This window comes from Sinohyriopsis cumingii, chromosome 11 (assembly GCF_028554795.1).
Source record: "Sinohyriopsis cumingii isolate HCF-2022 chromosome 11, ASM2855479v2, whole genome shotgun sequence".
NCBI classification, from domain to species: domain Eukaryota; kingdom Metazoa; phylum Mollusca; class Bivalvia; order Unionida; family Unionidae; genus Sinohyriopsis; species Sinohyriopsis cumingii.
This window is the reverse complement of record NC_142971.1, coordinates 96,257,178-96,320,187: the sequence shown is the minus strand read 5'-3', so window position 1 is coordinate 96,320,187 and position 63,010 is coordinate 96,257,178. Positions and strand designations below refer to the sequence as shown.

The 63,010-nt window shown below is 35.8% G+C and overlaps 1 protein-coding gene across 1 annotated transcript; it reads left to right on the top strand.

Moving 5' to 3' along the window:
- Positions 1–12,652: 12,652 nt before the first annotated feature.
- Positions 12,653–34,030, top strand: LOC149789067 (uncharacterized). Its single transcript, XM_089975250.1, has 4 exons — positions 12,653–12,781; positions 24,926–25,007; positions 31,883–32,046; positions 32,474–34,030. Exons 1-4 carry the CDS (start codon positions 12,730–12,732, stop codon positions 32,818–32,820), a joined length of 645 nt encoding a protein of 214 aa, XP_089831376.1. The 5' UTR covers positions 12,653–12,729; the 3' UTR covers positions 32,821–34,030.
- Positions 34,031–63,010: the final 28,980 nt, after the last annotated feature.

The following is a 63,010-nucleotide window of genomic DNA, read 5'->3' as shown; positions in this document are numbered from 1 at the left end:
CTCGGTTATTTATGGAATTTATCACCAAAATGATAACCCCAACATTAATGATCTTGCGCCAATAAGATTTTCAAAGCTGAATTGTGTAGTCGAACGAGTAATAGAACATTTTACAAACGCGCGGAAATGGGTTAACAGATCTAAGGCGTGAAAAAATAAGCAAATGGCCTGAATTAGTCAAGGATACCGGAGCTACAATAACTGATGTCGCCGAGTTGGGAAGTAAATTAAAATTTCCAATAAAAGAAAAAACGATAACCGAAGAGATTTTATACGAATCAAAGAACAAGTCGAAGGGAGCTCTAATTTAAATTATTGATCATAATGCGCACGCGTGGACTAGCGCAATAACAATTTATCCACGAGATAGAACCGTAAGATTTTCCGCCCCCCCCCCCCGAGAAGTCTGGGAGGGGGAATATGTTTGATTTTATTCACGAAAAAGTAAAAACGATCCTGTGTCAGTATGGCTATTTAAAAGGTCCGATGATGAAAAATATGATCAATTGGTACGACATAACGGCGAAATATATCGTAAAGAATCTTTCCACGAAACGATGAAAAATCTTACGTAGAAATTCTCAACAGAGAATACGGAACAATTGTTGAATAATTGTTTTACAGTTCCATCTGTTGCAGCTCACTTTATAAGAGAGACAAATTCGTGGAAGCCAACACGATTTGAATTTCTCGAAGACTTGCAGCTTAGCTGCTGTGAATACGGATACGGTGGATTGTGGAATACCAAGTATGACCACAACGATGTTATCTCGGTTGATATGGTCGCGTGTTATCCGGGAAGTTTTCTTGGTTACGGAGAGTGCTTTGTGTATTTTAAAAGATTTGGACATCGCACACACGAGATGACTAGAGTATCGATAAATGGATCCCTACCTGATTTTACTGTGACCGGATTCGCCTGTATTGTATCATTCGCGTTTGCTAAAGGTCTTCATCCGATCTGTTATGTTTGGTTTGGTTTGGTAGTCACGTTTCAGAAAAATGCTGGGCACCAATAGTGCTGTTACGATATACGCTTGATTGTAAAATACTAATATCGGTGATTGTAAGTGAGTCAATTATATCATACCGTCCTCAGACAGAAGTTTGGTTACCATCACCTGATGATGACAAAACCGCAAAAGATCTCGGTAGAAGAATAATCGGTAAATTTACTCAAGGCGGGGCATATGATTATAAACAACATTATGCACGATCAATTCTAGATGATGCTGAATATGATTTTATAATCGCCGATGCAACAGAGATATATATTTGTAAGTCGACAAAACGCCTACTTGTCTAACGGAACACGATTAGGTACAATTGTTGGTTATATGGACAACAGTATGCAGTCAATGCAATGCAATATTCCCGCACTGGTTTAAAAATAGACGCAAAAAGGTCTAGAGAGTACAATATCCATAGTCTTTTTCTTTCCTGTATTCTCCAATGCCATTACTTCTAAAACATATTTAACATTTTCAGCAGTTCATTATAAGTGCTGAAACAATAGTGTTTTTCTTTCTTAATTTTGTCCATATTTGTATATTTACAGATGAATATATAGTTTATAAATAGATTATAGTTTGACTATAGGATACCTCAAGATGTGTGGAAGACAAATGTGTTCTCTTTTTCTTCTAAAGATAGAAATACAATAGTGTAAGTGTCATATAACCAAGAAAATATAAGGATAAAAGTACATAAATGCATAAAGAACACTTGTCATTTTCAGTGAAAGTAACAAACCCATGTTTCGGCGAAGAAGCGAACGTACATGCTCATGTTAACGCTTCCTTTACAGTCGAATTCAATAATATCAAACAATCATTTAAATAATTCAAAAGTATTAAAAATTCATTCATTAATAATAAACAATATTTTATTGAAGATCATTTTTTTGTATTTTATGATTAAGTACCTTTTTGTCAGCGTATTTTAAAAACAGTTTTAAGTTGACGTAAGAGTTCGATATTATATTTTTGACTGCCATGGACCCTTTTGGAATAGTTTTAGAAACTAAACTTTATATTCAGAGCTTTATAATCCCTAAAACAATAAAAATCCATATTGCAAAATCGAAACTGAGTGAATAGCTCATGGTAAAGCAGTATCAATGAGAAGTAAAAGGAAACGATGGCTACTTTTCATGTCTTTTTTCATAGTGTTTTGACACCTTTTAACCATGGCAACGGACACGTGAACACAAAACTGATGTCAGAAATAAATGTTAACCACTTCATATATAACGTATACATAATATAATGACTTTTGGAGAGGAGGCAGAAAATTGCCCTTATTCAGTATAGTCCTTTGTCATATTGCCTGCCGTGATAACCATTTTTCAGCAGTAGAACGTTCGACACCTGCTGATTTAGCAAGTTTTACTAATTGCTGCTCTACCTTTCCAATACCCTCTTGGGCTATAATAAATCGACTCCATTATAATAACAATCGGTTGATTAATTACCAGCTCCTAATACAAGCTTACCTTTCATCGCAGATCTCACCAACCAATTAGCTAATGATTCTTTGAAAGATTTATTCGTTATGGAATGTAACGCATGAATTAATTTTACATATGCAATATGTCTATCTTGTAGCTTTTTACTTTTATAAGCTACATCATGAGCGTGACACGCTTTATCAATAGCATTTATTGGATACTCGCCGGGTTTTGGTTGATCTTGGTTATCAAGCCTGATATCAAGTCGAGTACCAGGACCGCAATAGTTATATCTTAGAAGAAGTTTTTTCTCCTGGATATCCCGCCCATGGAGTTCCTGGTAACTTTGTTAACTGGGCGGCAATATCACCTCCTTTTCTATAATACTGTTTGGACCAGGAATAAATTTTAAAAAATTGTACCACGTCGTTCACACTTACCTGTAACTGCTGATCTGTTACTTTTCTGTTGTTGTAATAGCTGTTAGTCCACCTGTGGGAGCACGCGTTGTACATTTCACACAATATAATACCATAGTATTTATTATATTTCTACATCATGTATGTAATTGATTTTTCGGCAACACGAAAGCAGGAGCCGGTCAAGTATCATCCAGCGCTACCAAATTATATCCGAATGATCATAATAGATCCATCTGGAAATGGTAAAACGCAACTGGTACTTAATTTAATAATGAGATGGCTCAAATGGGACAAGTTGTACTTAATAGCCCCGTCTGTAGATGATCAGCGATAATACGATGTGCTTAAGGATTTTAATGAAAATGCAAACTTGTTGGACGAGAACGGTGATGATGTTATTGAATTTATTACTGATATTAATGAAGTGCAATCTGTAGATGATATTGATGGGATTATTAACAATTTAGTTGTGTACGACGATGTAATGCTGGACAATCAAATAAAGCTATAATATTCTCGCGCGGAAGACATAAAAACACAGATGTGATTTATGTTACTCAACGGTATACACAAATACCTAAATTGATCAGAGATAACTGTAATATTCTTGCTGTGTTTAATGGTGTTGATACACATACTCTGCGAAATATTCATCAGACTTGGTATAGCGGACATATGGATATAATTAAATTTAGAAATTTATTTAGTCAGACTCAGTCAACCCCGCTTGGATTTATAACAATAAACTTCCATGATCCGCAGTCGAGATACCGAGTCGGTCTTGATAAAATGTTTGGATAGTAGCTGCAAAGAGGGTGTTGTCTCGCCCTCACAGTCACCGCCGCGATCCTTTTTTTTTTTCGATTTTCAGGAAGACTTATTTTTGAGATTCGAGAGTGAGTCAATTAGAATTTTTGAGATTTTCAGGGGAAGGCATATTTTGCGATTTGACAGATAAGTTAATTAGAAGCTGTTCACCCTCTCCGCTGCTTTCCGGACATTCGTCTCAATATAATGTGCAAATAAACACCACTGTCTTCACCACCTTTATCCAAAGACGACAAAACATTGCTCTCAAATCTCCTCGTCGTTATTAGATCTTTCTATGATGCGTGAAGACTCAGCTTTACTGTTGTGGATTGAATAAGTTTCCGCCTGCTACCATCCGAGTTCTGACCTGCTACTCCCTCTACAATAACTGCCTGGTCTACAGTTTAGACATCAATTAATTATTGACTAAAGAAAGAATCTTCTTTTAATTACGTCCACAGTCTAGAAGAGTTACTAGCACTTTGGTCTACTTACATCTACGAATACATGCCCCAAGCGTCATCCGAAACATTTTAATGCAGATGTATTCTCTCGAACTTTAGTCGGCAGTTCTATGAGTCCTGCACACCAGTTTTCCATTTGGATACCCAACAGGAGACCGAGATATTGCAATTTGGGGATAACACAGAAATACTCTATAAAAATGGATCGGAAGTTGTTGGGCAACGTCCTGGCCATAGGCTTTATGTTGTAGCTAGTACCTATGTCGATCTTGCAGCAGGCGGAACACAGCTCATCTTCTCCCACCCAAACCCCAAAAGAACATACGTGGGTGTCGTTCAACATTTCTTCTTCCTATGCCGACATAGTACTGCCTTTACAATTTTCTAACACTTTGTCGTCATCACACAAATATTTGCTTGCACGGAAAGCCTAAGCAACTTCAGTCAGTTCGGGCTATAATTATTATGGTCAGCTGTGTGCTGATATGATGTGCAATTTAGACACGTACATTACAAAAAGAAATATCAGTCAATACATGAAAGTAGCATAGAGGAATGCCAATATTATCTCCATTGTTCCAATGGCCAAAGTACCACAAAGAGCCTCTGAACATATTTTGTGCAACGCTGATTCCACATCTACCATTTTGTACAACGCTGTATCCACATCTACAAATTTACAATTGGCTGGGCGCGACTCGGTACCCTCTGCCTGCAATTCTGAAGGACTACCATAAGGCAAAACTAAGATCAGAGAATTTATCCTAACCATGATTATAATGCCAGATTAAAGAAGTATGCAAACAAGCCACAAAGGAGACCAATTTCCCTCACACGCAACCAAAGGCAGGTATCGTATGATATATCAACAAAAGAACCGTAGGGCTACACATAGTACACAAACCTCTGAAAATCCTTCTATCGAAGCTTCACCCAGCAGTGCCCACAGCTCTCGCAAGCTAAAGCGGATCAAGGACCAAACGGATCCTATCGTTCGTTCCAACGTTTTTCTGGAGTTTTATCTAGACTTGTCTTGGTCCCATGGGCATCAGCACTCAGCCTTCGGTCATCGACATATGCGCCCTCAATCAATCAAATCATTTACGACACTTGGTTATAATAGGAAATATGGTGCATTTTGAAATGACTCCCAGTTTGGAGACTTACCATCAGTGTGAACATAAATGTTACATACCTTTGTGTTCTATTGTCAAGGCTTCCAGGCCGTTCCTGTGATTCGTCTACAGCATCATATATCAATCCAGGAAACGTCTACTGGACTACACACCAGCCTCTGGGTCTTCACTCAGATGATGAGTCGAGTAATGGCGCATGTCCGGACCATTTCTACAGCGGCTACAGCAAGTTCCCAGACCCTTGAGTCATGGTGCGGGACTTTCTAAAGGTATAACTACCAATTGCGCAAGTTCCAGTGGGTGGAGCTTAAGGTGTAGGGAACAATGCATGCAGAAATATAGAACAACACTAGCTGTGATTCGTGCATTATGTAAGAGCTGTACTTTCTGTTAGGCTTAAAAAAGTTGAACCTCTTGGCACAAGTGAGATTATGTTAATTCCTATCTAGATCATATTTTGTATTTTTTATGATTTTTTTTATAAAAAAATGTTGTACACATGGCTGAAACTGTGTCTGTTGTGACTAGATAACTCTTATCCCTCTCTAGTTCCAGCAGAGTTATCTCTCTTAAATGCAGTGGAGTACCTAGTTTTGTCCTTGTCATATTGACAATCTAGCATTGTTCTCTATGGCAGTGTGTGACATGCATGCTGAGATAGGATAGAAAGTATATTTATTTCACAAAACATTAGCATTGAGGTATATGGGAAAACAATTGGTACCGTGATACCTAAAGGGAAGAAAGGCCTCACTGTGTATCCATAAAAACGCTTTCATGTGGGCGGCATTTACGAACTGTGCTAGTTTTTATGTAGGAAAACAAATGGGTGCTGAATAGTTTTGGTCAAATATTGAAAGTCCTATAAGAATACAATGTATGAAATCTTCAGAAAATAGCACAAGTTTGCTTTGGATGGGGACTTTTGGTAACTATAGCTATGCAAGATATAGAATTGTGTTGCATGATGCCTTTATGTCTGTGTTGTTAGCTCCTAGATTGGAACACATGCAACAAAATAAGTTATGTAAACATGATATAGTTGATTTTGGACAAATATTAACTATTTTACCTGCGAAAGATGAAAAATCATGTGTACAAAAACAGCTCTCTTGTTCTTGTAAAAGGCATACTATAACCCATGATAGAGAACATTACTTGTATCATGTAGGATGTTCTGGTGTGAGTAATTTTAGATAATTTATTAAAGATATGGTATCTCTCACCGCATCTCTCACCAGAATGAATTATTCAGCTCCCAGTTGGTAAATCCTTCGTCAAATTTGTCGCCATCGTAACCATATCCAATAACGTCTTTGATGGTAGTAAAGCATTAAAATAATCTTGGTCATAATGAAGTTAATTTAGTTTCCGTCTGAAAATTTCGGTCCTCGAAACAGATCTCGACAAATTATTTGAAAGTACACTTTTAACGAATAAAAATTAACCACCATGGCTTGAAGTTTTTCTCATTTAATTTCTTACTCAGTCTGTCTGGAAATGCCAGCTTGGTAAATTAGTATTTCTTTTTCTCTACGTAGTCTGGTTCTGTCCGATCGGCTAATGAATTTCCATAATACCTAATTTATATTCTGCTTGTGCAGCTACTAGAACTTTGACAAAAAGAGCTCTTGCGAATGATGCTGTTCATAAACTTATTCCTTTAGTTGACATATTTATAGTTAGTCTTTTGACGAGGTCACATTTGCTTCTGGTATTGATCATACAAGTGGTTTTGATCATACGACTGGTTTTGATCATACGAGTGGTTTTGATTATACAAGTGGTTTTGATCACAGTGATCTTTTTGTTACTCATTCTCTCCATTTTAACCCGAGTGACAAAAGAGAATCACTCGCTGTCGAACAGATCTACAGATCACGTGTTTGCATCAAATGGCTATTTGTGAAGTTGAAGCCACACAAGTCCCAGTTTGTTATGTTTGAAAGATTCAGTCCTTATGATGTTACGACTCTCTGGTTTTAAAATACTTTAAAGAAAGAGCAAAACCAACAAATTTTGTTTAATTGGAAATGTTAATTTAATTCCTTAAAATACTAAGTGAAAGAATTGAAAATGACTTATAGTATGGCGAATAAAATCCTAAAATATATACATGTTCTATCAATTCCAATATCTTTGAATGAAATCAAAGTAATTCCGCACAGCTATTATATATATACAACGTCTTTATATACAACACCCCACCAAAACGAAACGATCATATAAACGCGTCCATTTGTATTGACCATTGTGTGGAGTGTTCTGCAATTTAATACTAATGTATCATTACATTTATCACAACGCTTCATTAAGATGTGCAAAACCTTGGATGTAGTACGTTCAACTGATAGCTACTCTAATAACTATAATGGACTAACGGCACGATAGGAACTATTATTGATTTCACACGTGAAGAACTTGTAGATATAGCAACATCCTATGCATGTTAAAAAATTGTCGATTGCGAAAACGAAAGTGAAAAACAATCTCTGATAAAAATGCTAAACTTTGAGTAGAAACTTTAGGCTAATATAAATTTTCTAAACATTTTGAATTAAATAAAACTGGTTTATTATAAGTGGTTCATTTTTTTCAATCCAGGGTACGGCATCAGATGTGTGAAGATCAAATGAGTTCATACATACGTGAAAATCTGAGATTTTGGAAAATATTGAAAGGCTGCTAGTATTGAAATTGTTGATAACCAAATATATTATAGAAAAGAGCATGAAATGACTGATCAACGATGAATTTTAGAGTTATGGACTGAAGGCATATAAATTATATTTAATGTCGGGCGTTGTAATAATTCTATTTAATGTGGGATCTTAGAATAAATAACACTGGCTCTGAAGAACTATTAAAACGACAAAGCATGAAATAACAATAGACAGATGGATGTAATTTAGACGGACAATGAAATAACAATATATAGAAATAGCAGAAATATAAATAATTTTAGACAATGAAATACCAATGCAAAGTGATAGAGGAACATAAGTATTTTAGAGCAGCAATGAAATAACAACAAAGACAGGGGAACAGAAGTATTTTTTAAAAAGCAATGCAATTTTGGTGAGGTAGATGTTTGGTATATTCCATTAGATCTATGTTACTTATAGGGTGGAACGAGGTTCTAATGAAGGAAAATATGTGGAAAATACAAGAGCATAAAAAATTATATGTTGATTTTTATCTTAATTTGTACGATTAATTTCATTTCATGCATTTTGGAATCGAACATTAATCCAGGTTGAATTCTTGAAAGATTGAGTATGGTGTGGTAACGAGATCTGTGCACACCGTTTTCATTCTTTTGTTTTGTCTTTTGGGAGACTAGGTACAGTGCTCAGAGCGAAAATCATGCTTACTGCATCAGATTAACATATGCAATACATGACTATACGGCAATTGTTAACCGTGACTCCATCCAATCTCAACAGTAGATCCACTATCGACATTTATCACATATGCATTGGTAACTTCTTACAGAAAATAACGGGGGCCCCGAGTGGTTGAGTGGTCTAATGTGCTCTCCGTTACGGATCACTGCCATCTCACTTCTGTCTGCGTGGGTTCGAGTCTCGGATTCGGCTAATGTGGGCATGTGAGAAAGCTTGCCAGTAGCTTCTCGTGGGTCGGTGGTTCTTTCCGGGGTTTTCCCGGGTTCTTCCTACCATTAATACTGGCCGCCTTGCATAGCCTGTCATGTTCTGAAAAATGGCGTTAATGAGGATTTTGCACATGGAACAAAAGCCGAATCCTTTAAATCAAAGATATTCTTTATTTAAAAAAATATATATATAAATTATGAAACATAATTTTCACTTAATTGTGGAAATGTCACTGAAATTGGATTAACAATATAGATTAATTTTTACAAGTTATATAGGCAGCGTTTTCTAGAAGTCAAGAGCTATTGTGCATTATATTCCTTACAAGAGCGACTTCATTCGATGCGGTGAATGATTCGGTCTTGACCCAAATACCTACAACAATTTTGACTGATCTTTTATGTCACTATTTTCAATATTTTAAGAAAAGACGTTCAATAATGCCTATAATGTATAATAAGGTAAGTATACTGCAAGACTGAAGTCTTAAAGACGTTGACTGCACAAAGAATAAAAACAAAACAGTTTTCACCTCCAGCGAATAAGGACCAAAACAAACCTGGTGGAACAAAATTCTTTACAACACATCATCTTTTAAAGGCTGCCACCAGTTAAAAACGTGGCCGCAAAGTCCGTCAAGCTTATCGCCTCGAGCGAAATTGTGCAACATTACTCCAATAACTAGTTCTCTGGTTTGTATAGAATGTCGAATAAACAACTGAAGTGAGAAGTGAAAGTAGATGGTAGCTATTTAGGGATTTGTTATTTGTAGGCTCAAAAGACAGTCTATGAAAGGACTTAATAGCTTATTTAAAAAGGGTTTTATATTTTGATGTGGTCCCCTAACGTCTGTGGTATTGTATATCAGTAAAAAAAAAACCAATTTGGTCATACAAATTTATTTGAATAGTATTTTAGAATTTTGGGTTGATCTTCCTATTAACAGTACTAGTCGAGGAATCCGATCTGGATCCTCATCTTTCCCAACATGTATAATAAAGATTATGGGATTCGTAAATCCTGCCAAATACAGCTATTTAAGGCCAGTTCCCTTCCCCCCCCCCCCTTCTCATTTTAGACCTTTTGCCAAAAAGGTCTGCTTACTGTCCTGTCCGGTGGCCTAGTAGCGGAAGGTCGTGGGTTCGAACCCCGGCAGATTTATGCCAAAGACTTACAAAGTGGTACTAACAGCTGCCTTGCTAGGCGCTCAGCATTAGGAAGTTAGTGTTAGGACTGGTCGGCCTGGTGTCAGGATAGTGTGACTGGGCGAGACATCATGCTACATGTCTGCGGCATGATGCCCCAGTGCTAGATATCGCTATAAACTGTTGCACTGCATACATCGTAGCGATATGACTGAAAATTGTTAAAGCAATGTTAAAAATCTAAATCACACACACACACACACACACACACACACACACACACACACCCCCATACTGTCCTGTTTATGCTATATTGTGTGCATGATCCTTGTTTATGTTATGACTGCAATTATATGTGTGTGTGTGTGTATGTGTGTGTGTGTGTGTGCGTGTGTGTGTATGTGTGTGTGAGAGAGAGAGAGAGATAATTATAAATAATAATGATAATGAGGACTTTGTATAGCGCCTAATTTTTAGAAGCTCTAAGCGCTTTACAACATTAGACAACACCTATAAGATAAAAAACATATGATGATATGATAACAAAAACAAACACCATGAAATTAGAAAACATTAAAAAAAGATGCTGAGAATATTTAAGGTAGGAAACATTATTAGGTCTTTAAGTTTGTTCTTGCAGTCGAAATAAGTGGGTTTTGAGAGCCCTCTTGAATGTGATCACTGTCTTTGTGTCTAAGTTCAGTGGGCAATTCATTCCACGTTGCTGGACCCTGGTATGCAAAAGAATGCTGTCCATATGACTTTGTTTTCATAGTGGGAATAATGAGTATACGATTGTCAGAACAGGAGCGTAAGTATCTTGCTGGTGTATACACATGGGTGAGGTCGGATAGGTATGTTGGACAAGAGTCCGACAGTGAAATGTAGCACAGAGAACAAATTTGGTGTTTTGATTCTGGATCGAATGGATAGTCAGTGTAGGGTACAGAGCAGCGGGGACGTGCGCTCTGATCGTTGTACTCTAAGTATGATCTGAGAAGCTGTGTTTTGAACTTTTTGAAGTTTCTTGAGTAAATATTGAGATGAACCAGACAGAATTGAGTTACAATAGTAGAGTCTTGAAAGTACTAATGAACACACAAGTGTTTTAGTGGCATCAGCTGAAAGATATTTGCGAATTCAGATGATGCGTCTCAGCTCAAGATATGCAGCCTTGCATGTGTTCATGACATGTTTGTGCAATGTGAGAGTACTGTCCAGAGTAACACCTAGGTTTCGTACTGACTGTGTGAATTTAATGATGGTGTTGCTGATATTTATTGTTTGAGGTGAAGGATATAAATGAGAAAGTCTTTGTGTTGTTGTGATCAGAATGGCCTCAGTTTTATCATCATTCATCTGCAGCTTGTTACATGTCATCCATAATTTCACATCAGAAATGCACCTCTCTACACCTCGGATGGTAGCATCGACTTCAGATGGGTGGCTAGATTTGTATATTTGGGTGTCATCAGCGTACAAATGGTGAGACACTGGATGATGATCTATGACACTTGAGACGACTGAGTGTACAGAATAAAGAGAACAGGTCCAAGAAAGACACATGTGGAACACCACAACATATATAAACTGGGCTGGATTGTATTCCATTTGCAGATACAAGCTGTGTCCTGTTGACCAAGTAGGACTTGAACCACAGTAAGGCTGTATCATGAATGCCAAATACACACCAGACAGAATGGAGAGTGCTATCCCTGGATTCTATAGAATATTGCTTGATAATGGTAGGCAGAAATTAATATTTTAATACAAATAATAATAAACTGGTGTATTTTTATAATTCTCTTTCATTAATTATATATACCTTGATTTCTTTCATAGGAATCTGGAATAACTGTGTAGATACATGAGAAATAATTACTAGGTCGTCATGCGAGTGTGTCTGCTACACACGGGTGCATGTAACACCGATTGAGTAACATCATGTTTTGGTGATGTGTGCTTAGTCGTGAGGGAATATCGGCTCGTGTGTGCATTATTATTTGTATTATATATATATATATATATATATATATATATATATATATATATATATATATATATATATATGTATATGAGAGAGGAGCACCCAGCTCGCGCACAGACTGATATCACCCCACCCCCACCCGTATGTAGGGCGGTGTACTGGAGCCAATCTAACAAAATGGCCACGCTCCCATTGAGATCTGGGAGGAGATTTAAGGGATATTCTAATTAAATTATCACTTTATATTAGTAAAACATGTATTTGTATACGTGGACATGTCTATCCCTTTTCTCAAGAATATTAACTTGCCCACAGTTTATCATTGTTTTTTGATAAAGTCATTTAACCTAGACAAAATTTCCGTTTTAAGTATTTTATTCATGTCTAAAAGCTTGTTGCTATGATATCCCCCTTTTTGGTAAAAAAAAAAATCTTTATATTATCACGCCCGTATTTTTATTTGCCCTACATTTGACTATTACGTGCTTTTTCGTAAAAGTTAGAGCGTTTCGACTTGGAAGACCAAATGACGTCACAGGATTTGTTCCATACCAACGCACACCTTTGATTAGATTTTCTATGTAAGATCAAAGTCAAAATAAGTCTCGCTCTCAAATAGAATCGGAAATGAGCCAATTCTAATGAACACATTTCAATAGGTACAAGTACTGTGTTGCATTCCACAAGATTTTTGTCATCATGGAGGTTAAACTAACCTTGTGTATAGTTGTTATGAGTGTTGTGTTTGGAGGTAAGTGTAGTAATGTATTTGATGGGATTGTATGTGAGATTTGGATTTTTAACGCAGCTTTTAAAAAATTCAGTCATATCGCTAGGATGTCTGCAGTGTGGCAGTTTATAGTAATGTTTATCATTTGGGGCATCATGCCACAGACAAGTAGCATAATGTCCCACTCAGGCCGACCAGTCATAAAACTAACCTCTTAGTGCTGAGCGCCTAGCGAGGACGCTGTTAATGCCATTTATTTTAGAAGTCTTTGGTATGACTCGGCTGGGGTGTGATCCCGCGACCTTCCGCATACGAGGCGGACGCTCTAACCACTAGACAACCGGAGTGGTAATGTATTTGATGGTACGTGAAGCCATTTTCAAGGGCGAAGTGAGCAACTGATTGTTTTGGGTTGGGTTTTTTTACGTTTTATACAAAACGATACTGTCACATAAAACATCGCAATTTTCATCGATATTGAGACGGACTATGGTGCAAAATGTCCTAAGTTGGGCAATAAAACAACAGTACTAAGAGAGAGACAGACAAACAGACAGACAGACAGAGACAGATAGATGGATAGGGGTGCGTCTTTGTGTTGGCAGTGATATTTAATTGGCGTCACGCATAACCACCGTAAAACACATCACTGAGTGTTTGAGCAATAATGAAGTCATTTTTCTTCCTGTGTATGACTAGGTGCCCAGAGTGGTTGATTGGTAGGCGCTAGTCTTTGCAAAGCTCTCATATTTCGCCTGGGGCCCCAAGTGGCCGAGTGGTCTAAAGCACTAACCGTTACGGATCATTGCCATCTCACCTCAGTCTGCGTGGGTTTGAGTCTCGGGTTCAGCCAATGTGGTTATGTGAGAAAGCTTGCCAGTAGTTTTTCGTGCGTCGATGGTTCTTTCTAGGGTTCTCCCGGGGTTCTTCCCCTACCATTTATACTAGCTGAATGTGTATAGCCTATCTTGTGCTGAAAAATACTGTTAAACCCTACAACAATAACAACAACAACAACACATTACGCCTATGTCCGCGATGGTTTCAATCTGGGCTTGACCAGCAAGGGTAGTTGAGAGCGCTTGCATGTAGCTTTCTGTGGATCTGTAGTTCATGCCAGTGTCTTCCGGGTTCATCATCCATCAAATATACTGGTAGCCATATATACTTTATCATGTGCAGAATAAGGGTAAGGACAAAGACCCCCCCCCCCATTAGGGGTAGGACGAAAATCACTAAGGGGGAGAGCTATTTAAAAAAATAAAATAATTCTATTTTCATTTTCATTGATTTAATTAGTTGCTATGAATCGCGGTCATTTTAACATGCAATCACTGTAAGTCTTTGATTAAAATAAGAAATATTTATAAAATAATAAATATTTATAAATTGTTTTGTAAGTAATATAATTGTTAAAATATAGTCTTTTATTTCTTACTTGATATTATTAATTACATAATTTTATACTAAGGCACCTTTAAATAGTTAACTATTTACAATTGCAGTTATCCAAGTTGAAGTGGGTAATTGTCTTTGTTTGAGAAAAAGGTGTAACGAACCAGAATTAGCATGAAGGACCTTTAAACCATTTTACGTGGGATCTGTCATGTGGCGCAATATAAGTAACAGACGTGATCATAACTTGATTGTATCAGGATTACATTTACATATTGTGCAATTAAAACTGCTAATGTGTAGGTCTTTTGGGGCTCAAATAGGTATCAACATGATTACATACAGTATGCATGCAGGATTATTCTGTAGAGAAATGATTTGCAGCCTAATCTGAGAGACAGACATGGGTTAAATAAATTTGATTATTTTCTTTAATATTTATATATACACACACACAACCGCTCCGGTGGTCTATTAGTTAGAGCGTCCGCCTCGGATGCGGGAGGTCGTTGGTTCAATCCCCGGCCGAGTCATACCAAAGACTTACAAAAATGGTACTAACAGCTGCCTCGCTTGGCGCTCAGCATTAAGAGGTTATTGTTAGGACTGGTCGTCCTGGTGTCAGGATAATGTGACTGGGTGGGACATCATGCTACATGTCTGCGGCATGATGCCCCCAGTGCTAGACATCACTATAAAATGTTACACTGCAGACATCGTAGCGATATCACTGAACAATTGTTAAAGCTACGGTAAAAATCCAAGTCACACAAACATCTATACAAAAATAAATAAACAAAATTTCAATCAAATACATAAACAGGTCTTTGAAAACGAACAATGAAAATGCATAATGCTGCAAAGGTCCAAGATCAAGGGTCTTTTGTCCTACCCCTAACAGGGGGCTTCTGTCCTAATCGGGTTTTGTCCTACCCCGGTTTGGTCCTACCCTTATAAGGGGGCTTCTGTCCTAGGGTCTTTTGTCCTACCCCAAGGTGGCGTTTGTCCCCAAGGCATTTTGTCCTACCACTAGCTAAGGGCTTTTGTCCTGGAATCGCAGAATAATTGCGTTAAAACCAGTGAAGGGTCAGAGCTGACATTGCCTCGCTTTCAGGTAAGGAATCGGTATTGCGCAATGAATGCTTTCTAATACACCAGTGTGGTGAAATGCACTACATTATTCTTCGTAGGTTAGCTACACCGTAAAAGACAAATATTTTAATTGATTTTTCTAAGTAGGATTAGAGAGTATTGAATAGAAGTACCTCCAGGGTATACAGCCTGACAAATAAGCTTTATTCAACGTCGGTATGTCTAGCACTTTTGTGAATCAAAAAGCACCAAGTGTAATCTGTTCATCGACATGTTGAGACTGTTCATTGACATGTTGAGGACGCTCATCGACATGTTGAGACTGTTCATCGACATGCTGAGGATGTTCATAGACATGTTCAGATCAAACTGCAGCAGCGATCGAGGTATGCTTTATGCCGAAACGTTTCAGAGAATCAAAATCGTAATTTGCCTCCAACTGCAAGATCTATTAATATTACCCCTTATCTCTGAATCCCCAATCCAATGCATTAGCTTTTCACATGCTGTTAGTAATATAAATGTGTTGGATTACTTTAATATATCGGAATATTTGAAATGATACTACTTGACAAAGTTTTTCTTCGACATTTTTAGACATATTATTACATAAACACGTCGGACCTGCCTGAGTGAACAGTTCTAAGCGCTCTCCTTTACCCATCACTGACACCTTACCTCTGTCCTCGTGGGTTCGAGTCCCTGGCTCGGCCAGTGTGAGAGAAAGCTGCCAGTAACTTCCCGTAGGTCGGTAGTTCTTACCGGAGTTTTGCTTGATTCTTCCTCAATCGGTGATACTGGTCACCATGAATAGCCTATCATGTGCTGAAAAATGGCGTTAAGCCAAAATAACAAAAAAGGTAAAAACGTGTGAGTGAATAGAAAGAAGCTAACGAGCACCCCTTAAAAAGCCAAACAACAATAAATCAAACCAAGACAAAAGAACAACAACTAAAACTAAAACATTGCATCAGTTTGGGGACAGAGGTAGCTGTTGTGACCATGTGCTACTCAGTTAGTCCGTTCTGTGTTCTTTTTGTTGGCATCTATTCGTTTGAGTGAATAGAAAGCATTCTGCTAAAAATTAAATGTAATATTCGTTTATTTGTTTATATCTTATTTTACTTCTGTTTACAAAAGACGTTTTCTGACGAACATGTCCATTAACAGTCTCTCACATCTGAGCATATTGTGATAGTGATTGTTGTCTCTCGTATCTCCCTTTCCCCCTTTTGATACAATCGATACTAATGGTGTGTGCTGTTTAACCGTACGTGTACGCTGTCACCCGTCCACCGTGCGTAATTATTCGGTTTCAATGTGTAAAAATTGCTTTCATGGTTGTCACATTCGTGCCATGTGATTCCTTCATAGGACAATTTGTAAACCCAATTTCTAAGTCTTTCCCTTTTTTGCATAGTCAGTTCATTCTGGTTATGAAGAAAACAAACTGCATGGAAACTTGGAGCGCTGAAAAAATGCCCGATGCTGATATTAATGGTTATTGATACTTATAGCTTTATTTCCATTGTCTGAGTGAAAACTGTGACGACCCTTGTCTTAATCCAACGAGGAATAGCATAAATCAGAACAATTAAATATAGTTTGTAATAGCATTAACTTGAAAAGATATTTCAAAACTTTAGTAACTTTAGTATTCCGTGTAATTCTGGTTGGAAAAATGTTAAAAGAAAAACTAGTTATTTATATGACAATATACCTGAAGAACATAAATCTGCACTTGAAGAATTATCATAACCATCGATACCTTATGCAGTATGTTCCCATAGACGGCACTATCATCACGGAAGTTTCACAGGTATACGCTCGGACAAGCATTCTGCTAAAAAATTAAATGTAATATCCGCAGATGATGTACAATGTGTGTGTTTGTCTGTGTGATTTAGGTATTTAAAACAGCTTTAACAATTTTTTAGTCATATCGCTGCGATGTCTGCAGTATGACAGTTTATAGGGATGTTTAGCACTGGGACGTCATGCCGCAGACATGTAGTATGATGTCTCAACCAGACACATTATCCTGAAGCTAGGCCGACCAGTCCTAACACTGACCTCTTAATGCTGAGCGCCAAGCGAGGCAGCTGTTAGTACCATTTTTAAATGTTTTTGATTTGACTCGGCCGGGGTTCAAACCCGCGACCTCTCGTATCCGAGGCTGACGCTCTGCCACTAGGACACCGGAGCGGTGATGCAAAATTGTGGACGGATTTAAGTTTTTGGTACACGACAGAACTGGTCAGATATATGATGGAATATCCAGTCTAACTCAAAGTACATAATTTTATGTGATAAGAATTTCATAATAACAACACGTGTTACACAGTCAGTATCAGCCGTACATGTAACGTTTACTTGAAAGTTCAATGTTTAGCCAGGAAGGATATTATTCAGAAGAAAATATGACAATATTGAACAAAATATTTCAGATTAAAGTGTTAGGCTAAACTACGTTGTTATGGTGATGGAGTAGTTCTAATTCCAGGTGGTATGGTGTAGGCTAAACTACGTTGTTGTGTTGACTGAGTACTTTTAATTACAGGTGGTATGGTGAAGGCTAAACTACGTTGTTAAAAGATATGCGAAGAAGTACAATTAAATGAGAATAACGTAAATGTAATATGACAAACGGCTGGCCGCAGTGGGACTCTATCCCAGTACCTGCCTAAATAAATATGGGCGCTCTTTCACTTTGGTTACCAGAATCAACAGGCCCAGTCCAGCCAATAACTATCCCTTGCCTTTGTGACCTGCTTTCCGGCGTTAAACTTGCATTTTACTGTATCTTGCCTAGCCTGTTGAAGGAGCAGATATGGAATATGGCCTAATTGTGGCTCGAACCCGAGGACTCTTTAAATCTAGACGGACGCTCTATCACTACCCGAGCCGACTTACCCAGTCCTACCCGTTACATAAACGAAAATTAAGCAGATAAAAGCAAAGTTCATATATTCGAGGAAGAAAACTTTGTTATAGAAACAGAAAAGCAAACTTGCTACCTCTTCGCGTGAAGCAAATAAGCAAGCGTTTATAATTATGTAAGTTTCTGTAATTTTTACTTTTGAAATATGAGTATAATAATAATAATAATAATAATAATAATAATAATAACAATAATACTAATGAGGACTTTGTATAGCGCCTAATCTTTAGAAGCTCTAAGTGCTTTACAACAACACCTAATAAAACATATATAATGATACGATTACAAAAAAGTCACCATTAAATTAGAAAACAGAAAATATGCTGTAAATATTTAAGGTAATGAAACATTATTAGGTCTTTACGTCTGTTATTGCAGTCGAAATAGGTGAGTTTTAAGAGCGCTCTTCAATGAGATGACTGTGTCTTTGTGTCTACGTTCAATGGGTAATTCATTCCACGTTGCTGTGCCTTGTATGTCAAATAACGTTGTCCATATATTCATTTTCATAGTGGGAATAATGAGAATATGAGTTTCAGAAGAGGAGCGTAAGTATCTTGGTGTATACACATGGGTGAGGTCGGATAGATATGTTGGACTGGAGTCCGTCAGTGAAACGTAGGACAGAGAATAAATTTTGTTTGATTCTGGATCGAATGGATAGCCAGAGTAGGGTACAGAGCAGGGGGAGGTGTGCTCCGATCTTGGTACTATAAGGGTGATCCGAGCAACTGTGTTTTGAACGTTTTGAAGTTTCTGGAGTATGCACAATTTCTTTACATTATATCGTACTTGTATATGCTTTTGGTGTTGTTTCTATATGTTTTATTAAAACTACTAACAACAATTATCACCGCAACAAGATAAATACCCTAATCAGGTATCACAAAAGTAATTGGGCTATCTGAATTTTATAGACAGCTTATTACACTGCCAATTATATCAGTTAATGACGCGACTCCACTTTTAGTTTTTACACTGTCAGTTATATCGGGTAATGACGCGACTCCACTTTTAGCTTATTACACTGTCAATTATATCAGGTAATGACGCGACTCGACTTTTAGCTTATAACACTGTCAATTATATCAGGTAATGACGCGACTCCACCTTTAGCTTATTACACTGTCAATTATATCAGGTAATGACGCGACTTCACTTTTAGCTTATTACCCTGTTAATCATACCAGGTAATGACGCGACTCCACTTTTAGCTTATTACACTGTCAATTATATCAGGTAATGACGCGACTCCACTTTTAGCTTATTATACTGTCAATTATATCGGGTAATGACGCGAATCCACTTTCAGCTTATTACACTGTCAATTATATCAAGTAATGACGCGACTCCACTTTTAGCTTATTACACTGTCAATTATACCAGGTAATGACGCGACTCCACTTTTAGCTTATTATACTGTCAATGATACCAGGTAATGACGCGAATCCACTTTACACTGTCAATGATACCAGGCAATGACGCGAGTCCACTTTTAGCTTATTACACTGTCAGTTATATCAGGCAATGACGCGACTTCACTTTTAGCTTATTACACTGTCAATCAGATAATGACGCGACTCCACTTTTAGCTTATTGCATTGCCAGCGATACCAAAGAAATAGTTTAGCAATGCTTCAACGAATTTACCTCTTGTACTTCTACGTCTATCGTATCAAGAATTAGTGCAGGAAACACTAGATTAATAAACGCCTGATGTTAAGCGTCTTATATAAAGTCATATGGATAAACAAGATTTATATGGCTACAAAGTTCCTAACAATTTTTATACATTTTCACAAAAATAGTTATTTTAACCTTTCAGCCATGTGGTAACTTTCCTGCGTTCGAATTAACGTTATTAATTTTTTTCTATAAAGATACTTTCTTACAATGATAAATATTAAATTATTTGTGTCTTTCAATTTCAAAACAAAATGTAATGTCATCATCATTTATCCATATTGTTTTTGTCTTTATCTTTGCCGCAATATTTCTTGAATTAATATATCTCTCTGTTGTAAATTTTAACGTCTGACTTCATTGATATAATTTCTAAATTGACTACATTAACTTCAACTAGATCAGCTTGAATTAGCTTTCTTGTAGTGAATATAATAATCTGTGGAAATTTTTTATCCTCAAAATTTCTCTTTTTAATTCATTATTTATTTATTTATTTATTTATTTATTTATTCCTCTTTAAATGACAATATTTTTCTTACTAAAGTGATTATACGTACATTTTGTTATGAGAGTTAAGTTGGTAACAATACATAAAAGCATCATCAAAATGTAAGACTACATGGGGTAACCTCTCTGACTTTCAAAGTTAATGCAGTTAATAAATGAAGCAATTTACACGCGGAGTTTAAAGAAGCTCATACGTCAACCACTGGATTAGAGATTTATCTATTTTTTGGTTTAGATTAAGATTAACTCCGTCTGCACTGGATTCAAGTTGAACAACTTTTGCACATGTCAAAATTATGCGTATTAAAGAGAGAGAGAGAGAGAGAGAGAGAGAGAGAGAGAGATACAAACACGTCCTAGAAAAGAAGGTACTGAAATTATTCAAAATAAATAGGACGTGTACCTGATGTTTTATAGTAGACACATAGTTTCTGCTTACAGCTGTTGCAACTATTACAGAATTTGTTCTCTACAAAATAGCTAAATATTTTGTAATACAAATATTAAAACAGTTTCTTGAGAACAAGTTCTAAAGCCAGTTAGTGGAGTATGAAATAAAAGTTAATGTTCAAAATTAAGTTAGCATTTTTAGAACATGTTTTTATTAAATGTTTAAGTTTAATAAAGTAGGATTGTAAACTTGACTTGAATAATTCAAATTAATATTAATTTAAATTTACCTAACCTATAATATTATTGCAAATTGAATGGAAGACGGAGAAAGAAAACCGAAGAAATTGCTAAGAAAACCATAGTAGCAAAACCAACATGATAACAACTTACGAAAGTAATTAGAAAAGAAGAAACAGCCACGCAGAGTTGAACTTGGACAACAACCTGTAAACAAATACTTAGAAAAGTAAAAGCAGAAGAGGTAAAATGCAAGAAGATTAAAGTTAACGTTACCTTTTTAAAGACGAAAACAAAATCAAAATTACATGATAGACGGGTTAATATTTATTGGAATATTTATGTTTTCAAAGTGCTGTGTTCTTATATAAATAAAATTTTACAACAAACGAAACAAATCCAGAAAAATTCAAAAGGGTAATTGAGAGGAGGAGTTCAAATTTTAGGAAGGATCGTACTGTTGAATCCTTGTCATGATTTATATTGTAATTATTTATTTATATGATCATCTTTCCAATGAATTATATGGTAATTATGTATATTATCATCATTCCATAGGCACACACTATGGATACACATAACAGTAAAATACGTCGCTTGCTTTTGCCGATCAATTTTAAATCACTATTATTCCTCCCCTTTTTCTACTTCAAGCATTTCAATTATGTTGTAATGGGTCAATTTTAAATCACGATTATTCCTCCCCTTTTTCTACTTCAAGCATTTCAATTATGTTCGATTATTCCTCCCCTTTTTCTACTTCAAGCATTTCAATTATGTTCGATTATTCCTCCCCTTTTTCTACTTCAAGCATTTCAATTATGTTCGATTATTCCTCCCCTTTTTCTACTTCAAGCATTTCAATTATGTTGTAATGGGTCAATTTTAAATCACGATTATTCCTCCCCTTTTTCTACTTCAAGCATTTCAATTATGTTGTAGTGGGTTAATATCTCTTTAATTCTTTAGCACCTGTTGTTCAGCTTATATTATTTATTGTTCGAGAGGCATAACATCTTGTGAAGAATTCAAGTTGTGATTGTTTAAACTGCTCTGACCTAATATGTTTTTTTTATATAAAAAAATGTATTAACTATGAAGATATCATAGATTTATCATGTTGATCTTTTGTAACAACGTTAATGTATATACAGTCATTTTCGTAGATTTCTGACCCTGTATGATCTGAATTTATTTTCATTTTTAGGTACTTTAATCTATTTAAACTTTTCCAATAAATCCTTATGTCATATAGATGAGTTTTTAAAAAAAATATTTCCTCCTTCATACTGCCCATATTGTCACCTTTGGTTAAAAATTTCTTTTGCTTCTGTGAAGTAATCATCATATAGATTTTGTATGAGACTTTAATCTTAACTTAGAATTAACAATAAAAAGAAAACAATTTGCAGAGAAGTATTTCTTTCATCACGTATTAACGGTACTTTTACCAGTCTGTTACGATTGACATGTTTGAAGGTGTATCTCGTTCTAGGTCACAAACTCAAACGTTTGATAGGCTGCATGCCGTCTTGTCGCACAAAAAAGCGAGTTTCGACTCCAAAAGTCTTGACTTGATCGATAAATCAGCCCCACACCTATGATAATATTGACTGGCGGTTTAGGTATCGCCAATTCATTAAAACCCTGCACCCTGCCTGCTGAATTGCTGTTTCTTTATCGTAGATCGTGGATAAACCTGTTAGATCACTAACTACGTCGGGCTTAAAAACCATAATTCAGTTTCAAGTGGACGAAGGTTATGATTAGAGTTTAACTCCTGAATTCTCGCCAGTTCCCAAGGATACCTAATATGGCATTTTTACTTACCCTGATTGTATTAATATCAGCGCTCTCCGTTACGGATCACTGCCATCTCAACTCTGTCTGCGTGGGTTCGAGTCTAGGATTCGGCCAATGTGGGTATGTGAGAAAGCTTGCCAGTAGCTTCTCATGAGTCGGTGGTTCTTCACGTGGTTTTCCCGGGTTCTTCCTCCACCATTAATACTGGCCGCCATGCATAGTCTATCGTGTGCTGAAAAATGGCGTTAAACCCAACAACAACAACAACACCAACAATATCATGTATTGATATCGTCTCTAAACCTGGTCCGAATTTAACACATTGCAATCTTCATATTACATATGCTGGATCTTACTCTGTGTTAATATTGTGTATTAATATCGTCTCTAAACTTGATCCAAATTTAACACATTGCAATCTTCATACTACACATGCTGGATCTTCCTTTGATTCTATTAATATCGTCTCTAAACTTGATACAAATTTAACACATTGCAATCTTCATATTACACATGCTGGATCTTACTCTGAGTGTATTAATATTGTCTCTAAACCTGGTCCAAATTTAACACATTGCAATTTTCATACTACATATGCTGGATCTTCTTTTGATTGTATTTATATCGTGTATTAATATCGTCTCTAAACTTGATCCAAATTTAACACATTGCAATCTTCATACTACACATGCTGGATCTTCCTTTGATTGTATTAATATCGTCTCTAAACTTGATCCAAATTTAACACATTGCAATCTTCATATTACACATGCTGGGTCTTACTCTGAGTGTATTAATATCGTGTATTAATATCGTCTCTAAACCTGGTCCAAATTTAACACATTGCAATCTTCATACTACATATGCTGGATCTTCTTTTGTATTAATATCGTCTCTAAACTTGATCCAAATTTAACACATTGCAATCGTCATACTACACATGCTAGATCTTCTTTTGTATTAATATCGTCTCTAAACTTGATCCAAATTTAACACATTGCAATCTTCATATTACACATGCTGGGTCTTACTCTCAGTGTATTAATATCGTGTATTAATATCGTCTCTAAACTTGATCCAAATTTAACACATTGCAATCTTCATACTACATATGCTGGATCTTCTTTTCATTGTATTAATATCGTCTCTAAACTTGATCCAAATTTAACACATTGCAATCTTCATATTACACATGCTGGATCTTACTCTGAGTGTATTAATATCGTGTATTAATATCGTCTCTAAACCTGGTCCAAATTTAACACATTGCAATCTTCATATTACACATGCTGGATCTTACTCTGTGTTATATTGCATTAATATAGTCTCAAAACTTGATCCAAATTTAACACATTCACCTGCATGAGATTTAAACCAGAGTAATGAGACTATAAAGTAGTGTAAAATATTTATTTTTTTTCGTTTTATTTATTTTTATCTGTCTCTCACTCCAGTCTGCAGAGATTCCTTGAAGAAATTTTAAGCAAAACAATGTTGGAACTCTAGGGCGCTGTGAAGTACTTACTAACTTTACTGATTTAAACTCCTATATACGATATGCCGGTGCTCGAGTATGCAATTCAGTCTTTGTTCATGCATGCTTTGCAGTGACTTCCACCTAACTGACCACTAAAGTTCCATTAGATAGCCTTGCCGAACAAAATACGGCGTATTAAGAAATGTACATTTATATCATTCGTTGGATAGCTGAAATAGATTCAAAATGTTAGAACATTCGCAGAAAGGCCTGAGATGGGGCCGTTCCTGGAAGTTGCTACTCGTTAGACTGCAAAATACGAATACAGTCTAATTCCATGTCATTAGTAAAATTGCTTCAAGGAGCTATTGTTTCTTATTCGTAAGTGCAATTATGTCTATAAATAAATTTGTATAATTTTAAATATAACATGTCTTCCTTTACTATTCATCTCGTACAGTAAGACAATAGCTAGTTTTCCATCAGCCTTTTTCTTCTTGTACATACAGTTCCCACTATATCCATTAAATGGTCAAGTTCAAATGAAGGCAACCTTGCACAACTAAAGTTAACAGCTTGTCTATACTAAAAACCAATCCAAATAACAGTTTGCAATGTTGACATTTTATTTCAGGCTGTGTCTCTGAATATTGCAGCGAAACAACTGGGTATTGCCCATACGGTTGCTGTGGCATCTTTCCATATGACTGCTGCTCGTAAGTAGATTTCATCATGAATTCATCTTAAGATGTATTTTGTGCATATTCGTCTTAAGATAAATTTTGTGTCTATTCGCCTTAAGATGCGTTTTGTGTCTATTGGTCTTAAGATGCGTTTTGTGTCTATTCGTCTTATGATACCTTTTGTATCTATTCATCTTAAGATAAATTTTGTGTCTATTCGTCTTAAGATAAATTTTGTGTCTATTCGTCTTAAGATAAATTGTGTGTCCATTCGTTTTAAGATAATTTTTGTGTCTATTCGTCGTAAGATGCGTTTTGTGTCTATTTGTCTCATGATGCATTTTGTGTCTATTCATCTTAAGATACATTTTGTGTTTATTCTGATACATTTATACTTTGCGGATGTGAACAAGCCACGTGACAAAGGTTAGCAAAGTGGGATAGGAGAAAACTTGCGTCCGAGTTTCGAGACATTTGCGAGAATTTTCAGAGTTTATGCCAACGAATCCAAAATTCTAGTGTGGGAATAGTTTATACCACACTATTGCAATTGACAGATTATTTCCGGTACTATACAGAACGATTCTTGTAAAAACGTGAATAGAATATATATATATATATATATATATATATATATATATATATATATATATATATATATATATATATATATATATATATATATATATATATATATATTGCAAATGCATGAGACATCAACTTGATTAGTACAGCCGACTGTACTTGTATTCGAAATTATTGTTCAGGCCATTGCTTTGGTAGCTATACAAATCAGTACTACTGCCCGTAAGTAGAGTACAAGCTGGATCATCTCAACACCTATTCTTGACTCATTCCCATACATGTATATTTTATTTTAGTGCGTAAGCTATGTAGGACTGGTTAGTCCTGGATTGGGGACTATAACAATAGTGTCAGAAGTTCGAGACTAGTACAAGGCTATGCCAAGTTTCATCTAAGAGAATTGAAAACTCTACGGTGGAAATTAATTATCTCACCCTAGTGCAAACTATTTTATTTCTTCTCTGTTGTTCCTGCAACTTATATTGTGGTCATGTCAATAATAATGGATTCATCGCAATATGCTGCAAATGCATTAGACATCCACTAGATTATTGGCCTCATCAATTCAATTTCGGTTCATTAAGTGTACTCATGTAGACTGGAAGAATTTATCTACAAGAGTGTAGATCCGGTATGCAAGACTGATTTATTTACTAGAGTGTAGATCCGGTATGCAAGACTGACCTATTTATAAGATCGTAAATCCGGTAGGCAAGATTGACCTATTTACAAGCGTGTAGATCCGGTAGGCAAGATTGACCTATTTGCAAGAATGTTCAAGATGAAACAAGATTGACATCATCTTTTCTTTGACACAGAGGATGTAATTTATAATTGCTGCACATTTAAGTATATCAACAATTAAATAGTTACCCCAAATATGTTTAACAGAAATGAGAGAGCGAGAAAAAGAGAGAGATCATATACGTTTGTGAGAAATAGAAAAACATCACAGGAGTGTTCTAAAATGTGTGTCATGTCTGGCTCCGTGTCTGCATATTCTGATCATCCTGTTGGATGTTGTTTACAACCCCACATCAATGCAGCGTAATCTCAGCGGGGGGATTCTCAGATTCTCAAATAACGGTTCATTGTCAATAGAATGTCTGGCTCTATGACTGTAACGCCAGTGATCTTAATCTTATTTCCTACTATTTCTATTCAGAATGATCTGACATTTAAATTCTTGTTTTAAGGCAAACGTGTTCAAATAAAATGGACATACACAAGCCTTGTACTATAATTAACTTACCTCTCCTTTAGTGTCAAGTTACCAGCCTGAAACGCTCATTTGTTTCTACAAATGAGAAATAGAGTTATACTGTATTGTGGAATAATATTGCCATTATAACTGTGCATACTAGCTATCCAGGTGAACATTAGGCAATGAGAGGTTGGTTTTATAGAAATTCGAATATTTGCGTCTGTTTATGTATAAATGGAACTTTCTAGACACATATAAATGGAACTTTCCAAATTGGCCTCTGTAGACACATATTCTAATTGTATGTGCCTTATATGCAAGTGGTTACTGTACGAAATTTGTACTGTATCCGAGCAAAAAATTAGCAAATATAGGACAGTTGTAAAACTGGTTGGGTCCCGACGACCATTGTTGTGTTCTGTTGTTTTGTTTCATTTTAATGCAGTCAATTGTTTTGGTACACAGACTTAAAGTTTTGATGGGAGAGAATAATGCTGCTTTTGTCAAGAAAAGATAATACCTTTGTTTAAATGTTAAGCAAGGTAAAAAAGCTGATTCATTGAAAATAGTGTCCAGTTTGGCACTTGGTAGGTATTTAAAATGAAATTTATTCTATAATGAAATTAGTTTTAATAGTTTGAAATTATTGCATCAGCCAACAAACATATTCTAGGAAACTACTATGTTCAGACCCAATGGAAATTGCCGGTAAGTTATTTACCATTGTTTCCACTCTATGGTTATAAACTAAGTAAGAGAAAGAAGCAAAACCAACAAGTTTTGAAATTTACAAATAATTGAATTATGAAGTTATAACTTATAAGTGAACATGTGGGAGGAGATAATCCAGATAGAAAGTTCCTTGAAAGTCCAAATGAATGAAAAGTTCCGTATAAATTTCATTACTGAATTCTAGAACCATTCAAGCCCCATCAACCAATGACACTTAGTACCCAAAGTCATCATCAAGTCTTATTATTAAGAATATTAGTAGTAGGAGTCGACACATACGTAAGCATCTATGTATAGTGTTACAAGATGAAGCCGAGTTGGTACTGGATTAGTGAAGACACCGAAAGCAACTGCATTAATTGGATGTTTATTTATAAACGCAAATTAAATATGAATAAATCTGACATCATTATAAACAAAAAGATAAGGAAAATTATGAAGTTCCTAACATGGAACTATCAAAAGTAACTCAACGAGAAAACTCAAAGATGAATTTGACGAATGGACAAACGTGAATAACGTCATATCACCCGATCAACAAATAAAATTATATGATCAACACCCCAATATAAACAAGGTTTAATTAAACACCAAGGGTGACCAAAGCATGTGATTTATGCACTTATCAATATAATACTCACTTATTCATCAATCTATCAACTCATTAATTTATCAATTCATCAAGCTATATTGGAATATATATGAATTTATGAATCTATCGTTAATATAACGATATTGAAATGGGAATGCATGAAATTATGAATCTATCGCTCATATAACAATATTGAAATGGGAATGCATGTAATTTTGCTCAGATAGCAATAGTGAAAATAACATTTGACGTCCAAGATGTACCTTCGGTTCCACCCGCTCTAGTCAATGGTCCAACAGCCCCTACGCATGTTCCACGCCTCCCTGTCTGTTGAAGGATCCCTCGAGAGCCCTCACATTCAACACAGACCCGATGGTCGCGAAGCCTTGGTCCCTCGCATTGAGAACACCAGTACACTCTTCCGAACCAACGTCACCAGACACAGCGTACACGTCATAAGAAACCGAGTTCTGTGACTCCACATCACCAAACCATATATAAGGCAGCTAAATTATAACAACTAAACCGTGTAGTACATAAGATACGGTTAAAAATACTTCTGCATTGATATATGTTGCGCATGCGCGCACATGAATTCGTTACCCATTACATTAATCGTTCAATACATGCAGCGTATAATTAAATTCAGTATGTCTGTTCATTTACAACAAATAGCTAACTCGAACCAGACTATAGTATTTCTAATATTATGACGTTGTATAACCTAGGTATTGACTCTCTGTAGAATTTAGATTAAATTCTAAAACATCTAATATATGAAACAATTATGTTATATAAAACGAATAGTGATAAAGAATACAATCTTAAGATTTGCTCCCGTAAAGAGTGTTAACACCTTTTAGTCCCATCCCAACATATATGGTTGGTTAGGACATAAAAGTGGCACCCTAGTTTTTTTTCAAATAGTGTTGTATGCTGTGGGTTTCCCTGTCCACCCACCAATGTGTTATAAATGTTTGTGTCATCAAAATAATAAAATAATAAATAGAATTTAGCAGGGTTTCTCTTTGTTTTGTTCGTCAGATATTATTGGTTTGATTATCCCTTTAACGTTTAGAGAATTTGTATTATCTTCCCTTTGCCTGGGCTGGCAGTAGGCCTGATTTCCATTTTCTCACTTGAACTTAGGAGAGTAGCTCCCTCTAGAGTTATGTAAACTGAGGTAATTTTCTTCCCTTTATTATGCTTATTCGGCAAAGTCCAGTGTATGTTGTTCGTGGTGTTTATGTTGTAATATTGTCCCCATTGTTTGTATGGACGGCATTATCTAGATCAGATTCAAATCAGTTTTCTTTCTTATTTAAAGCTTGTCGTTTTTGAAATAAGTATTTGCCTTTAAATCCGAAAGATAAAATAATAAAGTGTCTATACTGAAGTGTTTTTCTGTTTATGAGTGCTTGTTGCTTGTTTCTAGTTTATGCCTTGGCATAAATTATTTGTTTATTATGTTTCTTATATAGGTTTGGTCTATTTTGTACCATATCACTTGTTATGTCGTCTAATTTGGGTTTTCTTAGTGTCTTTTTGATTTTTATTTCCATTTGGAATGATTATTTATTTTTATTTGCATTTGAAATGAGTATTTATTGTTCATTTGTATGTTGGTTGTGTGAGTAGGTACCTTGGCACCTCAAGTACAAAAAGGGATTGAAATTCGCGGACGTGATGAAAACATCCCCTGTTGCAATTTAGATTTTCTTTTTGAAGTATCTTAACACTTCATTTATAAAAAGGGATTGAAATTTCCAACTAAACTGACGTGATTTAAACATGTGTGTAAGTTTTACCGAAAGTGTTTTATTAGATTGGATGATGGAGTAGTGACCAGATCAAGAGAATAATGCAGTTACTGATTGTTGCACATAGTTTGGTTGCCCGCCTTGGGAGGATGCATTGGTTGCACCGATTATGTGTACCAGAGGATATAATCATACAGTTTGAGGGACGGTCTGGAGCTACCGTGAATACTTTTTTGCATAATTTCTCTATTTTTGGAGCTGTTCCAGATATCGTTTTTGAACCTGGGGAAAATTACATTGAATTTATAACTCCATATCAAATTGTGAATCGTATTATTATGCTTTGTGATTTATTTCTACGTGCTGGGGTTCAGTGTGTTTGTGTCGCATCTATGATACCCCGTTTTAGACCTCGTGGGCTGACTGTGAGCCAGTAGTCCCGGTTGGCGCGCTGGGTCAATCAGGAGTTAGCCCGAGTTTTTGAGACATCAGATTGTGTGGCTTTCTGCCGTATTAAAGGATTTCGGCACCTATATCTTGGTGAAGATGGTCTACATTTAACCCAAGAGTGAAATCGTTGGTTGGTGACCAGAATAGTTTCGTCTGTTCGTCGAAGGGTTGTCTTAGTGGAGAGAAGTTTGTAATTTTTTGTTCGTGTTATTATACCTAGTTTGTCAAATTATAATATGTATTCCAGATTGATAAATGCATGTATTACCTTAATTGCTTGTTAGTTTTGTATTGTACGTACTGTACATAATTTTATAGTGTTTTGTGTTGTAGTGTCTTTTCTTAATCTGTGGTATTATATACAGGGGAGGGGGTTTGGGTGTTTCTCATTTGAGTGCCTAGAATGCTTAAAACACAGTCCTTCCTGTATTGTTGTTATTTTATCTAATTTGTATTAGTTCCATAACCGTGTTTTTTGTGCAAGAGAATGGTCAAAGTGTATAATTTGTTTTTCTTGTAGTATTTGACTGTTTATGATGTTTTCCTTCAGTTTGAAATTAGTATATATTTAATCTATTCTTGTAAATGAGTTGTGTGTAATGCTTCTGTCTCTCTTTTATATTATTTGTTTTAAGGCCATATAGTCATAAAAATATCAAAAGTCTAAACATAAAGGATATTCCGAATGAATTCCAGTGGTGTTCCAAATGAATTTCAAGCTAGAATGTGCTGATTTTCTAATACCATGGAAAAGTGTTGATGAGCTGATAGTTCTGATCTATCACAATTATATAATTCAAAATTTCTTTAAATGATTTCGCTCTAATTCCAAAATATTGGTTTATTCTGAAGGTATTAAGTAACACTTTCCAATTCCAAAGACTAATTTAAACAGATTGAAATAAATAAATTCGTTCCAGTATTAAATAGAAAATAACTACAATAATGATTTCAATAGACATAAGCTAAAGATGGAATGAGTAATTCTAATCTAAAGAATTTTAATACCAAACCTAAGTCACAAGAAGAGGACAAGGACGAGAGTCAAAACATACTTCTAGAACATTTTATCTTGTCAAGCAGATTAGGTCTATTACTAAAAGTTCATAAAGAAAACGGCAAACTTCAGGTACCAATGTCCTGAACTCAGGTCAAAGTAAAAATGTTTACCTAGAGATAACGATACTCTTAAAATATTATCTACAATCATAAGTACAAATTAGCTATGTTGTTTACAAAAATATGACATGCGTCATAGAGGCCCAAACGTATATCCACAATCAATACAAATGTAAACCTTAAAATACAAATTAAATATACCTAACACTATATGAAAGTAAATACTTGGCTGGACCGAACCAAGATGACGAAAGCAGGGGAAGGCAAAATTAGTTGTACATTAAACCAACATGGCAAATTCGAAGTTGACATATTTATTTCTAGAAAATAGTTCTCACTTGTGAAAATAAGTCAAGCTAAAAACATATTATCCAGTGTCATAAACTATATATATATATATATATATATATATATATATATATATATATATATATATATATATATATATATATATATATATTTGCAGAGGGAACGTGGCCAGTATTAGTATTGGCACTGGTACTATTCTCGCTGACTGGGTCATAGCCTTGGTTGTTATCGGAGTAATTCTCGTAGCTTCCACCATTACAGCAATCGTCTGTTGCGTGCGACGGTCCCGTGGAACTATGGGTATAGTTATCGACAGGCAAGGTACGACTTCTCGAAGATAAATTGCGTTCATTATTAGGTTGTACGGAAGGGTGTCCGCTGCATATATTTTGTGGAGATGAATTACAGTAAGCGTTTGAAATTAGGTTCAAGAACTGTTCGTTAATATTTTTTTATATTCTTGATAATGGTATCTGTGTATATATATATATATATATATATATATATATATATATATATATATATATATATATATATATATATATATATATATATATATATATATGTGTGTGTGTGTGTGTGTGTGTGTGTGTGTATAATACAAACTTTAGTATATACGTAAATACTTTAGGTAGTATTCAGGCAAAGAAATAAATTAAAAAAACATAAATATATTCGTATTATATCTTTACAATAGTTATATATAAGTTTTCAGGTGTTAATTGTGCCTTTTCTTGACCTTGAACAGGAATGGCTATGATGACAACAGCTAGCACAGTGCATCTTACTAACGGACATCAGCAGCCGTCTCTCTGGCAGTACCTTCCGAATTGTATTCGCTACCGCCAACAAACAGCTCCGAGCCCTCAACAGCCCATAACCTCAAACTTCCAGCAACATTACTGTCAAACAGGGCAAACCCCTATACAGACTGCGGGATATGCTCATCTGCCCTCCTACCCTGTAAATGATACTCAACTGGAAGCCACAGCACCACCAGCATATGACGACATCGCCCATGGTGAACCACTGAAGAACAGCGGTTTGGATTCATCTGTAATTCAAGTGTCAAACGTCAATGCAAATTTTCAATAATGTTTGTACACGTTTCTATTTCTACAATATTTCGAAATGAGACAGTATGTAGGTCTGATATTTAAATCTCGTACATATTTATATAGCAACGGAAATTTTCTTTAAAAAAGCTGTGAGAATGCAATCTAAAAGCTTGACATTTAGGTGAATATATTTGCAAGACATTTATAGCTTGTTTCAAAGGTAAAGCTGTAAAACAATATCGAAATCTTGAAAACGTGCGTCGCAATTTAGCTCATTTATTGCATTGGTTGTTGTCAATTTTAAATATTTTAAGGTCAATATTTGTAATATCTAAAGTGTTCCATTTTAAAAATGTTAGTTTCACTTGAAAGTACGGATGTGTCTTGCACATATCAGATAACGAGTATAAATAAATAACATTCCTTTTTTCAAATACTAAATAACGAATATTACAATATTTCATTACTATAGATATATCTATGGTTGCAGGGAGAGGAGAATATTTTGTTGTAAAATAACTAAAGTATTTCATATACATAGTATTGTTTACGCATAGCGAGAATTTAGTTCCCTGACTATTTTTCCTAACTGTGCCTGTTAGCTCAATGAACAAATTATTAGAAGAGAACATAAATTCGTTAAATGAAACAAAGCTAAAACAAGTTAAACACAGACTTGGTGTACACATGAAAAAATCCTTATTTATTTGTCCGTACGATTTAACACTTTATTTCTTGCTGCTAAACATTCGCAAATCGATACTATGTAAATGAAAGTATACAAACAGAAGCATGGTGTTTATCTCTCCCTCTGTATATATATATATATATATATATATATATATATATATATATATATATATATATATATATATACGCATCTCTGTTCCTCTGATACAGTTAAATCTGATGACATGATTATAAAATAATTCGGTGTAATTATGGTTACCAAACATGATCCAAAAAATTATACAACAAGGTAATATGCAGGTATTTGTTCATCTAAATGTGTGGTGAAGAATTATATTAACAACATTCATTAGACTTGAAAATGTGTTTGCAATCTTAGGAATTAAATAGGAAGCTTCCATCAGTTAATATATATAGTACATATCTAGAATGAAATTGACTCTTTTAACAATTCAACTCTTTATTGCGCATACGTGGTCTTTTGCGAGATTAGAAATATAAACAATTTAGAATGCTTGAATGTTGAAAACAGATAAAAACAAAACGTCTTTTTCTCATGTTTGGTTTTTCTTTTATTACCCGCGAAGAAAAGACGAGACAACGAATCACTTTTTTCACAGCCTTGTTGTTTTTGATTTCATTGTCGTTCTCTTTGTCTGCATAAGAGTCACAGCTAAGAATTATCACATAAGTTCTTATTAATGCATAAGTAATTAAAGTTTCATTATACTTTAATCTTAACGGTTACGTAGTCACCTAGTTCCTAATGGACATTTTGTAATTATAAGGTTATTGAAGTTTTATTAACATGCATGCGCTTTAAATGGAAGAAAGAATGGACAACGTTGCAAAATAATACGTCTGACTTCTTAATAAGGCATCACACAAAATCTATCGTGTTGCCTCGAATCCACGGCCACTCTTTTGAGACTATTAAATGCAGACTATTAAATGGAGACTATTAAATACAGACTATAATTGCGAGGAGGCTGCAGTGTCTTACGTAACAGTCCCAAGTTATTTCCTCATGGTACAATTGCTGTGACCAGATCATAATTCAAGACCGTTATGCACATATCAAAACTAGCCCAATTGTTTTCCAGGGTTTGAACTTTCAATGATACGTGGTGTAGAAGGAGCTACTTGACGTTACTTACACACGCATGCCCACGCTAGGCCAGATTCATGTCTGTTTTAACTCCTTTAAACAAGTGTGAACTAATATATTATTATTAACGTTTACCCAAGACGCGACCGGAAATAGTACGATGAATCCTGGTAATATAATCAGCTATGTATTTTCTAGACTGATTTCAATAACTTTAAATGTTTGTACGAATTCACATTATGCCAGTCATCTTCTATTACTTTGGGACTATCCGTTGTTTGATGTTTGCAGGATGTTACAGGTTTTGGGGCTATCTGCTGTTTCATATTTGCATGATGTTAAACGTTTTGGGGCTATCTGTTGTTTGATATTTGCGTGATATTAAAGGTTTGGGGCTATCTGCTGTTTCATATTTGCTTGATGTTAAAAGTTTTGGGGGCTATCAGTTGTTTGAAGTTTGCATGATATTAAAGGTTTGGGGCTTTCTGCTGTTTCATATTTGCTTGATGTTAAAAGTTTTGGGGCTATCTGTTTGAAGTTTGCATGATATTAAAGGTTTGGGGCTATCTGCTGTTTCATATTTGCTTGATGTTAAAAGTTTTGGGGGCTATCAGTTGTTTGAAGTTTGCATGATATTAAAGGTTTGGGGCTATCTGCTGTTTCATATTTGCTTGATGTTAAAAGTTTTGGCGGATATCTGTTTGAAGTTTGCATGATATTAAAGGTTTGGGGCTATCTGCTGTTTCATATTTGCTTGATGTTAAAAGTTTTGGGGGCTATCAGTTGTTTGAAGTTTGCATAATATTAAAGGTTTGGGGCTTTCTGCTGTTTCATATTTGCTTGATGTTAAAAGTTTTGGGGCTATCTGTTTGAAGTTTGCATGATATTAAAGGTTTGGGGCTATCTGCTGTTTCATATTTGCTTGATGTTAAAAGTTTTGGGGCTATCTGTTGTTTGATGTTTGCGTGATGTTAAAAGTTTTGGTGCTATTTGTTATTTGATGCTTGCATGTAGTTCAGCGTTTTGGGGCTGTCTGGTCTTTGTTATTTGCATGGTGTTAAAATACAATATGTGCCATTTTAATTACGAGTTTCATCATAGATAAATAATCAGGAATCATGTCTGGTTCTTGACCAACTATATTGCATCTATATTGTTTCGGAAGAACTATAATTTCCCACAGGTTTTTCAATAGTAAATGAGGTTGTGATATTTATTTGTGTCATTGGCGGGAGTAATGATACTGTCTAACGTTCCCCAAACCACTTTAGGTAGAACCTTAATATGATTAAGGGCACAATGCAAATACTTACGATGGCCTTTGAAATTTTTGTGTTTTATCAGGACAGACGGATATCTGAACATCAATCAGGATGATGATATCATTTGATAATCCACCCCATATATTACAATGATATAATGATGATGTCACTGGATAATCCATTCCATATATTATAATAATGATATCATTGGATACTCCACTACATACATTTTAATGATAACATTGGATTATCTACACCATATATTAAAATGATTATGTCAGTGGATAATCAACTCCAAATGTTATCACTAGAAAACCACGACCCATTATGTGCTTCCTTTTTCTGACACAAGAATTATCTTCTTTTATCACAACGTAGAGAAACAATCTTGAGGAGGCATGTATTACTTCTCACAAGCAACCCGTAGCCATTCCAAAATAGAACCTTATCTAAAAAAAGCTAGATTTATATCTGTTCAAAACAAAAGAAAAGTGAACCATTGGGTTAGTTTCGTACACTGTATTTACCATGCCATATATCAATGGCAAATCTGGTATGAATTTTCTGCTCACCCGTACGAAATGAAAAATATTTGATATTTAACATCATGAAATTTTAAATAATGTCTCCACACACGGCGAACTTATTTCGAGCATATGCTATACCCTTGTAATTAAAATAATCTTTTCAAAATAATGCATACACAAATAAAAGGGGCATATGTTGAGATTTTTAAAAGTAGAAAAATATCTGCTAGAACAAAGTCAACTTTCCTCACCCTACTCCCATTTTCTGCATTGACCCGTTTCCAACGCAATCTTGTCCAAGTGGAATTTGCACGAATATATTGATCATGTTTTGATAGGAAACACATTTGTTCGTTGTTCCGTGGCCATGGATACAAATATCATAGCAAAATCCAAAGTGGAGTAAATGATATTTGCACCATATTTAAATTTAGTATGATAAATGAAACAAAATATGCAGACGTAAAGCGAGATCACATTGCAAGCACGACACTCACAATTAAACAGCATACGTTAAGACTAATTGAGGTACTTTTGAATACTATACCGGTACATAGATAGTCATTCTAGTTTAGTGATATACTATATTTGTACATAGTTTAGTGATATACTATATCGGTACATATATAGTCATTCTCGTTTAGTGATATTCTATAACGGTACATAGATAGTCATTCTAGTTTAGTGATATACTATATTTGTACATATATAGCCATTCTAGTTTAGTGATATATTATACCGGTGTATAGATAGTCATTCTAGTTTAGTCATGTTATACTGGTACATATATAGTCATTCTGGTTTAGTGATATACTGTAACGGTACACAGATAGTCTTTCTGGTTTAGTGATATTTTATAACGGTATATAGATAGTCATTCTAGTTTAGTGATATACTATACTGGTAGAAAAAAGATGGCTGCTATCGCTTAACCGGCTTGAAGCAGCTGTTCCGTTTTTTAGTGCCGTTTTCATGATATTTGTGCTTGTTACCTGTTTTCATCTTCGTTATTGTGTTCATTATGTATTGGCTGTTAAATTCGTAGGTGTTTCTTCATCTCCTTGTTTTTGGAAACGAGAATAATTAGACTTTTTCTCAGCTGTCTTGCTCCACTGTTTTTAAACAAATCGCCATCACGTGATACTCGCCAGTCAACCCGTTTATGCTACGATGGACCTTCATTAATTGCTTTAAATGTTCACTCCTTGGCTCTCCACACTACATTGTTCTCTAGACTAAACGAACTGGGACTACATTCATCATTACCTAAATGTAAACAGAAGCGAAAAAAGAAACGTTGCTTCAAAGCTGGCCGGCATAGAACAGGAAGAAGAATTCCAGTTATCTCCCTTATTTCGGCACAACCATTTAAAAAAATTTCGACTGTTAATTTAGATAACCTAATTCAAATCCCACTTAATTCCTCAACCTTTGTGTCATCTATCCAAGAAATACATCTGCGCATTGCATTATTCAATGCCCAGTCTACTAGTAGGACCACCGGAAAAGCGCACAGAAATAGTTAATTTTATCAACGACCAAAATGTTGACATATTTTTCGTGACAGAAACATGGCTAAAAACATCAGGCGATGAGCCCAAGTGTGCGGATCTAACACCCACTGGTTACTCCATCAAGTCGTCCCCCCGTAATTCTCGCGGAGGTGGAACTTCTGTCATCACAAAGAACTCCATGATAAAACATCTTAACTATACCACAACATTCAATTTCGACCACACATCATTTGAACTAGTCCAAACCACACTCACACTGGAGCAAAGGTCAGTCCATTTTTTCTGCCTATACCACCCTGCTCCTAGTAGAAAAAACAAGCTGGCTGACTCTCTCTTTTTGGAGCAGTTTCCGAATCTCCTGGACTAGGGAAATTCGATAGGTGGCAACCTGATTATTCTTTGAGATTTCAAGTTTCACTTTGACTGTCCCGGAAACTCAAATACATCAAAACTCAAACAGTCAGTTAACCAACCCACTCATAAACATGGTCACATTTTAGACTGGATTCTTCATAGACCTGATGATAACATTCTGCGGTCATCCCTGGTATCCCATGACCTTGCATCAGATCACCTCTACATTATATGCCATCTTGACGTATCAGTCCCTAACCCTCCACCTTTATCTGCTACTAAGAGAAACCTCCGTATGATAAATAGAACCAAACTAATGCACGACATCCAAGCTAACCTAACAACTTGCTTACCTCCTACCGCAGAACAAATCGATAACTGCGTTCATTACTTGACAAACATGCACAGCTACCAAGTGCAGAGTATCAATTTAAAAGTGTTCTCCATGGTATAGCAGTGTTAGGGACCAGCTTCGCACTGCTAAAAGAGACCGCCGTAAAGCTGAGAGGCTCTGGCTTTCCACCAGACTCACTATTCATAAGCAAATCTATGAAGTCGCTAAGAAGAATGTCACAAATATAGTCCATGCAGCGAAATCAGCCCACTACACTACTAAGATCATGGAAAGTTCCAGCTGCAAAGAGCTCTTCGAGATTACTAACAAGCTAATGTCAAGGAATAAATCAACACCACTTCCAACTAACTTCTCTCCAGTCGACCTTCCGGACATGTTTGCAAATTTCTTCCGTGACAAAGTGCAAACCATTAGAGGTAAGCTTGATACCACAATTTCAATTGACTCGTCGTCACCATACAGTTCGGATACAGAATTTGAGCGGCAACCATTAGCAGCATTTGAACCTGTCTCTATGGATTTCGTACGTACAATCGTGATGAAGAGTGCACCAAAGTCATGTGAACTTGATCCAATTCCAACATCACTGCTGCTTGAGTGCTTAGATCCAGTATTGCCTTCACTAACTGATGTTATTAATACCTCTCTCTCATCCGGGGAATTCCCATCATTTTTCAAAACTGCCATTGTAAAACCTTTGCTGAAGAAACCAACACTAGAGCATAACGATTTAAAGAACTACCGCCCAGTTTCTATCTCCCATTCATCTCAAAAATCTTAGAAAAGGTTGTTCTATCCCAGCTTGTATCTCATCTAAATTCAAGTAGTCTTTTTAACAATGTACAATCTGCATATCGCCCTTGCCACAGTACTGAAACAACTCTTATAAAAGTAGTTAATGACATCCTCTCTGCATTGGATAGCGGAACTATTACAGTCCTCACCCTCCTTGATTTGTCTGCAGCATTTGACAAATAGACCATGATATATTACTTCACCGTCTCCAGCATGTATTTGGCATTCATGATACAGCCTTACTGTGGTTCAAGTCCTACTTGGTCAACAGGACACAAATTATATCTGCAAATGGAATACACTCCAGCCCAGTTGATCTATCTTGTGGTGTTTCACAAGGGTCTGTTCTTGGACCTGTTCTCTTTATTCTGTACACTCAGTCGCTCTCAAGTGTGATAGATCATCATCCAGTGTCTCACCAATTGTACGCTGATGACACCCAAATATACAAATCTAGCCACCGAAGGTATAGAGAGATGTATTTCTGATGTGAAATCATGGATGACTTGTAACAAGCTGCAGATGAATGATGATAAAACTGAGGCCATTCTGATCACAGTACAAAGATTTTCTCATTCACATCCTTTACCTCAAACAATTAATATCAGCACTGCCAACATTAAATTCACACAATCAGTACGAAACCTAGGTGTTACTCTGGACAGTACTCTCACATTGCACCAACATGTCATGAACATATACAAGGTTGCATATCTTGAGCTGAGACGCGTCAGCTCAATTCACAAATATCTTTCAGATGATGCCACAAAAACACTTGTGTGTTCATTAGTACTTTCAAGACTGGACTATTGTAACTCAGTTATGTCTGGTTCATCTCAATATCTACTCCAGAAACTTCAAAAAGTTCAAAACACAGCTGCTCGAATCATACTTACAGTACAACGATCAGAGCACACCTCCCCGCTGCTCTGTACCCTACACTGGCTATCCATCCGATCCAGAATCAAACACAAAATTTGTTCTCTGTGCTACATTTCACTGTCGGACTCTAGTCCAACATACCTATCCGACCTCACCCATGTGTACACACCAGCAAGATACTTACGCTCCTCTTCTGACAATCGTATAGTCATTATTCCCACTATTAAAAACAAAGTCATATGGACAGCGTTCTTTTGCATACCAGGGTCCAGCAACGTGGAATGAATTGCCCACTGAACTTAGACACAAAGACAGTGATCACATTCAAGAGGGCTCTCAAAACTCACTTATTTCGACTGCAAGAACAAACTTAAAGACCTAATAATGTTTCCTACCTGAAATATTCTCAGCATGTTTTTTTATTTTTTAATGTTTTTCTAATTTCATGTTGTTTGTTTTTATAATAATATTATTATGTTTCTTATCTTATAGGTGTTGTCTAAGTTTGTAAAGCGCTTAGAGTTTCTAAAGATTAGGCGCTATACAAAGTCCTCATTATTATTATTATTATTATTATTATATAGTCATTTTGGTTTAGTTATATACTACTATACCATTACATAGTCATTCTAGTTTAGTGAAATACTACTATACCGGTACATATTCATTGTAGTTTTTTGATATACTATACTAGTACATAGATAGTCATTCTAGTTTAGTGATATACTACTATACCGGTACACAGTCATTGTAGTTTAGTGATATACTATACTAGTACATAGATAGTCATTCTAGTTTAGTGATATACTACTACACCGGTACACAGTCATTCTAGTTTAGTGATATACTATACTAGTACATAAATAGTCATTCTAGTTTAGTGATATACTACTATACCGGTACACAGTCATTCTAGTTTAGTGATATACTACTATACCGGTAGATAGTCATTCTAGTTTAGTGAAATACTACTATACCGGTAGATAGTCATTCTAGTTTAGTGATATACTACTATACCGGTAGATAGTCATTCTAGTTTAGTGATATACTACTATACCGGTACACAGTCATTGTAGTTTAGTGATATACTATACTTGTACTATACCGGTACAAATATAGTCATTCTAGGTTAGTGATGTACTATACCGGTCTATAGATAGTCGTTCTAGTTTAGTGATATACTATTTCTGTACATAGATAGCCTATATAGTTTAGTAACATATTATACCGGTTCATATATAGTCATTCTGGTTTAGTGATATACTATAACGGTACATATATAGTCTTTCTGGTTTAGTCATATACTATACATTCTAGTTTAGTGATATACTATACCGGTATATATATAGTCATTCTAGTTTAGTAATATACTACTATACCGGTACGTAGATAGTCATTCTAGTTTAGTGATATACTATATTTGTACATATATAGTCATTCTAGTTTAGTGATATACTATACCGGTACATATATGGTCATTCTGGTTATTGATAGTCATTCTGGTTTAGTGATATACTATACCGGTACATATATAGTCATTCTAGTTTAGCGATTTAACAGATAGAATAATAATCATTTCACTTACTTTTCATTTCTTTCTGTGAAACTTTTAAAACTACTTTTTCATCTTGCTGGCCTCAATTTTGAGTAAAATATTCGTTTGTAACAACTTCCTATGCTGCAGATATTCGGATTAGAACATGCAAGTTTTACTCTCACAAGGGAGGCAACTTTTATTAAATTCATCGATGTAAATATGTGAGATATTTGCAAAGGAGATATATGTATTAGAGGTTTCATTACCAACAAATGTAATTAAAGTATTTTAACATGGAAATTATTGCAGTGAAGATATTCCACTGTGTATTGATATGGGTGTCTGTATCATATATTCATTTGTAATTTAGTTTTATTTAAGCCATTCATGAAATTTATATTTTAATCCTTTAAATTCTTTGTCTGGCTTGTGTTGAGGTTAAAGTGCATGTAGTTCGGTCAAGTACAGCAAGCATTAATTTAAAATAAGGTCATGAAGGACACACGGTACTAATTATACGGAAGAACTGTGAACCAGTCTAGAAATAATAGAGTATTTACGGGTTTGGTGGTCCATAATTAGTTAATAATGAAAATTAAAATTTTAGTAAAAATATCTTTTGAGAGCTTATCCTATATGTAATTTTAAAAAAATATAGACATATTTCTACTGATGCAATTTTAGTATTCTTACAAGCTTGACTCGGGAGTACTCAATAATGAAAGTAGCACCTGATTCATTTGGTACAGAATCAATAACATGTGTTTCATGCACATGTATGTAAACAAAATGCCGCGGGTCATATGGTGTTCTCCACACATAAGCTTGCACCAAGGTTAGATGTGCATGGAGAATTATAGGTCTCATCATCAGCACCTAGAAATTTTAAGTTTTTGAATTTTGAATATGATGGTGTTTCCATATGTTTACTATTGAAGTTGAATTAGTACCGTGAGTCCTGAAACACAACACCACTGCATTTGTTCTGTATTGATATCATGCACGCCCTAGTTGTTGATTGGCTCAATACTATGAGAATTTCAGAATATAACTGTTAATTATTTCACAATCAAATAACTTAAATGTTCGAGAATGATTGTACTGATTCACATGCAGCTTTTGTAAGTCGTGAGAGGAAAACAACGTGAATTACTTATATCAGTTGAGTGACAGATTGGAAGAATATTTATTATAAAATAAACACTACTTGGAGGAGTATTCAAAATTATTCAAGGACTTAGACATTTGAATAATTCAGTCGGAGTATGTGACACGTTCAAGGACTTTAGTGATATTTTACATTTTACTGGTGATATTTTACTTTTTACTGGATTAACTTGAATGAAAACATTTTGTATTTATAACCGATTCTTCATTTGTGCTAGTATTTAAGCAAATAAACACATTTGATCCGTCATTCGTAATACCTTTAACATTTTCCTGATTATGTAAAATTAATATTACAATTTAGGATATCATCCTAGGAATTCATACACTGTAAGTTATTTTCTTTCTGTTTGTTTGATATTATATTTTAGGGAAATACATCTATATTCTAGAAGCTTGAATACTTGTTGGGTTTTACATTGTCTTGTTAAATAGCATAAGCCCATGACGGAATAGTATATAAATACTGTCGAAGACTTTCCGTATTAGTCCAGTAAATTTACTAAAAGTAATGGTCAAAGACGAACTGCAACTTAATTGATTTTGATTGAAGAGTCTTTCGAAGGCCTATTTACCAATATATAAAACGTCTCCAAAAATATAATGATGGGAAAGGATTTAAAAAGGCATTAATTCACTAACAAATTAACTTACGCTTATTTTGAATGTTTGCGCTATGAACTCGACAGCTAGGATAGGTACAGGTCATATATATATATATATATATATATATATATATATATATATATATATATATATATATATATATATATATATATATATGGGAGTATCAAGGTGCTCACTTTCTGTACAAGTGTATAGCTTTAATGTTCCGGACGTTTGTTTGTTCTATAGAACTTTGGTATGGTTCCGGCCATAAGAAGACTATATGGGTGATAAAGTCAGCAGCATGCCCAAGACGTATATGAAAAAATAGGTCTTCTCCTATAACGACACTTTACTTCACCTTTCTGCTGCAGTAAGAATGAATAGGTCTTCATATCCTTTTGTGTGATAACTACGCAGCCACTGTTTATTTATATATCACTAACCATGTCTATAAAGCATTGTTTGTGTTCTTGTTATTAAGAAACTCTTGATTCATCCTTCCTAAAATGAATTTAAATCGTGAATGCGTTGCGTCTGAATGTGTCGGTATCATAGCGATACAATCCAGAATGGCTTTGAATTAGTCCACAATGGCATCCAAAGTAGTGACTTTGTCAAAAAATATCAATGTCAAAAAATATCAATGAGCACCTTGAAGTTACAAGGAATAATTTTTACACAAAAGAATCGTCTCAAATTATATCTGAATCCGATGTAAACTATTTGAGATTGATATTAAAATAGGAATGAATGATATTGCTGATATCGTCCTTATATAAATCCTAACTTAATATATTGATCTCATTCTTGTATACATCCCCACTTAACCTATGTCGTAATAGGATTTTCTGAAGAAAAACAATCATCTCAATGTCACATTTGGGTTCTAGGACCTTCAAACGTCGTAATTAAGGCTAGGTAGTGAACTCAAACCCAAGTAAACACTTATTTATAGCTTTCAAATAAGACATAAATCAATTATGCCCGAAAATTATATCCCCAATCATGGATGAAGATTGAGCACATAGATATAAAGGACGTCATAGTTCATGTTTCATTATATTTTCCAACTCTGTCGAGCACTGAAAAATTGTATGTAATCTCTGAAATAGTGACTTTTGTCTATATGTACAAATTTTTTGTCAACGTGTTATAGCTAATTTATATCGCCATCATAAACCTTGGTTGTTTTAAAGACATGTCATGCGACATTGATCCCGTCCACTTTCCTATAATTGCTTGCCCTACTGTTCTTGCTTCATCAGCGTTAACAATTGTCAGGAATAATCCCGGTGGTAAGGTGTTGTATACTGGTATCGTCTGTAAATGACTTATTGCTCTCTAGAAAGGTCTGTAACATTTTGTGTTTGTTTCGTCTCTTTTATGTATGGCCAGTGTTCTGTCTTTATGTTGTTCGCTTGTGCATATCTTGTTTCTGTAAATGCTTGCACGGATTTATTTTTTCTGCACACGATAATAATCAAACTAGCCGCTTAACTGCAGTCATTCCTTTTCTCTGGATACACGTATTGTTATCTTAACGATTCGCAATCAATACCTACTTACTTAATGACCAAATCTAACAACAATCATACGCGGTAATAATGGATTCTGCTAATAAAAAGGAAGCCCTTGTTCAAACTGTTATAAAGTTCAGGAGTTTCAACCAAAGGTTTAAACATAATCGGAAGATATATGTTTGCCGACTTTACATATCGATTATGTTCAGAGGCGGCAAAATAAGGCAGCAGCACTGAAATAGAGCTCAGATAGTTGCCTTGCCAATTACCACTCCCTCTAGCGGATGATATTTATCATATGTATATATCACTTTTATAGCTTGGCAATCTGCTTTATTGGCGGCTTTTTCCTAATTTACAATTAATTATTTAAAACAAATATCATAATTTAATATCCTAGTTTGTTTCAGTGTTCATGCATTTATTGGAGGTTTTGCAAGTGTTGCTCACTGTCTTTGTCAATTACATGATCTGTTTATACGTTCTCGGTCTGAGTTTAAATTTCTCTAGCTTCCTCTTCAAACGAACAAACAATGCGACTGTGTGCACTTGGCCCATCTACTTACTATCTAACTACAGAACTGACATATATATCTTCTAGAATTTCTTGCAAACCAGTGCCTCTCATGATGTGTTCAATGTTTCCAAGAAAATTCAAAACAATAAACAATCACCTAACATTAAAACAATGTCTCTAATTCCATCGTCATTTTTCCTTCATTTAGTTTGATAATCATTGCCTTCGTTTATGTTGATAATCGCTGCCTAGATTTAGTTTAATTATCACTGTCTTCCATCCAAGGCCAAATTTCAGTGTATGTAATACAGGGCATATCATTCAGGTCCATATCCAACACAAATGCAACTGATGACGATATAGTTTTCACTCTGATGATACCGGAAGATAACGGTCGAGCGGTCTGAGAAGCCGGGTTACTTTTCACTTGGAAAATATGCAGTTCTAACTTTGATTGACATACTCCATCGTCATCATGTGATCCACCGTAGGTACTTTCATTTTCGGTCTCAATATAGTCAGCACCATGGCAACAACTTTCATTTCATTTCGGTTGAATATAGCCTGCCCAATGACAAAAACGTTCGGTTTCAGGTTGAATATAATATAAACCATGACCAAAACATTCATTATCAGATGGAATACAGCCTACACCATAACAACGTTTATTTTCAGGTTGAATACAGACTGCGCCATAGAAACGTTGTATGACCTTATTAAGGTTACCTTTTCAGGTGAATATTATCTTTATTATCTAGGTAACACTCATGGAATATATCGACGCTCAATCTTACATAAGACACGTGGTATTTGATAGCTGTCAGAATGCATACATACATGCACACATTTATATATACATGCATCCACATATACATACATGCATGCACATATACATACATGCATACATACATACATGCACACTTACATACATGCACATATACATACATGCACACATACATACATGCACATATACATACATGCACACATACATACATGCACACTTACATACATGTACACATACATGCATGCACACACACATACATACATACATACACACACACACACATACATACATACATACATACATACATACATACATACATACATGCACAAACGCACACATGCACACACACATACATACTGTTTCTACTCTATCATCACAAACTAAGTAACAGAAAAAGCGAAACCAACAAGTTTTATAAAACTTAATAAACAATTTAATTATAAAAGTTATAAATACAAATGTGAGAGGAACTAACAGAATTATGAAATTAATCCTAACTAATCCTTATTAGGGTCTTTGAAAGTCCATAGGGAATGGAAAGTTGTTTATAAATTTCAAAAACGGAAAAGTACTGGTCGTCCCAGAACTGTTACTTTGTCAAGATAGCGTTGTCAAGAATTCAATAATTTATAACAGTTCTATAATAATTATGTAGTCCAAATATTCATCTCTTTCTATTCCACTAAACAATCCAAACATATATTTTTCCTCTGGAATAATATAAATGTACCGCATAAACCACTTCTGCAGACTTAAACTGGAACATTAGAAATACGAATGACTCCTAAATCGGAATAAAACTGATTGCTCAGTTATCTCTTTATATACACTGTATATTGCCACTATATTTCGCAATAGAGCCCACGTGACAGATCATATTAGTCATTTTGCGTCAAAGTTTTTCATTCATATGACCTAGCCCAACCAATGGAAAGTTACTGCATTCTTCCAGAAACATCAAAACCCCGTCATCCAACGAGTCTTAATATTAAGGTTATTGTTATTAATTGTCAAGACACATGTAAGCATCCATTTAAGGATCCTTTTCAATAATAAACTCAGGTCACGTATACAAAATGTAACTAAATGTATTCTGTACTATTTCCAGCCATGAATATAAATTATACAATTTATATAAAATCGTGTACCAGGAGTTACACAAATATAGATATACATAACAATGCAAAAGTTAAATATATACTGACACTTTAGTATATTCAGTTGTCTTTATGCGTTCGAGCTTGTTTAACTTCCTTGTTCATTAAGTAAGTATCAGTAGAAAACCTATATCAACTCCAGGAAGTCAGTGTCGTCGCATTCATTCAGTGTGCCCGCAATGAAGAACGAGGAACAACCATCCAACGAATACATTTGATGTGCTTTTGTTTGTTTGTTTGTTTTAACCGGTAAATGATTAGGTCTCTGTAACATGATAACCGGGTGGGATTTCGGATTTACAAGAGAACACTTTGGACGTTGATACAAGTACAAAGTTTAATAACGAACGACTTGAATCAGCAATTAATTATGACTAATATGTGCATCTATATGATCCAAATATTGGATCAATAAACATAAAACGCATGGAAATAATAATGAAAATACAAATAAATGACCTTACACAGTACAAGGACAAGTGGTGTATGATTCACAGTGATTTCACAACGAAAGAATTATGTGCTTCACTCAAATAGTAAAAGTGTATTCACTCAGATAGTGAAAATGATGAAAACAAAGGGACAGATGTACAAAATATAGTTACAGTCACAAAAATACAAACCCCAAAGATTAGCCCACGGCTAAAATATTCCATGTATGGAGTTACACACTCCGTCACCAGCACACTTTGCTGCCAGTCACACTGGTTGATCAAGTAGTCAGTATTCCAGGTTGGTCAAACAAGCAATCAGCGCCCACCAATCTCGGTCAGCAACGCCCGATCACCTGCTACTCGACCAGCACCACTGTTTACTTAGCTCTACGGCTGCTATGCTTCAGCTTTACACCTGCTATAGTCAACTTCTATGGTTAGCGCAACAGCTGGTACCACGTCGACTCCGATCACTTTGATCACTCAAATCAGCTATACAGCTGCGACTCCGATCAATCTGGTCAATCTGATCAATTGATTACTTTGGTCAGCTGAAAATACATCTAACACCGCGTATTATGTACGACAAGAACATACACAATAAAACGAAATGACGTTATATCGGGTAAGCTACACATATTACAGTATCGACACAATAATTACAAAGCAATGCACAAGTTCAGAAGTTGTTGTTGTTGTTGTTGTTGTTGTAGGGTTTAACGCTATTTTTCAGCACACGATAGGCTATACATGGTGGCCAGTATTAATGGTGGAGGAAGAACCCGGGAAAACCCTGGAAAGAACCACCGACCCACGAGAAGCTACTGGCAAGCTTTCTCACATACCCACATTAGCCGAATCCGAGACTCGAACCCACGTAGACAGAGGTGAGACGGCAATAATCCGTAACGGAGAGCGCTTTAGACCACTCGGCCACTCGGGGCCCCCAAGTTCAGAAGTGAACCTAACCATGCCCGACAAGAATCCTACGGTACTAAACGTTTCTTAAATTGCAACTTTATATACTGCTTATAAGTAACACACAAGAATAGAAAATATTGGCATGATACTACGTAAGCCGAAGCTACATTGTAACTATACACAAAAACGTGGTAATAAAATAATTATAACTTATACACAAGAAAATAATAAATCACTTACCTCTACAGCTGAGGATGTGCAAGTCCTTAAAATAGACCGATTACTGACAAGATGTTTAGTAATGTAAAGATTTAGTCTTACGGTCAGGCATTTATACACAGACGATGCCAAAATAAATCGTCTGTGTATTGGAAGCATTCGGTTCTTCCCATCGAAAGCATTTCGCACGTGAGGCATTGGATGAACCGAACTCACTATTTCGAAATCTTTGTACAATATACATTAATCACCCTCAGGTATCGTTGTACACAAAAACGAAACCCGAGTACATGTATTTAATAATTAAAAGGATTTATACAATTCCGTGACAGTCTCAAAGAGGAGGGATAACACAAATGGTTTGGAATTTGTCTTTAATTCTGAGCCAACCAGTCGACAAGGCCGTAACACTTTCCTCTGCATCACATCCATAAGATAACTAGTTTGTGCATGTATGCTAGATAGATAATTATTATGCAAATATCTGCCCATTTTGAAAATTAAATGATTTACAAGAATAATACCAAGGTACTTTAAAACGTGACATTTTCATACTTGATAGAAAGTGTATGCATTTCCCATCCAAATAATATCAAAGTACTTTTAAAACGTCACATTTGCGTACTTGATAGAAATTGCAAGTATTTCCCATCCAAAAATTGAATCCAAATTAAACATTTGTTCTTCTTTCATGCTTATAATGGTGTAACGAACCGAAGGCAGAATTTTGCAGAATCAGAGCATGTTGGCCGGGCGTCTTACTAGTAGTTACATAATTTTGGATCTCTAAATTGGCTTCAGAGGTATTTAATCCTTGTGCAAGCGAAGCTTCTGCCGAAGGGCATATTCGGACCGGATACCACGTAGCGCGCCAAGATGGTACGAGGAAACCTGGACCCAGGCAGAAAGAACATCAAACGGTAGGCGTGTCGACTAATTAGGGATGAGAGAAGCTAGATCTTCCGCTGGGAGGGGCTAATACTTTAGGCGGGAAAATGCTTCATTCTTGAGTTGTTATATGTATTTAGAGAGTCGGAACTGCTGACTGGGTGCTCGTGAGTCATCCAATTTTAATACACCTTCTGCAGTAGTATTTATAATACCGTAGTGGATTAGTATTGTTTATGACCCAGTAGCTGGGTTGTGACAAATGGATACAAAAAGGTTGAACGTCTGCTGAATGAATTTGTTAGGATTCGCTTAGCTTGAATGTTACGTATCGCATGCTCTGCATGTAAACGACATGAAAACGGAGCATTGGTATTTTAGCATGACAAAAAGTAGCAAACCAATAGTTGTCATTTTCTATGCGTTGACAACAGTGTGAATATACACGTAACGTTTCAAAATCATACATACAACAATGTTTAGAAAACGGCAACTTGAAAATAAATATCAATACGATATCCATGGTGCACAAAAGGTACTGATCGGAGGTTTCTCTAATTCTTCACACTCCGTTTTTAGACATTTAGTCTTTCGGTTACGGTGCATTCATTATATATTAAAACTATGTAATTCACCGAATCTACGTAGTAGCGGCATAGGTGAGTCGTTGAAAAAAGCTTGCAAATTAAATGACATCGTATTGAATCATGCCTACCTGATTTCGATGCATTGAAAATAACGTCTAATTCCTAAGTGGTAACACATTTTATGTCCAGGGCTGAAAAGATTAAAAGGAAGTTTGGTCTTGAAAAATAAACATATATTTTCTGTCTGAGTTGATTTCAAATGCAAACACACCCATCAAATTTCATCACTGTATATGCGAATGTGTCTGTGATCAATATGGCCAGCGTCTCCCATTAATACCTCCATGGACACTATATAATTTAGTGATAACTCGACATGAGTGGTCAGCAGTCACTTGGAATTTCCCACGTGCCAAAGAATATAATAAAGTCAGATGTATCTGTGCAACAACGAGTTTCTGGCGTACTTTATCACTGTTGTTCGTTCTTTGAGCTCGAAGATGGCCATGCCATCTCTGACAATCTTGGTTGCTGTGAATTACTGAGCTGATGATAAGGTCGATTTGCTTTGTGCATTGTCTGTGATATTCGTGACACGATATGCTGCTTGGGTTCGCTTGATCAATATAGGTTGCATTTCTTCTTTGCTGTTTACACTGCTCACGCTTCAGCATGTTCTCTACAATTCTCTCCATTCAAAACCTGTTGCACCAGTATATATGAGAATGTCAAGCGGGACAATGCTGTCTGAGATTTATTAAAAACAGCACGGTCAACATTGAAGTGTTTAAGTCATCACTTCGAGAAATCTTTGAAGTGTTTTAGGCTGCGCATTTACATGTGTTTTGCCAAAGAAAACACTTGCTTAGCAATTCTAACATTTGTATCGCTTGGACTGCACGAGACAGTATCCTAACGAGATAGTGGATCTGGTCCATTGCCGCCATGGTTAGTAAATTTACTGTGATGGTAGACTCTACATAAGGATTTTTCCTGGTGCAGGTTGGCGTACCATCCCTGTCGTCTTGATACTGACTTTGAGACGGAAATTGTCACAACCTGAGATAAAATTGCCAATACTGTGTTGTGTTACATATCCAAAGCAGATTTGCTGTTTAGGTAGCAGGCTTCAGCAAATAGGAGATCACGAACAGTCATATTATGTGACTCCGACTTTGCATGTAGTCTTCGCAGATTGAACATATTGCCGTCAGTACAGCAGCTAATGTCAATACCAGTGTCATACTCACGGACGTCGTCAGTAAATATTTTGGAAAATATCGTGCTCAAATGAGTTGATCACACAACCTTTCACAACTGCAACGCCATCGCGCAACACGAGCAAACATTTCGCCATGTAAATGAGGAACCACCTCAATCATTTTTATGGACAACCAGACTTTGCCTTGATGTTCAAAAGACCACCACGGCTGACTGTGTCAAGGTCTTTAGTCAGGTCGATGGTTGTCGTGTACAGATTGACGTTCTGTTCCCGATATTTCTCCTTTAAGTGACTAGCTGAAAACACCACGTCTGTAGTCCCTCGTTCTTCGCTGAAACCACACAGATTCTCTGGCAGGAGCCCTTGATCGATGTGGTACAGAAAACGATTCAGCAGAATTCTGCCAAGGATTTTGCCAGCTATTGACAAGGAGATGCCTCGAGTTATCACAGGATTTTCTTTTGCTTTTTCTGCTTGCACATGTGGACGATCAATATACATCCTTGTATTCCTGGGGTATGGTTCCTTGAGTCTCCATTGATTGGAAGAGTTGAGTAAGTTTGTATGTTATGTGCGTTGTTTACTTCTGGGTATCATCTGCTCCAGGTGCTTTGCCATTTGACGGCATGTAGATTGCTTTCAAAGTTTCAGTCATCTCTGGGGATAAAAATGAGTAAGTTCGAAATTGAAGATCTTCAGCAGTCATCCACATAATCATCAACAGCACTCCAAATTACATCATTGTCGGTGGGTTTTCGGTATGATGTGACTGTGTGTTTAGCTCCCAAAATAGCATTGCAAACGTCGCTACAAAAACCGAATGTATGACTGAGAAGAATCGCAGATAAAATTGGTAATGAGTGTTCATAAAGTTGTCCACGACTCTCCGTGAATCCAAATGTTTTAATTCAGGTTTAAAATCGACACAGCGGAGATACCATTACCGGGTCTGTCAGCAAAACCAGGGGTGTGTGGGTTCACGAAAGCAGCTTGATAAATTTGATACAGAAATTACGCGATATGATCAGCATTTGCTTTTGCGTGCTTGGGAAACATAACAGATGAACCAGCAGACATCGCCTAAACACAATTGTATCTGGTGAGTCGAACAATTATCGTAGCAATATCTACATTGGTCAAGCATGCTACCATTTCCTTTTCATCGACAAAATAAAGTATGCTGCTGAACAGCGGAATGCTGCTATGGTTAGTCCAACATTCTAATCGGAATCAAGTTATCGTTTTGTGCAAGTTTTCCTTCAATTTCCAAGAAAGCATCACAAAGAAAAATGCAGAGAGGAACCACGCGCTTGTAATTATATTCAGTCTTAGTTCATATGAGCTTTTGCAAAGTATTAGTATCCTGCAAATCTTTTCTTTTCTTTGATATATTATCACAGGCACGTCCATGTCAAACTATTTAGTATTTTTGAAATAAGATATTGTTTAGGCGTGTCCAATAAAGGTTTCGTATAAAACATTTTTCCAATGGCGTCCAGGTTTAGTCCACAACCGTAATCCGCTTCTCATTACCCCATTAGTAAATATGGAATAAACTAGACGTTGTTGAACAGCTTCATGGATTATTTTCATGACCAGGTTAGCAATGTTACTATTTCTTGGTGGTGCTCGAGCTACTAAAGGTTATTGTTAATTTAGATTTGATGCAATCAATGAAACCTGTTTGTTCCACTGCATTAAATATCAGGTCGATTGCTAATGCACAGTTGTATTTTCAAGGTCTACAAGCGGAGATCAACTAAATGCCCATCCAGGTTTACAACGGTAAAACGAAAATGCGTCAACCGTATATTGTGCCATGGAATATATGCAAACGTTGCGGGATCAATTGATATTAAATCACCCAGATCTATGAAATATGTGAACTTGAGCATTTACGCTTACAGAAGCGTCACATTCGTAACTGCCACTATTAACGCACACGTTAAGTTTATCTGAAGTGCTGAGGTTATCCTGATAATGTAAGCTGCAATGTGGTATCTTAAGTGTACGGTACAGATTATATCGAAATGGCAGAGCTGAGTGCGAATCTTTGCGGGTCACCAACAAAATTGTCCGTCGAATCTCTCCATTTATCGGTTCCGTGTGATAAGCGACGGTGGGGAGTAAAATATCCTTACAGGTGGCGCCATAGTCCGACGAAAACAAATTATTCGCTCGAAGACATGTGAACATTCGTGATAGGACATTAGGACAACTATAATAAACATGCATCGAATATGTAACAAGAAAGTAAAATAAAGTTCTAGCTTAGATGGCGAATTCGTTATCATCGCGACTACGTTTGGGATTGGATTTACAACGACACGCTGCATAACAACATTGATTTTACGTTAAATAAGAAATGAATCAAAATTGATCATCGTTGTTTTATAAATCAGCAGTGTCTTAAACAAAAATGCATGCATCAGCTCAATAAATCTTTTCTTGCCCATGATATTATTAGTGAGCAACCACAGACAACTTAATGATCCAGCACGGTCTTTTTCTATAGGTGGCCTGGGAGGGTCAGTTTCCTTTCCCAACATGGTAACTTCTTCTTCCAATGCGGGTTTTACGAAATCCCAGGATGAGGCGAAGGTGCATGACGCCTAGGATCTGGACCCTTCTTGTTCTCTCCTCCTCTGCTTTTATCATAGATTCTTCAGTATATTGTATGCCCTGATAATGATCTTTAATGTTAAACACATTAAGCATACCATCATAGAGTAACAATGTGAGACTGGAGGATTGTAGTTTTCCAGTAGTCTCGAAGCATATTTACTTTTGACGGATATTGTTCATGTGATAATCTCTTTAATCTTCTCGGAAGTGCAAGGTGATTTCGTCCCAGTCTGTTATAAATGGCACTTATATAATTTCTAAAACTCCACTCAAACCCTGGTTTGGTAAATAATTGATCTGGTTATGTCATCAAGGACTCATACACTTGTACTGTTGTAGATAGAATATTGTCCTTTATCTTTTTAGCGTATTCACTGAGTTCTTGGTATCCTTTTGCAATGTAACTAAGCTCTCTTGTGATCTATTCATTTGAGCTGGTAATAGCTCAATGGTTAGGGTTGTCCTGACAATCGGACCCGGTTTATTTTCTATTCCCATCATCAAGTTGGTGATTTCAGACACTTTCGTTATCTATTCCATATTTTCGCACGTGTATTTCATTCGCGGTGAAAATGTTTGCTCATGCTCTCTCTAAGATCTTTAGCTATGGTCAATCACACCTGTACAATATGTTTGACAAACGTTAATGTTATTTCTGAATTCCCACTATCAATCAATAAAAGACAATTGATGCGATGTTTTGGCTGGAGTTTAATGTTAATATTGCTCAATTCTTCACATACCTGCCGAACCTCTGACAAGTTTCATTGTCTAATAAATGTTAGGAGTGTTTTCACAAGTTAAAGGCCACACTTAAAAGTGCACCCGATTTTTAACCACCAAATTTGATTCAATGTTTTATCAGATTTTTTTTAATGAAGTATTGGTTCAAAGAGTGATTCTTTTATAAAGTCCTAAACAAGCACCACAAAAGTGAGTCCATAATTTGGAAGGATCGTTTGGCTTTGATATTTACTTTCGAGCTTCTTGAAGTGTATCGTAGTTCACTTCTTTCTCCAGTTGTTGTATTCAGTGATCACAGTCGACTTATTTTCATTACCAAAATGAATAAAATATCGACAAGAAGTTGTTGAAATGGAGTTTAATGCTTCAAATAATACAACATTGACATTAGACACAAGAGGGGACACAATGCAGATAGTGATTTCAAATGTCCTCGCTCGTGTATAGAAGTACTACATTGATTTAGTTTGTGCAGATTGAGCGTAGGTATGATGAATGTCATTTATGAAACATTTTCCTATATAACTTTAATTATTATATTATCAAATATGTGAAAAAGTTTTACTGTATAAATCTGTTTTCTTTTTTCTTTACAATTAGAAATGTTTAGAATATCTGTTTTTTTTAATTGTATACCTAACCTTTCTCCATGATTGTAAGTTGTAAACTGAATGGTTACATAGATCAGTGTTCAAACTCAGTCTTAATTAAAATTAGACTAGGTGTTTCTGTTGGATTGCTTCACATTCTTTAACGACATTTGTCAATTTAAAATGTCTATAAAAATAATTCATTACTATTTTAGACTAGACGGATGGAACCATTTGTTATCAGAGTTTGCATTTCTGTTGTTGATATCATACATAATTCGAGATGAATTGTTTATTTACACTATTCATCGGAATTACTAACGTGGCCATTTCCTTGTGGATTAATAAATTACTTTGGATTTCAGTGAACTTATTCAAAAACATCATGAATGGCATCAATGCATTATATCATGATATTCAAGACTACAGAAATTCGTTCAGAACATTCGATACTGTTAGATTTGTTATACGTAGGCTTGGATTATTTGGAATTTAATTTATAATTTTGTGTATTTTCAATTTTATTTTGTAATGTAGGGAAGCCATTGCTGGTAGATTTGACTGAAATTATATGTTTCTTTCTCTTTCTGCTACATATTTTAAGATCTAGAGTCTTATCGTGTTATTGAATAAACTGAACAGAACGGATGGCAAAAAAAATGGTCATGGAATTTTACTTAAAGGCATTTGATAGACAGGAACGTACCAGTGCCAGTCAAATCATTATTCAAATGTCATGTTAATTTTAACATGCTAAAACTGCTGAATGAATGTAAAATTCAACTGAATTAAATTACATAGTATCATCACAACAATTTTAGTATTTGACCATATCATGGTCGGAAATATGTCAATGCAAAACACAAATACATATTAGATTGCAAGCTGAAAGGTCATAAAATTGTACTCATACGTTCTCTTTTTTAAAAAGAGGATGCATCTGTTGTTCCTCATTAGCAGATTATAATCAAAAATATATCTATAAAACTGGTATTGTTTATACTTGTTTGCAACTTTTATTTTTTATTTTTACATTGTACCTGGTTTCTTTGTTTTTGAGATTTAGCTGTAATCAACTATTTTATTTTTGAATATTTTATCTTATAATTTCGTCTGTAAAGTGGTTCGTTGCTCTTCAATAGTATCTACATTTTAATTCCTTTGAATCGTTTTTGTTTGTACCATTCTGTTGTTCAACTGTGACGTTTATGGCTGTAGTTTAATTTTTCCATTCGGCTTTGTGATCAGTGCAAACTCGCACAATATACTCCGTCATCTGCTAATATAATGTATCTTTTCAATTTAACAAGGGCAAACGTTTCATTCGTATAGTCTTACAAATGTTTGTTAAGTTTGCTTATGTCATCTTGTATTGCGTTAGCAATAATCCTTGTTCGTTAATTACTTCTTCTATACTAATTCGCTTTAAATCTTTCAGTCTGTAAACAATCATAACACTTAATTATAACTGCCTGATTATTAATATTTCTTCTGTAAGTTATTATGTCCGTGTAATGCATTGAAATGTTGATGGTTTCATCCATTTTTGGATTTGGAGTTAAATGTCTCTCAGGTATTAATTGACTCGGATGCTTGTTCCGTACTTTTTGTGTTTTCTTTGTTGCTTGACTCACCAATGTCAGCTCATTCAACGTATGGTGGGTGCTAATCCATGCATAAACTGGGTTTTGCGAAAGATGATTTTTTTCTGCAATCCATCGTGACTCATAAACTTTGAGACTTTGGCCTGCAATATCTGTAAACATATTTACTACAGACAATTTGTGTCTGAGGAGTTGAAAAGTACACAATGTTTATATTTCATCAAAGATCGAAAATAACGTTTCTGCTTTAAACACTTTTCCTAATTAAACTGTGCCATCATAGGCTTACCCTCTATGAAAACTCTTCATAAAGCATCATGTATATCGTCTTCATTTATTTGTCTCTAATTCTCAACTTAAGCGGGTTTTAAAGAAACCCATGTATCACTGCTGAACTGTGTTGTATCTATGGTTTCAGTGGTCACATACTTTATTTCCTTGTCATCGATGTCTACCTGCTACTAGTCAGCCACAAACCTAACATAGATCATATTTATATTGCTTCTAACTTGCCTACGTGATGTGTAGGTAGGTTATTCAGTTAACTCTTCTTTAAAAGTTTATTTGCCTTATTTCCATTTTTGTCCACTTTATTTTGTTTTCACAGTTAATTGATATTTGTTTAAGCAACTGTATTGTGACGGTTAAGTAAAATAACCTTTTGTTAACAGTCTCCGAAGTTTGCTTCATTTGCTCAAAGGTAAGAATGATATCAGATCTTGTCAAGTTTTGTTATTCATATAAATGTACTTCAAAAATACATACTTCATCGAATGAGTTACTATGTTATGTTTTTCTTTCGTATGAGACTGTGTTCCATGAATTATATCTCGTTGTTTTCTTGAATATTTTAAAATTGAGATCGTAACTTTTTCCACTAGCTTTTGAGTTGTCCTGTGCAGAAAGAAGAACACAAATTTGTATATTAACTTGCATCAAATAAGTATTTTTGTTCAGATTTCATTATTTACTCTTTAAACAACCTTGCTTTCAGAAATGATGATTTTTTTTCAGTCAATGTAATATGTACATCTCAACGTATATTCTTTTCTTCTGTATTAGATACAGTATTGCCTTCACGAACTGATGTTATTAATACCTCTCTCTCATCCGGGGAATTCCCATCATTTTTCAAAACTGCCATTGTAAAGCCTCTGCTGAATAAACCAACACTAGACCATAACGATTTAAAGAACTGCCGCCCAGTTTCTAATCTCCCATTCATATATAAAATCTTAGAAAATATTGTTCTATCCATCTTGTATCTCATCTGAATTCAAACAGCCCTTTTAGCAATGTACAATCTGCATATCGCCCTTGCCACAGTATTGAAATTACTTTTCTAAAAGTAGTAGTAGTTGTTGTTTTTGTTGTAGATTTTAACGCCATTTTTCAGCGCACGATAGGCTATAAATGGTGGCCAGTATTAATGGTGAAGGAAGAACCCGGGAAAATCCCGGAAGGAACCACCGACCCACGAGATCTGCAAATAGTTAATGACATTCTCTCTGCGTTGGATAGCGGAAAGATAACAGTCCTCACCCTCCTTGATCTGTCTGCAGCATTTGACACAATAGACCATGATATATTACTTCACCGTCTCCAGCATGTATTTGGCATTCATGATACAGCCTTACTGTGGTTCAAGTCCTACTTGTTCAAGAAGACACAAATTGTATCTGCAAATGGAATACACTCCAGCCCAGTTGATCTATCTTGTGGTGTTCCACAGGGCTCTTTTCTTGGATCTGTTCTCTTCATTCTGTACACTCAGCCGCTCTCAAGTGGCATAGATCTTCATCCAGTGTCTCACCAAGTGTACGCTGATGACACCCAAATATACAAATCTAGCCACCCAAATGAAGTTGATGCTACCATCCAAGGTACAGAGAGGTGCATTTCTGATGTGAAATCATGGATGACATGTAACAAGCTGCAGATGAATGATGATAAAACTGAGGCCATTCTGATCACAACACAAAGACTTTCTCATTCACATCCTTTACCTCAAACAATAAATATCAGCACTGCCAACATTAAATTCACACAATCAGTACGAAACCTAGGTGTTACTCTGGACAGTACTCTCACATTGCACCAACGTGTCATGAACATATGCAAGGCTGCATATCTTGAGCTGAGACGCATCAGCTCAGTTCGCAAATATCTTTCAGTTGATGCCACTAAAACACTTGTGTTCATTAGTACTTTCAAGACTGGACTATTGTAACTCAACTCTGTCTGGTTCATCTCAATATCTACTCCAGAAACTTCAAAAAGTTCGAAACACAGCTGCTCGGATCATACTTAGAGTACCACGATCAGATCACACGTCCCCGCTGCTCTGTACCCTACACTGGCTATCCATTCGATCCAGAATCAAACACAAAATTTGTTGTCTGTGCTACTTTTCACTGTCGCACTCTAGTCCAACATACCTATCCGATCTCACCCATGTGTACACACCAGCAAGATACTTACGCTCCTCTTCTGACAATCGTATACTCATTATTCCAAGTATGAAAACAAAGTCATACGGACAGCGTTCTTTTGCATACCAGGGCCCAGCAACGTGGAATGAATTGCCCACTGAACTTAGACACAAAGACACAGTGATCACATTCAAGAGGGCTCTCAAAACTCACTTATTTTGACTGCAAGAACAAACTTAAAGATCTAATAATGTTTCCTACCTGAAATATTCTCGGCATACTTTTTATTATTTATTTTTTAATGTTTTTTTCTAATTTCATGGTGTTTGTTTTTGTAATAATATTATTATGTTTTTTTTATCTTATATGTGTTGTCTAGTGTTGTAAAGCGCTTGGAGCTTCTAAAGATTAGGCGCTATACAAAGTCCTCATTATTATTATTATCATTATTATTATTAAGAACCTAAACGAAACAGATTGCAGTAATGGGTAAAGGCGAGCGTTTTAAATCACTCGGCTACCCGGGATCCCTGATTATATATAATAAAGTTATTAATTGATGCAGTTTGGTACGTTCTCTCTGGTATATTGAGGCAACATTAAGTGTCCTTCTCCGGGTACAGCGTATTCGTAGACATCTTCGGGAACAATCGAAACAATAAACATCCCAAAATGTAGGTTTACCAGCGACTAGTCTTCCATGCTGTATCACAAAATAGCCTTGAATGGTATGCCGGCGGAGAAATTGATTCACATAACAGGGACGTGGGTATAACATCAGCAGCCATTTTTCCAGTTAGCATACTGATCGAAGATATTGTGCTTCGGACATTCTTAAATTGTGTCGGACGTTGAAAATAGTCTGTATTCGGGTAGATTTGGACAGCCAAACATAAACTTTTTTTTACTGTCGATCATTTTTAGCAATAGTTATTTTGCGTATGGTTCCCGTCATTGACTTGCAACGCCTGTCACGTTGTGTGACATTTTTTTTAAACATTTTCTGCCTCAATGTTACAAATGTCTTCTGATAAAATTCGTAATTCAAAGTAATTTGGGTAATGTCAATAAGTGTTATATAATATTACGACTTTATACCGATTCTGAACAAGGAAGCTACCTGTCTGTGCCTTAGCCCTTGCGTCATTGTCATGTTCGAGGTTAAAGCGAACCTTGCACCAGTGTTGAGAAACTCTGTTTTTGTAATTGGACATAGGACACAATTAATTTTACTATATGTTCTGTACATTTGTTTCTCAGTACTGACCTTCCCATTGTGTGACAATCAATACAAATCATATGTTAATCTCAAATACCTTCAAAGATGACTTCACGGTGAAGTTCTCGTCAAAGGTTGACCTGCTCTTTTTTTAGATGTTGGACTATCAACATAGCAGCATGTAAACAGAACACAGATTTCACTTCCGGATCATCACCAAGGCCTTATTACTCACTGTGCACTGTCGCCGAAATACACACAGACAACAACACCCTGAGCTCATATTATCAAGAATAAACAGTTACCTTTAAATCCCTACAAAAAATGCATAAATAAAACTCTTCTAACACCACCAAAATGAGAGAAGAAAAAATGTTCTAAAAATAGACTAGAACTACATTCGCGGGTACTGAACTGGAAGTATTAATTGTGACCCGATTCCAATTGCCATTTGCCGTTGATATCACCAGTTTAGAGACCGGAAATTCCGCCCTTATAACATATCAATGCTACTACCCAAGACATTTTTCAAAGAGACCACATGTATCCAATCAGAACTAAGATAGTCAAATTTTGGGCGGTTTCTCACGCAGCCAGACATTATCCTGTTACATGCATTGTGGAAAAATCAATACATGTTTGGACGTGGCAAGAATAGTTCATAGAGAAGTTGGGAGACACTAGACTGCACTTCGAGAATAAATTATGTGCTCGTAACAAAGAGTGGGAAAAAAAGAATTCGAGGAAATTGGGATGAGATTCGGAATAAAAGCTTTTGAGGAAGCTTTCCGGGTGGGATAGGACGCCACCCGAAGACTAGAGAGAGGAGACGACATGGAGAGCACGGGAGAATATGCAGTTGTGCGAAGGAGCCGGGCCGGGAGAATGGGCAATTGTGCGAAGGCGCAGAGCCGGACAACGGAAACAATGGTGCCGGAAGTACCGAACGGGATACGTGAGTAACATAGAAGGGACACTGGAAGGAAACACTCACACCTTTAATTTCGCGAGATGAAATAGCTGGCAGTTTGAATAGGTCTTGTATTGAATGGAAGCATTTGCATTGAAAATTGTCATGAAATTGTTGAATACGGTGAGATAGTTTCATAAATTGTTATACCTTCAACTTATTATTTTTCTTATACTTCATACAATCTGGCCGTCGGCCATGCTGATTGCGGGCTCGGAGCTATTTAATCTTTAATTGTCGGTCCTTCCCTGGTGTTGGTAATAATACCGTAGGAAACACGTAACGACTTCTCTAATATGGTGTGTGGTGGAGGTTAAGAGGATGGGGTTTTCAATAAGAATTAGAACTAGACTGATCTTGACATTAACTACAAGATGGAAATAACATACAATAAATTAAACGAATGGCATCCAGGTATACAGACGAAGAATGCGCTAAACGCTACAGAAGATTTGGATATATGTATTGTATCGAGATCGCAGGGTAAACAATTCGCAAAACATAAAACACCAGGAACTGAACACTAGTACCTGTCTTTAAATTAGCTCACACAGAGTTCTTGTATTTTACCCAGACTACGAACGTATAAAAACATTTTGCATCTTGTATCCTTCTATCAATTTTGTTACTTGCAAATTTGAGCTTCTTCCGGTTTAGAAAAAAACGATAACATTGCTGAAGAGAAACCAGTGCCTTTAAATGTGAATAGAAGACAGATCGGGACTCCTATGTGTTAAGGGCCTGTACAAGGATAGTTTGCGCAATAGGCAAAGCTTTCACCTTCCGTCACACCCCAACACCCCCAAATCACCATTATCATTAGTATCATTATCAACTTTTCATTAGTATCATCAACTTTGGCTTGATAACTTATTAATTTTGTTATTTAGTCTACATATTTTGTGATAATAAACGAATTACTTGACAGTGTAATTTGTTTTTGAGCCACCCGCCCCCCCCCCCCATCTTGGCGCCCTATGCGCGCTCGCGCGCG

What these genes read in the sequence shown, in the direction of transcription:
- LOC149789067 (XM_089975250.1), top strand. Translation starts at nt 12,730, where the DNA reads ATGGAGGTTAAACTAACCTTGTGTATAGTTGTTATGAGTGTTGTGTTT. An exon ending in TATGAGTGTTGTGTTTGGAG is followed by an intron (nt 12,782 to 24,925) that starts GTAAGTGTAGTA and finishes ATTTTATTTCAG; the next exon opens with GCTGTGTCTCTGAATATTGC. An exon ending in TATAGTTATCGACAGGCAAG is followed by an intron (nt 32,047 to 32,473) that starts GTACGACTTCTC and finishes GACCTTGAACAG; the next exon opens with GAATGGCTATGATGACAACA.